The sequence below is a fragment of the Telopea speciosissima genome, chromosome 10 (genome assembly GCF_018873765.1).
Source record: "Telopea speciosissima isolate NSW1024214 ecotype Mountain lineage chromosome 10, Tspe_v1, whole genome shotgun sequence".
NCBI classification, from domain to species: domain Eukaryota; kingdom Viridiplantae; phylum Streptophyta; class Magnoliopsida; order Proteales; family Proteaceae; genus Telopea; species Telopea speciosissima.
This window is the reverse complement of record NC_057925.1, coordinates 39,697,465-39,769,553: the sequence shown is the minus strand read 5'-3', so window position 1 is coordinate 39,769,553 and position 72,089 is coordinate 39,697,465. Positions and strand designations below refer to the sequence as shown.

At 39.3% G+C, this 72,089-nt stretch overlaps 2 protein-coding genes across 4 annotated transcripts; both read right to left on the bottom strand.

The window, feature by feature from the left end:
• Positions 1-20,566: 20,566 nt before the first annotated feature.
• On the bottom strand, positions 20,567-27,203 carry LOC122642511 (glutamate receptor 3.4-like). 3 transcript variants are annotated; one of them, XM_043836013.1, is made up of 6 exons: positions 26,307-27,203; positions 24,036-25,381; positions 23,273-23,550; positions 22,719-22,750; positions 22,150-22,559; positions 20,567-21,089 (listed from the first exon to the last, which is right to left on the bottom strand). In XM_043836013.1, the coding sequence occupies exons 1-6, from the start codon at positions 26,614-26,616 to the stop codon at positions 20,625-20,627; spliced, it is 2,841 nt and encodes a 946-aa protein (XP_043691948.1). In that variant the 5' UTR covers positions 26,617-27,203; the 3' UTR covers positions 20,567-20,624. The 3 variants fall into 3 exon arrangements, with proteins under 3 accessions (XP_043691948.1, XP_043691949.1, XP_043691950.1); XM_043836014.1 differs by lacking the exon at positions 26,307-27,203 and adding an exon at positions 25,991-26,139; XM_043836015.1 differs by lacking the exons at positions 20,567-21,089; positions 22,719-22,750 and having other exon boundaries at positions 22,407-22,559.
• Positions 27,204-31,434: 4,231 nt separating this feature from the next.
• LOC122642580 (glutamate receptor 3.7-like) lies at positions 31,435-36,457 on the bottom strand. The gene is made up of 6 exons (XM_043836092.1): positions 36,136-36,457; positions 34,115-35,460; positions 33,445-33,722; positions 33,304-33,335; positions 32,766-33,172; positions 31,435-32,192 (listed from the first exon to the last, which is right to left on the bottom strand). The coding sequence occupies exons 1-6, from the start codon at positions 36,389-36,391 to the stop codon at positions 31,800-31,802; spliced, it is 2,712 nt and encodes a 903-aa protein (XP_043692027.1). The 5' UTR covers positions 36,392-36,457; the 3' UTR covers positions 31,435-31,799.
• Positions 36,458-72,089: the final 35,632 nt, after the last annotated feature.

Below are 72,089 nucleotides of genomic sequence, written 5' to 3'. Positions count from 1 at the left end.
AAGATATACCAGATGATTTAGTTGAGGAAACCAAAGAGGATTATATTAAGGAAGTTAAAAAGACCAACCCTGAAAGAATTTATACCCCACCTGCCCTTTTCCCAAATAGGTTGGTTAGCAAGAAGTCTCCTTCTGTGGAGAAGATATTGGATGTGTTCAAACAGGTTCAGGTGAATATCCCCTTGTTGGATGCTATTGCCCAGATCCCTGCTTATGCTAAAGTCCTCAAAGACTTATCCACCCAAAAGCGGACCACCAATGTGCCCAAAAAGACATTCTTGGCTGCTAACATTAGTTCTCTAATCTCACAGCCAGTAGCAGCCAAGCATAAGGATCCTGGAAGCCCTACCATCTCTTGCACTATAGGCCATACCACTATTGATCATGCCTTATTGGACCTTAGTGCAAGTGTGAACCTCTTACCCTTTCATGTCTACCAACAACTAGGATTGGGAGAACTGAAATCGACCAAAATTACTCTTCAACTTGTTAATCGGTCGGTTAAAGTTCCTAAGGGAATGATTGAGGATGTCCTGTTGAAGATTGGAGAATTTATTTTTTCTGTGGATTTTATTGTTTTAGATACCCAACCCACTGTCAACTTCAAGGACCAAATCCCAATTATATTGGGTAGACCATTCCTAGCTACCAGTAATGCTTTAATCAATTGCAGGAATGATCTCATGAAATTATCTTTTAGCAATATTTCTGTTGACTTCAATGTGTTTAGGTTGGGCAAACATCCTGATATGGATGACGAGGTGCATATGCTTCAATGATTTTTCGATGATATTGATACGTTCTTTGAGATTGATTTTGATTCGGGATTTCAAGAATGTATGCAGGAATTGGAGGGTGTTGATGATACCCCCTTATCTGAGGTCTGGAGCATCCAACCACCTTTGGAGCCCCTTGGACCCCTATCCATTTCCATTCCCAAATCCTCTATTATTGAGCCCCCCACATTAGAGTTGAAGGCATTACCCTCCAACCTCAAGTATGCCTTCTTAGGACATGATCATACTCTTCCTATTATTATTGCTTCTGATTTGACTTCTATTCAGGAAGAAGAGTTTATTAAGCTTTTAAAGGACCATAAGGAAGCCATAGGTTGGACCATGTCTGACATCAAAGATATTAGCCCCTCCATTGTTCAACATCATATACATCTGATGGAGAGTTCCAAACCTTCTAGGGAACCCCAAAGGAGGGCTAATCCTATGATGAAAGAGGCAATCAAGAAAGAGATCCTAAAATGCTTGGATCATGGCATTATTTATCTTATTTTTGATAGCCAATGGGTGAGTCCTGTGCAGGTTGTGCCTAAGAAATGAGGAGTCACTGTAGTTGAGAATGCTAATAATGAGTTGATTCCAACCCGTATCCAAACGAGATGGAGAGTGTGCATTGACTATAGGAAATTGAATGCGACAACTTGGAAGGACCACTTCCCCTTGCCTTTTATTGATCAGATGTTAGAGAGACTAGCTGACCATGAATATTATTATTTTCTTGATGGTTATGCAGGCTATAACCAAATTCCCATTGCTCTAGAGGACCAACACAAGACTACTTTCACATGCCCTTATGGAACCTTTGCTTACCGGCGTATGCCTTTTGGGCTTTGCAATGCCCCTGCTACATTCCAAAGATGCATGATGAGTATCTTTTCTGATATGGTAGAGCACTTCCTAGAGGTGTTTATGGATGATTTCTCTATTCACGGCTCTACCTTTTCTCATTGCTTGCATCATCTCTCTTTGGTTCTTAAAAGATGCATAGAAAAGAACTTAGTCCTGAATTGGGAGAAGTGCCACTTCATGGTGAAGCATGGCATAGTTCTTGGCCACATTGTGTCCAAAGAAGGGATAAAGGTTGATAGATCTAAGGTGGACCTTATAGCCAATTTACCACCACCTAAGAGTGTGAAGGAAATTAGATCTTTTCTTGGCCATGCAGGTTTTTATAAAAGATTCATCAAGGATTTTAGCCAGATAGCTAGACCTCTCACCTCTCTTTTGGCAAAGGACTGCCCATTTGATTTCTCTTCTGAGTGTCATGATAGTTTTGAGCAATTGAAAAAAGCGTTGACTTCAGCCCCCATTATTCAAGCTCCAATTTGGACAGTTTCATTTGAGCTTATGTCTGATGCCTCTGATTTTGCTATAGGGGTTGTTCTTGGGCAAAGAATCAACAAATTGCCCCATGTGATTTATTACGCAAGTAGGACTCTTAATGATGCACAGCTTAATTATACCACCACTGAGAAAGAATTTTTAGCTGTTGTGTTTGCTTTAGAGAAGTTTAGGCCCTACTTGGGTGGATCACATGTAATTGCTTATACTGACCATGCAGCTATCAAATATCTTATGCAGAAGAAAGATGCCAAAGCTCACCTCATTAGGTGGGTCCTTTTGTTGCAAGAATTTGATCTTGAAATTAGGGATAAGAAAGGGTGTGAAAATTTGGTTGCAGACCATCTATCCCGGCTGCCTAATTGTTTGACTGTCGACTCTCCAATCAATGAGAACTTTCCTGATGAGTATTTGATGGCAGTGTCTAGTGAACCTTGGTTTGCTGACATTATTAATTATCTGGTTACGGGTGTGAGACCTACACATTGGTCCACCCAAGATAAGAATTGTTTCTTTTCACAAGTTAAGTATTTCTTTTGGGATGATCCTTATCTTTTTAAGACCTGTCCGGATCAAGTAATCCGGAGATGTGTCCCTGATCATGAGCAACAATCTGTCTTATCTTTTACCATGATCAGGCTTGTGGAGGCCATTTTGGGCCTAATAAGACTGCAGCCAAAGTTTTATAGTGTGGATTTTATTGGCCTAGTCTGTTTAAAGACGCTTTTACTTATTGCAGGGCATGTTCTTCATGCCAATGCTTAGGGCGTCTTACTAAGAGAAATATGATGTCCCTCAACCCAATTCTGGTGGTTGAGGTGTTTGATGTATGGGGTATTGATTTCATGGGGCCTTTCCCTAACTCTTTTGGTAACCTGTACATATTACTTGCTGTGGACTATGTATCCAAATGGATTGAGGCAGTTGCTTGTAAGACCAATGACCATAAGGTGGTTGTAAAATTTTTGAAGGAGAACATCTTCTCCCATTTTGGTACTCCCCGGGCTATCATTAGTGATCGGGGCAAGCATTTTTGTAATCGGCCTTTTGAGGCCCTCATGAAAAAGTATGGTGTCGTCCATAAGTTGGCCACACCCTACCATCCCCAGACCAGTGGCTAGGTTGAGGTTTCAAATAGGCAGATCAAGCAAATTCTAGAGAAAATCATCAACCCGAACCGCAAGGATTGGTCTAACCGGTTGGTAGATGCATTGTGGGCCCATAGGACAGCCTTCAAGACCGATCTTGGTCAATCTCTGTACCGTCTGGTGTATGGAAAAGCATGTCACTTACCTGTAGAGATTGAGCACAAGGCCTTTTAGGCTATCAAGAAACTTAACTTTGACCTACCCACTACAGGTACCCATAGGAAACTCCAACTATCTGAGTTGGAAGAGCTTAGGAATGAGGCATATGAGAATGCCCGAATTTATAAGGAAAAAACCAAGGCTTTCCATGATAGGCACATTTTGAGAAAATCTTTTGAGGTAGGCCAGAATGTTTTGTTGTACAATTCTCGTTTGCATATCTTTTCAGGTAAGCTGCGTTCTAGATGGGATGGCCCCTATATTGTTCAAAAAGTTTATCCTCATGGGACTATTGAAGTCCTCAATCCAAGTACAGGAGCTACTTTCAAGGTCAATGGCCAAAGATTGAAGTCGTACATAGAGATGCCTACTCCAGTTGAAGAAGAGGTCATGGATCTCCATGAGCCTCTTTACCTTGACCCCTGATATCCTGGTATGTATCCCCTCCCTTGTCCTTATTCTTTCTTTTCTGCATGCGTTGAGGACACTGCATGAATTAAGTGGGGGGGTGTTGGACTTTAATTGTGAATTGTGTGAATTTTGATTGTGGCGATAGTTTTTTGTTATGTGCATAAGTCTCTTCGATTTGTAAAGCGAGAGTGAGAGGGAATTAGGTGCCCTAGCATGCGAAATAATAAAAAAATCCCTTTTTAAGGATGGTAGTTGGTTTATATCCGGTGATGGAGATTGAGTTTGAAAATATGAGTGCTACTTCATGTGATAGTTAGATTCCTCTATGTGTTTATGGACCCCTTTGATCTTTTGGCTAGTAGTTGAGACCAATTTGTTTGTGGCAAGGCATGAAAGTGAAAGTGAATGAAAAAAAGAAGAAGAGAGAAACAGAAAGAAAAGTGGAATTCCTTGGGACTAGACAGGGCACTGTGCTTCATGAAGCAGGGTGATTTGATCGAAATTCCTTGGAAGGAAACTTAAAAAAAATAAAAAATAAATAAAAAATAAATAAAAAAAAATTCTTGCATCAATGTCTCAATGTCTTATAGATACATGCAAAAAGCAAAGCTACCAAATATTTGGGTGTCTGGTGTATGCTCCACCATGTCATTCAGAGAACAGTAGTAGAGTAGAAAAAGAGTTTGTTGTTGAGAAAAAAAAAAAAAAAAAGCTTTTGCCTTAATGCCTGGAAAAGAAAGTATGGTAAAAAATACTCAATGCCTAAGTCTTTGGTTCCATCAGTACTATGAGTGGTTTACTTGAAGGTGAGTAGTGTTCAGAAAATATGAGGAGATCCCTTGACCTTGATGCATGCTTGTTACTTGAATTAATGTGGGGTGATAAAATTCAAGTGTGGGGGAACCTTTGGCTCCTTAATCTTTAGTTGAGTATTTCTTTGAGATTGTGTGCCCTATCTTACTTATGCCATGAGAAAAATTTACATCATTATTTTTGTATTTATTGAATTTTGGGTGTATATTCACTGCAAACACCCACGAGACACAACTCGTCCACCAGGGGTAACCTAGGGGTTGAAAGGCTTGTTGCACATGCTAAGTGCAACCGTGATTCCTACGAAAGTGAGTTAGGATTTGTTTTTGCATTCTAAATTAATTTATCTTTTGCTTTACTTGAGGACAAGTAACGTTCAAGTGTGGGGGAATCTGATGAGCACATTTATGTGTGAAATCTTAGGGCATAAAGCATACATTTTACCACATTGGACAGAGTTACTCGGTGCTTTCTTGTGCTTTTAAGAGTTTAGGTGAATTATTGTGAAAATGGAGGAGATGATGCTAAGGAGATGTTTTAAATCTTTTTCGAGGTGTTAATAGTATGGATACATAGCCCATTGAGTCAGCTTCGTAACAGTTCAAACGACACTTGATTCCGAGTTGAAACGAAGAAGTTATGGCCGTTTCCATAACGACGCGCGAAAATGGTGTACAGGGGTTTATTTATAATTATTGACAGTCGGATGGGGACAAAGTGAAGCAAAAGTTCGGATTCCAGAGGCCTTAACACAATTATCAGAAGTTACTTTACTGTACCCGAAAGATTCCATTTGGAAGGCTCTGGACTATCCAACTTCAACTTGAGATATCTTGGGCTCCCCAACTCCGAATTGGACGAAATTTGGGTCTATTTTGGGTGATTTTTTGCAAGGAATACAATGGTGAGGCCTATATAAGCACCCCATGCTCCATGTTTTCTGAAGGACAGAATGGGTATTTTATTTATTCTTGAAGGAATCCTAGTCATCACCCTTACTCTCTCTCTCCTCCAACTTCTCAAGGGCACTTCTGAAATTCTACTTGGGATAGATTTATATTTTCTCATCTATAGAAGGTTGAAAAATCAAAGATGCTTTGATATTATTGCTTGGAGAAGATATCTACAAAGAAAAGGAAGCACTTGTTAGAATTGAAAGTTTACTTTTCTAGAAATAGAAGGTCTATGTAAACAATCATCTCTTCTTCTTCTTTTTTTTTTTTTTTCTTTTTTCTTAGGATTAAAGGCATTGGAAAAGAGGAAAGAGAAGAGAATATTCTCTTTTCTTAGGGAATATTTCTCCTACACTTCCATCTTCTCTCTTCTCCTCTCTTCCACCTATAAATACCCCCACATCTCTTGTAAAAATTGCTCATTCACTTAGTGAAATTTCTTCTATTCTTCTCCTTCTAATTTGTGATTTTTGGCTTTTCTAAGTTCTAGTTTGCTTTTATGATTTTTAGTTAATGGTTATAATAGGTTTAGTTTATGCTTTGATTTCAATTTAAGTCTTCAATTGGGTTGTAATTTCTTAATTCTAGTTTAGGTTTTAAGTCTTCTAGTCTAAGTTCTTAAGTTGATGACAAGACTTGAAGATTTAGAAGAGGAGGCCATGGTAAGTTTATGCAAATATTCAAGCTTTTCAATTACATTCATGCAAGCACATCCAGGTTTTACTATCTAAACTCTCAATCTCATTCTCCATCTCCTCTATCTCTCTCTATCTTCTTCTTCTTCCCCCTCTATTTCGATTATGAGAAAGTAAAATGCAGAGGAGGTAGAGAAACACATACCCGGAGGTTCGGCTACAAGGTAAGGTTAGTATACATGAAAGTAAAAGAAGGACTCAAAGACCTAGAGGACCTAAGCATGATAGACTCCAATCTAAGCATGACAAGGGGATGAAATGTAGAATCGAAGATTGCAATTTGATGCATGTACATGGTGAAGCATGGAAATTGAAAGTAAAAAGACATAAGAACGAATATGCAAACTGAAATTGAAGATGTGTGAAATGTATACATGGCATACAAAAATATGCAATATTTGAAGGTGAACATGCGGGAGTCTTAGACTATAAGGGATAGGGGACATGAAAAGATCCACGCATGACATGAGTTATAACAAGAAAAACGGTGAAAGAAACAAGGGAGTATGTGATCACCATCTAGAAAGATGGGATCACGATCCTCCAAAGATGCAAAACAAAATAGAAATTGAAACCCAAGTAAAATAAATAGAGTTTAAGAATGAAAGACCAACCTGATAAAAAAAGATCAAAATGGAGGTGTGGAGGTTTCCCTTTTGTAACTCAGGAGATTCATACATTGAACAAGTACGTATCGTTACTTGTGGTGGCTTCTCTTGTCTCTTGTACTCGAACACTTCGCTGGTCAAGCACCAAAATCACAAGATTGATGTTTCTAAGCCTTGGTATCGGGGTTCTAGTGGAGGATTATGGTGTTCAAGTGGTAGAAAGGGGCAATAGGCTAAGACCAGGTGAGGGGCCAAAGCTAAGGACTCAAAGCTCTTGAATGGGAGTTAAGTATGGACTTGGGCTTCAGGTAGAATGCATGTAATGGCCAAGTAAGTTCATGTAACCCTCCTTAACATGAGAGGGGTTGTATTTATAGATATAGAGGGGTGTATGCACTCCCAAATTCGTGTGGGGATGGATGGGTTATCCGGATCGTCGAAAGGGGGTATCTTTGCATCGATGGTGGGTACAAAGTCAAGGTAAGGACCAATGGATGGGTGGAAAGTGGTAAGTTGCCTTAGGAAACATTTCTTGGGGTCTAAGGGAACCAAGATTGAGATCCAAGGTACCAAAAATAGGCTTGGTCATGAAAGGAATTGAAATTGGAGCTAAACATGGCAAGTTTGGGCTTCTCAGATTTGTAAAGATTCGATAGTGAAATTATCCGAGTCGACATTGAATGACTATCGATGAACAACACTCGACATCGAGGGTTGGTGTTTGGCTGTCAAAAATGGAATTCTGAGTGTTAAAGCAAGTTAGACAATAGAGATGTTTTGCCCGATAGTTAAGGGGTATCGCTCGATGTCGATGTCGATGGCATGTGGGCTCGATATCAACTCGGGGCCTTTAATTGTCTATGTGGATTCCAGTGTCAACAAGGATGGTTTGGGCTATTTGGGACAGGTTTTATGCTGGGCTAGGCTGGTTTCAGGGGATTTTGGAGGGCTTGGAGGTTCTGGTTTAGACTCTAGCAAGTGGAATAAATGATCGGTAAACAGATTCGGGCAGTGCACACTGATGCTACATCCACAAATACACCAACTCTAGACCTTAGAGGGTGTTCATCATCGTTACAGAAAACCTCCAGAGAAGGACAAAATGAGGTGTCTATACTAAGCAGTGCTTTCCTAAGCTAATATTGCCATCGCTTAGCCAAAACTCCCAGAAGCATCCCAAAAAAATTTCATCTAATATTATGCAGCCTTAAATTAATATCAATACCTAAAAACATAATTGCATATGTTTTTACTTACTAAACAGTGGTTAGTTCTCACCTTAGAATTGATGATGGGCTGGGTATTTGCATTTGGCTCAAGCCTTTCCATCACTCGATAAACTACATTTATCAAATCTATCTGCATCCCAATTCAATGCTTGTAGTGGTATTTGGGATTTAGATAATATGCTAAACACAACAAATTTCTAAAATTAGAGACTAAATGAAAGTGACATATGTAATTAATTAAAAAGAAGTTACTAATAACTCACCAGCCTTATGTAGTGGATGCATGAGCAGCCACTCCCATCAATTGTGAATAATCTCAAGAAACTTTCGATTATCCAATTATTAAGTTGCCTCCACTTGCTCCTATATCATATCAATTGCTACCCATAAGTGTGGTAAGGTGAGCTTCCTCTGTTGATCAACCATTTGCAACACTGTAACAGGTGAGTCTAGGATTTTTACATCCTTCTTCAAATCATCCCAGAACCTATCACTAGAAACGGTGGCATGGGTTATCCTACCTCCACTACTTGAAGACCCCTTCCAGTTAAACCATTCTTGAGAAGAAAACATCGACCTAGGACTAGCCGCCTTAGCCTCAAAGCTTTGAAGTACAATCCAATTGGTTGCAAATCGTGTAATCCTTGGCCTCACTAGATCATACGCACCTGGTCCTCAACATATACAGTGTAAATCCATGATTATAGATGTAGGTGCTTACTTGGCTTGCTCTCTCCACCACCCATTTTACAATCTTCAATTTCCCCATGTCCATCAACATGAGATCGATGCAATGAGCAGCACATGGTGTCCAGAAGAGTTTGTATCTGGGACTCTCCATCAATTTTTCCCTAACCTTTTAAAGTTGCTACCATTGTCTGTAATCACCGGCACCACATTGTCCACTCCCACATCCTTGAATACATCTTTCAACAACTTGTAGATGTATTTTGCATCTTTCTTTTCTTTAGATGCATCCACAGACTTGAGGAACGCATCCCTTCCATCATAGTTCAACATAAAGTTTATGATGGACTGTCTAGTGGGTCCAGTCCAACCATCACACATCACAGTCACTCCATAGTGCTCCCACATAGGTTTCAAACCATCAATATACTCCATCAAATCTTCTTTGTGATAGGGCAAGTAGACATTGTACATCTCATATGGTGTTGGCCCCTTCACCCCAGATCCAGCCTTACCTATCTCGTCCAACATATGTTGATAGTATGGCCCTTGGGTGACATTGACTGGAATGTAGTAGAAAGCCCACTTGAAGAAAGCAATCCCCACTTTCTCCTTCATATTAGTCCACGTTTTTCTGTTGAAAAAGTGTAGGATCTGTCCGAAGTACCTCAACAATTGGGTCCCTCACTGGGGGTGGAGGTGCAGGTCGTGGGGCTAGTACTGGGTCTGGGGCCCTCGCACTCTAGGTCCTCCTCAATGGAACCTCTGGCTCTCTCTGTTTCAACCTTCTCCTATGGGGTTGCTCTGGTTTTGGCTCCTCTCTGGCTTGTCAGCTCCCTTGGCCATCTGTAACCTTCTCTCATCATCAATCCTTTGTTGCTCTCTGTTCATTAACTTTGAACTTCTCAATTATGCAACCTCTGCCGGTGTTTCACAATCATTAAACTCATCTGGCTCCTCCTTATCTTAATCCTGGTCCCCTAAATCAAGATATTGTTCTAGACATGCCTCTTCAAACTCCTCCTTGACTGTCCTCTTCTCCCTCTTAGTTGCTACTCCACCCCTCAGATGTTGTGCCATAGAAAACTTTATCTGACTTGGCAGGGCATCCTATCACATTCCTATCCCCACCAGTAAGATGTGCCTTCAATCTAGTGGCTCCATCTCCCATGATTTGCTTCCTACAATAATTACATTCTGACTTCTTCTTGTTAGCTAAAAGGGGTCTCTCATGCTGTCATGCAATGTCCCTCATATTTCAGTGTTAGGGTTTGCAACCCTAATGCAATAAGAACCTATAGATTATTAACAAGAACACTATAAATATAACTCCTAAACAACAACAAAGCATATTCTAACTTTCTCCCAAACTATGCCATTTTTTGACATTTTTAAAGTATTTTTTAAAATTATTTTAATAAATACTAATTAATTAATTAATATAAATTAATTAAAGAACATAACATTATTAATCAAATACAATGTTAAACATATGGGTTGTTATTCATGAAACAAGGGTGGGTTACATTTGGAAAAATAACAAAACAGTCAAAAGACTAATATGCAATGAACAATGCACTATTGAATGATCAATTAGGTGGGGCAAACTAGACATTTCATATTCTTTAATTAGAATCTCATGACAAACATTGTAAAATGGCATATCTGTCATTTCATAACCTTAGTTTATGCCCTGATAGTAAATTGCAAGTATTCTTCTCCCCAAATTCCTTTCCCGTCTCTGATCAAATACTCTCTTCTTTTCCTCTCTATTTCTCTCGTTTCCATCAAGGCTCAAGGTCTCCTTGAATTGCCAAAAGGATTCCCTGCAATTTATGTTGCGAAGAGATTGTGGTCTTTGTACTGAGAGGTGATATAGATAAGTTTTGTTTCTTCTGCGACAAGCATGTCCACTTAGTTAATGCCGTCTCCTAAGCACCTCTATTCTCAGATCTGTGACAATTGCAGTTTCGAACCAGCATCTGTGTGTTGCTCTTGCGACAATCTCGTGTTCTGGCAAGAATGCAGTTCTGAACCAGCATCTGTGCGTTGCTCTTGCGATAACCTCATGCTCTGCCAAGAATGCGACTGGGACTCCCACAGTAGCTGTTCTATCTCGACTTTTTACCTTTAATTAGGGTTTGGTCCTTGGATCGGGGGAGACATGTAGGGGTTGAAGAAACTAACAAATCTGACATAGAGATAATGGTGGAAGCTGGGGAGGCTGTGTTCAAGTACAAGAGAGGTGTGTCTCTGCTCGGTACTAATTTGAGTCATGCAAGACTCAGAAAAAAAAATTTTCAATCCCCAATTTTTAAAGCTGACTCTTTACCCAATCCTCTCCAACTTATAAAAGCTACTAATTTTTTTCGACAACCCAATCAAGGGGACTGAAACAGCTAAGAATTAGAAGATGCAATTTACACAAAAATTGCTTCTGGAGAACCTGGCGCTTGAAATGGCTTCGACTAAGAATTAGAAGATGCAATTATACCTCTTTTCAAACTAAAACAACATATTTCTCCTATTTATTATGTATATTTTTTTTAATTTTAGCAATTATTTTTTAAAATTCAAAAAATATAAGTAAATAAATTAATAAATAAAAACAAAAAAATTTTGGTACCGTCACGCCGTAGATCAGCCAATGGTGTCTTACATATATTAAATTGATCATCATCCAACATATATAACAGATATTATTTTCAAATATATGTTGTAGGAAACTAGCATTTATGAAACGGAAAATTTAAAAAATAATTCAACTATCAAAAAAAAAAAAATTGCCTACGTAGAGTTGTAGATTAGGCCATTGTAACTTACATATATAAAATTGAAAGCATTCTACCATATATTTCCTAAAAGTGTACAAAATAATGATTGGGAAGAGAACACTATTACCTTCTACAATGAACTTCAAACAACACTCAAGGATGCAAATCCAAGCTCTTAGATGCAAGAATTGTCCAACTAAGTGCAGAATTGCAAATATCTGCCCCAAAATAGGCTTTTCCAGTCGAAACCACCGAGATGGAGGAGTTTCTGTCGAGTTTTGGTCGAAATATGCAAGTCTTGATCAAGACAAGTGAATTTATTAGCTGGGTTCAACATGTTTCGACCGAAACTACTTTTTCGGTTGAAACAATCGACACTTTGCACTTTTTAAAAAACCCCTTTGTCTCATCTTAGAAAGCCACGAAACCAAGATCGACCCAAATTTAGTTTCATGGTTACATCTATAAATACATTGACTCTACGCCTTGGAGGATGCTCATCATCGCCATGGGAAGCCTCCAGGGGGATGACAAAATTAGGTGTCTAGAAAATGCTTATCTTTGACTGAGACTGTGAAACAGTGGAAAGTCAAAGAAATGATTCTTGAACACTTTGAATCATCAGGGGTTGAGAGAAATCTCACCAGTGCTTGCTCATGGGCAATAAAGAGCAAGGGGGATGGAAATATACCCGTGTAGGTGGCTCCATCGAATGAACAAGTGGGATGTCAAGATGATTGTGCTGGTTGAGTGACAAAATTTCCAATACTATGGGCTCTTCCGTCGGGGGTATAGTCATAATTGTCATTACATGGGCGATTGGCATGGTGAGAGTGTATAGACTTTGCCATTTCCAGGATCACTGGGAATTTGGTGATTGTATAGTCATTGTCATTGTAGGGGCGCATGTAGATACTGAATTTTGTCACCCCTAGTGATGATAACAAGACGGGGATAGATGACATTTCTCTCAAGTCACCCAGAAACCCATAAAATATAGCCAAAAAGGAGAAAAAAAAAAGACCAATTTTGGCAAAAGGGGCCAAATTGAGCCAAGTAGAGCCAAATCGGGACCAGTGGCATCACCACCCGCCTCAGTGGCCTAGCCAAATGGGTCGGTGGTGCCATCCAAGGGCTTGGCATCACCGCCCAGCTCCTCGACAACGGCGCTCTGCCCTTAGTGGCCCCACCGAGCCTTCAGTGGCACCATCCAGATCCCTGGGACCCTATATAAATAGAGGGCCCCTGTTAGAGTTTAAGAAGTCTAGAAAATAGGGAGGTTTTAATTCTAGAAAATGGTTGTCCATTTTCTCTAGTTTTTTCATTTATTTTGGCCCTTAGGGACCTTGTTGGTGATTAAGGCGCAGAATACATGTTAGTGTTTAGGATGTAGAAACCTTGTTAGTGTCTAAGGCGTGGAAGCCCTACCAGTGTCTAGAAGCCCTGCCGATGTTTTAGTAATATAGGGCTGAGGTACTGCCCGAACCACAAGGAACATATTCTTTCATCCCCAGTAATGTCATTACTCTGCCCGAAGTCCGAGTACCAGTAGTCCCCATTATAGCCATTACTCTACCCAAAGTTTGAGTATGAAATACCCCTCCCAAAATAGTATAGCCACCACTCTACCTGGAGTCTGCGTTGTGAAATACCTCATTATAGTTGTTATCCTACCCGACAAGAGGGAGTTAGGTAGTTTGCCCATCTCCACCTGAGCCCAGTGGTGACCCATTTCACATTTTCTATTTTTTGGTAAATTTCACCATCCACTTCTGTGGATAGCTAGAGCTACACCCATTGGGTTTAGACCCTAATCCTAGGTGGTGACTCCATTTTATTTTATTGATATATATTGTATGGTCCTAAACCCCCCCCCCCCCATAGTTTCCAAGGGACCGCGTAAATCTTAAGCAAATGCTCTTCGAAACCTACCCGCAAGGCGGAGGAAACCACTTACGGAGGCCACGACACCTATAGTGGCAACTCCACCAGAGAATGATTTGTCAAGCTTTTGATACTAGATGCTACCATTGAATGCAAGAATATTCTCCATTATGCATCATTTTTATGATAGCATGTTCGATTAACTATAGTTTATGTTTGATGATTGTACTAACCACCTCATGCACCGTGTTTGGAGTGAAATCAAACAACGAGAGCACTCTATGTTGTGCCTTTACGCCTGGGAGGTGACACACATTATACTAAGTACTCTGAGATCGAATGATAGTCGCTTCCTACATAAGAATGTTCGAAGCAAAATTGAAAGACAAGAGTACTCCCTGTTGTGTCTCTACCCCCGTAGAGGTGAAAACACATCATACTATGCACACACACATGGCATGGAAACTCTTTATGACATGGTTAGTCATTGGACCCCATGTGAAGTCATGGGTAAGTCACGGTAAAGCCACAACCCTTGATATCATACCAATTGGTAAAACAAAGCAACCACATACCCATGACTCGCGTTCTATACAAAAGTGATAGGTATGTTAGTTCTGCCAAGGATGCCCTTTTATGTCCTATCAGCCTATCTATTGCATGCATCATGTAGGAAATTAGACCATATATGAATAGGGCACGCCACAACCTAACTTTGTAGATATTTAGGATTTTGACCAAGATTCTCAATGGTATACTTTACCTAATGTAGTGTGCCTAAATAGAATTTGAATTGTCCCGGGATATGACAGCATGTTGCTTGGCATGACATGTCCAATGAAAAGAATTCAAATTGTCCAGCCATAAAATGACACTCTATATTATCATGAGGTAGACCATTGGGATATTCTTGTCTGAACCATTTTGGGTCTTCCTCATGTTATGGTATCGGTAACCATCACATGAACTAACTTTGTTTGTATATATTTCATGTATATATTGTTCGTACATAAATATAATTTTCAAAAAAAAAAAAAAAAGGATCAAAGCTTATACATTCCAAGTAAATTCATTGTAGCCTGAAATAAGTTTTATTTGTTTCTGTAAGGCACAATTCCACATCCAAAAGGCTTCTCATTACCTACGTGGGCTCGTCAAGGCAGTCATTTAGCCTGATCCAATCTCCATTTCCTACATGTAACCAAGCATTTGGATTTTCCTTTTCACCAGTCAACCATGTGAAACAGAGTCCAATCACACTATCATCAGGCATAGACATGGATCCACAAGGCAGTGATTCACCAGAAGACCAGCTAGGGCAACAAGTGAATCAACTGCAGACAGAAATGATAGAGGTCAAGCAGCTCATGACACAGATATTGCAAGCAGTGCATGAACACTCTAGAGTAGAGACAACCCCTACCATTGATGAAATAGAGGCAAAGTTCATTTTTTGAAACCTTGGGTCGATTTACACTTAAGGCAAAGTATAAGGGGTATATGCATAATTTTCCCCTTTTTTTTTGTCTTCTTCTATGAATTGCCCTTAGCTGCCCCTTTATTTAACATTTCTTTCCCTAACACTATCGACTATACAACAGGAACAGGGTTTCAATGTTTCTATGCGAAAAGGGGCAGAGGTGATGCTGATCCCTCCCTCGTGTAAATGGCTAGGAGAGGTGGTGCCACTGCCTAGAAATCCCATGACTTTTTCCATAAAAGAAAATCTCCATCAAACCCATGCTTCCTGATTCTTCTAGTAGTAAGAGAGCTCTTCCATTGAAATCCCAATGTGTGTTGGTGTCTTGGTGATGGATAATAAGAGGGAATAGAAACATAAATAAATAGAAAATTGGTGGAAAATAATGAAAGCAAATCCAGATTGCAGAAGGGGATGGTTTTTTCGGGTATCTTGGAACTTGGAAAGATATAGTAATGGAAGTGGAAGTGGAGTCAATTTTCTTATTCTCTTCTTCCCTGTATCCCTCCTTCCCTTTTTTCTTTATATTTTTTTTTATCTTTTTTTACATCCTCCGATCCTCCCTTAGTCCTCTGCAACAAGTAATGGTTACTGTCATGCTGTTAGTTTTCGAAAATCAACTAGGACATGTTTGATTCCAAAGTCAGGTATGATCCACTTTAATTATAAGCTGCTCTAGTTGGTTCTCTGTGGTTCATAGGCTCCTCTTGTTCTTGTGAACGACTGGAGATGGTGAGTTCTTCATGCTGATGGCTAGAGAGAGTTACTGTGAGAGGAGGAGTAGGGTTCAAAGATTTACCAAACTCAGGCGAGTTCCACTTGACTCGGTAAAAACACCAAGTTATTTGTGAATCGGACAAACTTGGACCAAGTCTGGTCTTTTTAATACCTGGTGAGTCTACACAACTCTTGGCCAGGTTTTGCCTTCTTTTTTTTTTTTTTAACTCGACTTGGTCGAGTCGCCTGAGTCAAAAACTGGTTTTCCAACTATGCATTTCTTAGCTTCTAGGGGAATCCCGCAAGGATGTCCTCTTAGTCCCCACCTTTTATTACCGCCATGGAGGTTTTGTCTCGTTTCTTTGCGGCTTACATAGATCTGGGAATGTTTTAGGGAATTAAAATTTCTCACCATGTTCCGAAAATAACTCACCTTCTTTTTGTTGATGACACACCTTCACCTTTTGTAGGGCCACTGACAAAGATATCCTCACAGTTAAGCTCGTTTTAGATCTCTTTTCTGATATTTTTGGGCAAGACATCAATTATAATAAGAGTGAAATGTTTTTTCAGTAAGAATGTTGACCCTCTTGACCGTCGATGGTTATGCTCTATGATTGGTATACATAAGATGTCTCGGGATTCTCTTTATCTAGGCACTAAACTTATCCACTCTCGATCAAAGGCGAAGGACCTTGATTTTATTATGAAGAGAGTTAATAGTAAACTCTCAACTTGGAAGTCGAACTTTCTCTCTTTTGTGGGATGCAATGTCCTCATTCAATCCATTCTAGCTTCTATTCCCTCTTACCTTATGTCATGTTTCCCCTTTCCTTTAAAGATTTATCACAATTTAGATTCCATATGTCTACGCTTTTAGAATTGGAACTCAAGGGGATCTCGAAAGCTTCATCTAATAGGGAGGGACCATGTTTGTCTACCTCTCAATTGTGGAGGGCTTGGTCTTCGTAAGGCTTCTACACATAATAGAGCTTTATTATTAAAACTTGGGTGGAGACTCCTAAATGATGATTATGCCCTTTGGACCCGTGCCTTAAAAGCTAAGGCCTCGCTTGATAACATTCCCAGAAACAGTTTCTGGTATTCTTTTATGCTGAGAAACACACCAGAGCACAAAAACTGCTTGATAACCACTGTTCCTTATAAATTGTTTTCTGGAGCATAAATCAGAATTTCTACTCTCTAGAAGACATTTTACAGAACATGTAAGACATGTTCTACTTGCTTAGCACAAATTAAACACAAACTGTGCCCGACAATTTTAACCCCAATCCCACCCCAAAACCTAAAACATAACGAAGAAAGAACTCTTCTCTCGGTCTGCTCTCTCGCTCTCTCGGCTCTCTCGATCTTTCGCTCTCTCGATCTCTCGCTCTCTGGATCTGTCGATCTCTCGTTCGCTGTGGGTTCTCCTACAGATCTGTCGATTTCTCTTGGTATTTCGCTTAGAGGGGGCTCTCCTACGGTGGATCTGAAGAGGCTGGTCTTCTTCCTGCGACAGAAGTACTCTGCAACCCATAGGTTTGTGAATCTTCTTCTTCTTTTTCTTCCTCTACTCGTCTTCTTCTTCTTCCTCTGCTCATTTTCTTCTTCTTCCTCTGCTCATCGTCTTCTTCTTCTTCCTTTGCTCATCTTCCTCTGCTCGTCTTCTTCTTCTTCCTCTGCTCATCGTTTTCTTTGTTTTCTTCCTCTGATCTACCTTCAGTTCTACCCCTTCCTCTGATCTAATGTTGTATTTTACATTTTGCAGAAACCGTAAATCCGAAGGAGAGGATATTTCACTAATCCCACAAACCCCAAGGTATTTCACTAATGGTGTTCATTTGTGTTTTGGAAATGTTTTCAGAATAGGTTTACCAAGCAGGTAAAAAATAGTTTCTCAGCAAAGAAAATGAAAAAAAATGTGCTGCACAACAAAAAAATATTTTCTTGTTGCGCAGCACACTTCCAGAACAGAAACACCAGGTAAGGTTATCAAGCGGTGCCTAAGTATTTTCATAACAAGTCTATTTTTTACCCCAAAGTGAAGTCTAATTGTGGTTCTTAGACGTGGAATAGTATTGCTTCTATCCTCCCAATGCTTAAAAGGACGGTGTACTTAAAATTGGGAATGGGAAAAAAACTCTGTTATGGGAGGACTCTTGGATCCCTTCATCCCAAGTTGCCCTCTTCCTTTGTGATGTTATTTCTATTTTTAGTTGGAATATAACTTTACTTTTCTGTTAGCTCCCACCTGCTTTTGTTGGAGAAATTATCAAAATTCCTATTTGAAGACATGAGGATCGATGGTGGGGTTCCTTGTCTTGGGATGGCCACTTCTCGACTCGTCTAGCTGCTAAATACCTTAGGCCTCCAATTTGCTCCTTTTGTGATTCCATTTTCTTTAAGTGGTGGCGTTTTCTTTGGAAACTCAATTTACATCCTAAGCTTAACTGTTCTTTTGGCATGTTTTACTTGTGTTATTTGTGGTTCTTGTGATGAATCTATCTGACACCTCTTTCTTTCATGTGAATGGACTCTATGAATCTAGGCTGCAGACCCTTTGGGATTGAGAACAAAGTTTTTCTCCAGTTCTTCACTAGCACAACTTTGTTTGTCTCTCATCTCAACGTATGCTCTTGATAAACAATCTCATATTTGGTTTTTTTTCAGTTTTTATCATTACATGTTATTATATCTGGCATGTCACAAACAAAGTTGTTAAGGGTTTAGCCAAGGCTGATCCTAATTTAGTCATTCAGTCTAGGGTTGCAATAGGGTCGGGTTGGGCCAGGCTTTTTAAAACCCCAGCCCAACCCTGAGTCCCCTTAGTTGGGCCCAGGCCCCGCCTGACCCTGACTCAAGGCCTGGAAAATACAACCCTGACCCGCCCTCAGGGTCGGGCCAGGCTGACCCTAATTGGCCCTAATCATGGAATGGGGAAGGGAGAGATGCATGGATTGGACCGAGTTGGACTAGGTCGGAGAAAAAACTATCTATTTTATCACTTATTATCTTCATATATAATATATTATATAACAAAATATGTGTGACATTTAAAGTTTATAATATATATAGTATATCAATATATATTTTATAGTATAACTTAAAACAAGGTCGGACTGGGCTTAGACCGAGGCCTCAATCCTGACTCGACCCAACCTTGGCTCAGGGCCAGAAATTCCCAGCCTCGACCCGCTCTCATGGCCATGTGTCTCAGCCCAAGCCCTGTTCAGGCTAAGGGCGAGTTCAGGCCGATAGGGCCAAACTTGCACCCCTGCTTCAGTCTATATTAAGACGGATTTTTTATCATAACATTTTCTCTCTTCCCCATCCTCCCAAGCTGATCTCTCTAATCGTACTCATTTTAATTCTTCTCCTTTTACTTTGGGTGATACCAACCTCATGCTAAATTACACTTTTGATGTGCACAGTAGCCTCTAACCCAAGTCTAGAATCTTCTGGTTGGGCTGTTTGTTTGTTAGATGGACGTTTTGTTTTGGTAGCTATAGGGTATATAAACTCAGTTGATAATCTGGAGGCCAAGATATTTGGATTTTTGCAGGGTTTAAAGCATGCACACAGGTAGCACTTAAATATTAAAGAAGTTTAGTGCAACAAGGACATATGCCTCTTTGTACCAGTTCCATCAGCCACTACTTGGCCCTGGAACCTTCTCCCACATCTTCTCTAGATGTCCGATGCTACCAGGAAATTCAAGGAATTGGTTTTCTCTGTAAACACAAATGCTAACAATGTGGATCTAACTACGAAGTTGGCAGTTCCTGCCATGCTGCATCAACAAAATTTTGGAACTTTTGTACACTTTGACAACTCCTATCAATATATATATTCTTTTTCTTTCTCATAAATGAAAAAAGAAAAAGAAAAAAAAAAAACCAAAACAAAACAAACGCAGAGAAAATGTTGAAAGGCAAGAAAACCGCACGCTTTTTGTACTGTTTTCTTTTCTATGCAACCAAACACAGCCTTAATCTTGTTCATGTCTCTGGACTTTATGGACCTCTAGGAATGACTTGATTTCCCAACAAGTGATGCCAAACTCAGTTCAGATGTTATTTTATTGGTGTAAAGCACCAGAGGATTATGAAGAGTTAATGAGTTTTCAACACATATGAAGAGAAGGAAGATGGTGCCATCACAGTATTGCAAACATGCAGATGCAAAATGTTTCACTTGTTGGTAACTTGGTATACCCAAGAGTGCCTCAAGACTGAACTGGAATCTCATTTTCAACTGAAATCCAAGATTTGGAATGAACTCAATTCCAGAGTCCAGGCCAAAAGAATTGTAAAAAGCAGCCTAAATGCAGGCTGAACTATACTAAGGATACAGTCCAGGCCCAGCCCGACTTGTAAATTTGAACATATATCTAGGCCCAGCCAGCTGTGCCTGAGAACACGGATTCGGTTCAGCTCATTCCCAGACCAGGCCAGCCAACGCAACAGGCCGGTCTAGGACAGAAATGGCCAACCCTAAATCCCTATCCAATACCCAATGGAGCTTGTCAGTCCCAAGATTCCTCCCTAAAGCACACACAAAACACAAACGTTCATTCAACAATTGAGAACCCAAAGTAAAGAAGCACCTACATCTTGCAAGACTCTACTCCCTCAAAATGAAGAATATTATATATATATATATATAGAATGTAAGGCAAGAAGTTTTTTTCTCTCACCTTGTTTTCCTTCTCTACAACAAAACTCAACCTTATCCCAACTAAATGGGGTCAGCTACATGGATCCTTGCCCTCCAATCAGCTCTATTCGAGGTCATACTTGATACAAAGCCTAAGCTATGCATGTCTTTCCTTCTCTAAACTATAAATGTGTAACTTGTATTTTTTTTTCTGCCCCTCCAGACATGTTATTATGAAACGAAGGATGTGTTGGTACATAAAGAACATATGCTCAAGAAGGTGAACTTGGCTGTCCATCTGAGCTTCGACTAGAATGTTGTTGTTTGCTAAAACTGGCTTTCTTCTTCTTCCGGATCTCCTCTTCTTTCTTATCAACAAACTCCATTATGTTCTTGAAGCTAGTTGAGCGGAGAGAGCGCCGAGAACTCGTATTGGATCTGTCTCGTTCAATTTCATCATCCTCCCCTACCTCATCATTTGGACCATACTTCCGATACTGACAAAAGAGACGTGTACAAAACACAAGAAGAGCAATGAAGCATGCAATGCCACAAATCATGAAGAGGCCCCAGAAACTCTTGAGAGAGAGCCGGCTTGAATCAACTTGGCTGCTTTGTGCGGAGCAGAGGTTATGGGACAACCATTTATCATGGATCCTTTGGAGGTCACCATTCTCTGAGAGTTTAAGGATTGCTGTTGACAAGTCCACTGCAAGAGGAGAATCCCTTGGGAATGCCTGTAAGGATAAAGCATAATTGAGAAATATGCCAATGTTTTTTCACTTTTACTAAGCCACATAAATTTTTGACATCTGAAATTTTCCAGGAAGAAAAATACTGCATTTTTCATTTGCTTTTTCCGAGTTCTTTTATAGAACATCTCTCCAAAAGTTTAGCCAAAAAAAAATAATAAACTGGAAGTTTTAAAAACCCAAGAAATCTAACAATATTTTGTGAGGAACTGAAACAGAGGTAATACAGTGAAACTGTCATCTTCTAATATCTCAGGAAAATGTGGGTGCTTCTCTAACAAATAAACAGAGGAAATCCATCAGCTGATGCTTTGGGTTTGAACGGAAAGAGATTTATGGATCACTAACTTCCTCTTCCTCTGAAACTGAAGCATTTTGACAAGCTATTTGGACAACACTTCTTCACAATGTTTTTTCCATTTAGTTTGTGCAGGATAATCTCAGAACAATTGCCCTTACAGTTTCCAATACAAAAGCAGCTTGAAATTCAGTCAACCTAGAAAAAATATATCTTGTATCGAAGAACATAAAATGGAGTGATAACTGATAAGTAGATGTCAGGTTACAGATTTAAGAGTGGAAGTGAGATTTACACTACACCCAAAATACTTGTATTTGTGTAGTATAACAATTATCAACTGGCCAAAACTATACAGTATCAATAATGGAGCTGCATACTGCATTAAGCAGGACAGAATTAAACCATATTCCAATTGCATAATTCTAATGTCCACAAGATCCAACAATGTACTTTCATTTCACTATTAAATTATGATGCAGTGAATAAGATAGTTGTATACTGGATGTTCTTAGATACTTCACTATGGTGTCAATGTCAATATATGATACTTAGCAAGACATCACTAAATTATAAGGAACAATTTCCTACAAATTTCCAATACATGTTGAGTTTTATATCATATTCTACCCATTTTCTCCTTTGCAAGCGGCTACCTCATTGTTTTTCTGTTAGCTAATTATAGCCAGTTACTGCACAAAAATTGAATTATTCAAGCAGGTGTAGAGAAGGAAACTAAACACTTACAAAACCCCAACCACTTTTTGTAAACTCTTGCCCCACAGCCTGAAATTTGCAGTTGTTGTCAGATAGGAAGACATCAACATAAGGAAGTTCATCAACAATAGCAGCAACCCCACCATTTTTGGGGCCACGCTGAAGAGCGTCTAAATAACTTTCCTCAGATTTTAGGCTCTTGATTCTGGATTCGGCAATGTTAAGCTCATCAATCAAATAGTTCCTTGCAAACGACCCATCTTGAATGCCAATAGGGTCAGAGCTAGAGATCAAGCTGTCAATCCCTTCAATCCGCGATGACAACTGCTGCACTGTGAGAATGGATGTCAAGCTAGCTGTGTAGCTTGAATTGATAATAAGTACTACAAAGAGCCATATGAGCAGTACAAAACGTCCAAGAGTGCTAAGAGTGTTTTCTCCTGCAATGGATCCAGGCAGCCGAAGGACGTCATAAAGTTGAATTTAGGACACAGCAAAATCCAAATAACCAAACAGAAATAAGTTGTCATGGGCTAGGGGAAGGGGTAGAAAGAAGAGAAGAGAGGGGGGAGGAATGATAGGAAACAAAATCTACTTACGGTGGGAAAAAAACATTGTAGAGAAACTGAACCTGCAAGATGAAGAATAATCAACAATTAATTCGGATTAAGATAAACAGAAACTTTATCATTGAAAAAAAAAATTGTACACTGAGAAAATAAGCCAGAAGGCACAAATAGAAAGCATCTCAAAGGAATGATACTAGCCATGAAACACACAGAAAGATTTAGAGTCTTTGACAAGAATCAAAAAAAAAACAAAAGGAAACACCTCCCCTCAAGATTGAGAGCAAGAGGGAAAAGCAACAATTTTTTCCCACTTCTTGCAAATAATGGGTTCAGTATTGAATTAGCCATCGAACAGAGTTGAATGGCAAACAATTAAATGTCTAGTGGTCCCATAGTTCAGGGGATCATAAGAAAGCTTTGCAAAATAGCCCATGTCCACTGAACATATTAGGGGAACCCATTAGGATTCTCAGATCAGACACATATGACACAATATTACACATTTTGCCACATCATGAGGCTCGCAATGCAGAGCCCCTTTTCAAACAAATAGGGATTTCCAAGAGAGTTGCAATGATACTCACCAAAAAACTGTTACAAGCTGCTGCCTTGGGGGGCCACGGAATTCAGCATTTATTCGATGTTCAAGAATCCAAACAACTGCTCCCACAAACAGAAAGAAAGCACCAGTGACACACCACATTTGAAATGTAAATGGCTTTAGGAAAGCCCAAGCAGTGGACTTTATCACTTTTACAGGAGTAACAACAATAAGGCCGGATTCAACGTAGGGCTGAGTGAAATCCAAAATTCTTGTCCTATTTGTTGTAATGGTTATATCTCCAACAACTGCATCAAATTTCTACAAAGAAGAAGTTATAAAATTAAGTTCCCTGAAAGAAATTACCTCCCTAACTACGGATGGAGTATGGACAAGAAACAGAATTAATTTATAATGCCTTCCCAAATAGAACCAACCAAATATATGCTGCCCTACCATTCAATGGGACCCAAGGAGAACAATGCAAATAACAAGTCCAATTGGATGATTATAACAGTTAATTTTACAGAGGAGAATGCAAAAGAAAAGGCCAATTGGATAGTGATAAATGTTCAATCCATTTGCAGTCTCTGAAATGGTTAGAAAAATATGGTGAACATTCCTAGCCTGTTGTCATCAAATTAGCTCAGTTTAAAGCATGTACATCAGTGGAAAATAGTCAGTAATAAGTGCAGATTTCCAATGGATCTGATATTCCTGCTGCCAGACCATCCTCACTGCAGTTGAAGGCATAACTTCACATATCAACTAAGTTAATGTAAAAAATTCAAAAGCAGAGAACTTACATTTTCTATGATCATATGCACAAGCTCATCGTAACTAGGGTTCCTAGAACCATTCCCATATAATATGTATGTTTGTTGAACAGGATAGTGCAACAAACCCACAGCAGCTTCAAAGACATCAATACAGAAACCCCTCACTCCACTGGGGCCATTATCCTTTGCCAAAAATTGCTTGTATGTTACTCGGTAAGGAACCCCAATCCTCAAAGGTTGCCCATTGTTGGGAAACACCCACCCACGTGGCGTTGTCGTAGTTTCTCCAGGCCAAATTATGCTGTAAAGCTGTTGGCTACTGGTAGAAGTGTTTGGGGGCTTCTTATATAAGATCTCTGGAGCAACAACTGAGAGATGTGAATAATTTGACCAATATCCAACCCGGCGGGACCCAGTGCCACCAATGTTAATAATATCATATGCTGGTTGGATCAAATTCTTTTCTGAATCAAATTGAACCTGGCCAATTAAACCTGTGAAGTTCATCATGATCAGCTTCTGAAGTAACTGCTGACCGCCTTCAAACAAACGGAGTCCCGATAAGTGCAGTGAGCTTCCATTTGCATCATGCAAGCGTGGATCATTAGAAAAAGAAATATTCCCTCCCTCATTGAGAAACTCATCAATAGCACGAGCAACTAACCAAGTGGAATCATAAGCGTAGAGTCCATAAGAATTCAAGCTTGAGGTAGCATTCCCTTTGCGTCGTAAATCACTCCACCGAGATATAAAATTCTTTCTGATACCAGAATCTGGTGTATGATGACGGAAGGCAAGAACCCCTTGCAAGGGATCCATCGTGTCAGGGTCCACTGGTTCTGAAGAATCCAAAACAGAAGGAAGCCAATCTGTTGCAATCCACACATAGCCGCCATTCATCATCCCGAGAGACTTTGCAACAGAGAAAACTGTTAGACCAGAATCCGGATTCACATGTACAATATAAACACGAGATTCCATCAGATTTACTCCAACTAATAGATCATTAATTGTGCCTCTGGAGGCCCCTGGAGGAAAGGCAGCTTTGTAGGATATCTTGGAAAGTTTCTTTGCTAGAGCATCACCCAACACAGATATCCCACCTCTTCCATTATCATCATCCACATATATGGCAATGACCTCTCTCCATCCATAATATTCAACCAAATCTGCTATTGCATACATCTGGAAATAGTCACTCTGTGTGGTACGGAGGAAGTAGGGGTACTGTAGTGCAGCAAGAGTGGGATCTGTGGCTGCAAACGAAAGAAGTGGAACTTGGAGTTCATTAACAACATGAGAGATGACATGAGCTATTCCTGAGGATTGGGGACCAATTACTGCAACCACATCTTTCTCCATCAGCTGCAAAGCTGCAGAAAAGAAGGATCTTCTAAAAATACGGCTTCATTTGAGAGAGAGAGAGATGCAGGCTGTGTTGTTAGTTAAGAGCTTTAACACAAAAGTCTGTTATATTTGTTTTGTTTAATGTTCAATGCTATTCAAGCCCTCTTTTGGTTTTCACAAGCAGGTGGATTTAATCCCTCATTGGGTATTAAATAAATCATTATCTAAGAATCCTGTTTGTGTAAATAATTTTGGTTCTCATAGACATCTTTGAATTGTTAAGATATATCTTCTTATGAACTCAGATGCTTCAATTTTTTACAGATCTTCCTGCTTGATGGTAATTAAAGAGTAGTTGATCCATATAATATTTATATCTTCAGCTTGATATCTTTACAGACTCAGACATGAATGTCAAACCTATTTTGAGCTGTCTGATATTAGATGTCCCCATTCATAAAGCTTGAAGATGAAATATTTTCCTCACCAAAAAAACATAAAATATGTTTCTACTCAATCATTCAAATGCTTCCATGGTGTCATCAGCTATGGATAGACTACTTTTTGCTGCGGTAGAGGAAAACAAATATTGATAAACATGTGGAGAATTATAAATAATATGGCTAATCCATTACCTTAAACAAAATAATCCTGATATCCAAAATATCCCGTAGTTAAGAAACTTAGGGATGGGAAACTTTGCAGAGACTTTTTCTCTTCCATTTCTAGGGGATACCCTGGGATTGAATACATACCCAATCTGCACTGTGCATTATACAAACCAATAAAGGTACTACATGTGCCTACAAGTTGCTGTTTTTCCGAACAAGTTCTTCAAAACCACGGCCATACTAGACCCTCAGACAAAATTGAAACAGAGACTGCAAAGCCAGTGAGCATTCCACAGTAATGCTATAAGGTTAGATTAATGAGTCGTGAGCTTGAGTGTACCTTCTATGGTTCCAAGAAATCCACTGCAATTTGTGTCCTGCATAATGATATTCAGTGTTGTCCCTGCAAGAATGCTCGAATCGGAATTAATATCATCAACAGCAGCTGAAATTGCCGGCATTGCTACCTTTCCAATGGTTGAATTGAAAGTGAACAGAGCTCCCACATTTACAACGCGTGGCCGTGAAGAAGTGCCTAATTTTCGACTCCCACTCCGAACTTCCATGGTCATCAACAAACAGAAAAATAACAACTGAAGCAATCTCATCATGAAGAGATGGACAGAGCCACAAAACTGATGGAGGCCCATAACGGGAATTTATTTTTATATGCAGTTGACGCCTTTGATTAAGCCAGCATTGCTTCTAGTCTAAGACATCTATTGCACCACAGACAGAGTACAGATTCCAGAAACAAAGCAAAAGGAAAAATGAAAATCCCAATTCTTATTCTTATGATAAGAACCAATAGGCTCAAAAAACTATCACTACCCAAGGAAGAAGCCCAAAAAACAAAAAAAGAGGGAACACAGAGGAAAGACTGTCAACAAGGGGAATATGGATTAAAGGACTTTGATAGTTTGAAGAAGAACATAACACACTGGGTACTAGATTTCTGTTTACCCCTTCGGAAACAAGTATGAGAAGCAAGAAACAACGACGAAAATCAGATTGGGCAACCAAATGCACATCAGTGATTAAATAAAATGTTTTGAATTCGAAAAATCCCTCAGTTTCTGATATCCATGTATTATTTTTTGCACTAAATCAGTCTCATATGAGTTTCGTGATATAAAGTACCAAGTTTCAGAACCCAAATGCAGCAATTGTATTGAAGCGAAGGGAAGAACCCACAATCACATTCCCGACAAGCATAGATTCTATAATAGAAAATTAAAGGGAAGAACCCACAATCCCACATGCATAGATTTTATAATAGACAAATTAAAAGGAACCCTGAGAAATAAAAGTTAAACATGAAGAAATAGTATGTCTTAGGTGACTTGGAGCCTTTGAGGTCGATAAAGTGAGCACTAAGATGACTTGCCGCAGCTAATTTTGTAAAGACTTTCGCAGTAAACCAAAAGGAAGGGAATAAGAGAACGTCAGACAGTCTTGTGCAATGAGAAAAGATTGAGAATCATTTCTGCTTTCTAATATACAAACAAGCATAAGCGTAACCGTAACTCATGAAGTAGAACTATTGCTACACAGTGCCCTAAAAAGAAGAAAGAGATATTTTAATGGCATCATAGTTTACAAAAGCTTGAAAAGATGAGGTGAGATGGTGGGGTTAAGGGATCTACGTCAGCGAAGAAACTTGATAGGAGTATTGATTGGCCCCATACCTCCATGACTGGTTATTACTGGTCAGTGAATGGTGAAAACTGGAAAAAAAAGTCCAAGCCATGACTGACTTCAAGTCTCCATGACTCCCAAATCTTCAAGACTCTCCATGGCGGCTTACTTATTAAGCAAGATTGAAAATGGAGAAAACGTGAAACATACGGTTCAGATTTCAGAAAAATTCGTTTATGGAAATTGGCGAATTGGGGAATCCTCGGTAAGCCCCATTCTTCTTCCGTTCTTTAGTTTTGGTTTAAACGCATTCAAGTTCAAACCAGAGACCTCCGAGAAGTTTGCATTCTCAGATTGAGATGAATATTAACTAAGGAAAAATTCCTAGATCTATTAGATTAAAAAAAGAATTATTAGATTAAAAAAAAATTACAAAATAAGTATATTTTAAATTTATTTTACATCCATTAATTTATATTTTGAAAAGATTTATACAATCCCCAAATCAGTGCCAACCTATAAACTTCCTAATATAGTTTTTGACTCAATTTTTTTTCTTAAAAAAACACTAAAGATAATGCTTTAGCCATTTGCATTACTCCAAAAAACAAAAAAAAATAGTGTAACCGTTTGCACTTTACACAACTCATTGAGTTCTCTCTTATTTTTATTTGGCGGAAAACTTGCAAAAATTAGCAAAAGTAGTGCTCGCTAGGTGCAGGAAAAAAAAAATGCAACAGGGACAAAGAAAGTGAGAGAGAGCCAATACTCATCGGGACTAGTGAAGATGATTAACGAGTGGAAGAGGGATAACGAGATAGAGATAAGTGATGATGATTAACGAGTGAAAGAGGTATAACGATATAGAGATAAAGGGAAACACCTAACTGACTTCAGTTAATCTTGCAAGTTTATAGAAAAGGGAATTCAATAAGTTGTGCAAACGGTGGTTTTTTTTTCTTTTTTTTTTTTTTAACTACAAACGGTTACACTATTTTTTTTTTTTTTTGGTAATGCAAACAGTTAAAGCATTGTCTTTAGTGTTTTTTTTAAGGAAAAAAATTGAGTCAAAGGGTATATTAGGAAGTTTATAGTTTGGGCGGGACGGTAATTAACTGATTTGGGAATTGGGTAAATCTTTTTAAAATATAGCTTTGTAGATGTAAAACAAATTTAAATTATATTTATTTTGTAATTCTTTTTTTAATCTAGTAGATCTAAGAAATTTTCCCTATTAACTAACTATCAACAATGTTCAATGGACTAATGAGAGAAGTTTAATTATTTATATACCCTTCAGATATTAATTTTATAATCAACTAGTCAACAGTCAATAGTGACGGTAATATTACACAATACAAACCATCCCCACACCCCAAGGGACTAACAAGGGGCTAATAGTAATAATACCACTACAACTGGCGTGAGGCCCAAAGGACTAATCTATTTTCTGGCCGTTAAACAGGAATTTAGCTCGTCTCCAACGCTTAGGGTGTTGCCAGGGGACATCCAGGGTTGAACTATGCCATACACATTTTAATGCACACCTAAAAATATGTGCAGCACAACCCAACGACTGACAGCACTGCTGGGTTCCCTGGAGAGGGTCCTACTCTCCTCGACTGGTCCCTGCTATGGTGCTATATGTATAGAATAGAAGGAAAAGAACTTATCATATGGACAAGAATCTCAGCTGTTTGTGCGTCTCCATCAAATTATGATAGGGTAGAATCGCAAGTGATGGTACCCAAGAACTCCCAATCAACTTTCATTGTTTTTGTTTAATTTATGGAAAAAAGGCAAACGATGTATATGTGGGCATTATTAAATGCGGACATAAATTTTCAATTGAAATGACATAAACACCTTTATTTTCTTTATCCAACGGAGTCGATGGAATAATCTGCCATGTATTACTAAAATATCTTGAATAGTGTTCGCCATATGCAATCCCTTATCTTATCTACGGAAGTATTTTACATTTCCGATTTTCTTATTGACATGACACCCATGAAGGTTCCAATTTCCAAATAATTTGCAATCTTTTTTTTTTTTTTTGTTAATATATTTTTTTGTTTTTCTGTATAAACATAATATTGAAGGTAATACTGTTATTTCATATACAGACTTGAAAAATATGCATGACAATGATACATTTGCTAGTGATACAATGATATGCCATTTTTAACTTATTTTTGAAAACTCTACCAAAAAAACCTTATTTTTGAAAACCCTTCTTACACTTATCTTAAAGGACTTTTAAAAATAAGACAAGGGGTAAATTAAAGGGATGTTGTTCTCTGGGTGGGACGCAGGGGCCACTCCGCATGGTATGGCACAAAAAATGGCAGAATTTTTGCCATACATGGGGAGCATGGTGGTCATTCTATTCCTTGCTGGGCATGGGTGTGGCCCCTGCATCCCACCCAAAAAACATTTTCCCTTAAAAGAATGTGTCAGTTGGATTCTCCCTTTACATTTTTGCCTCTAACCTACTGTGCACCACAGACTAACAGTTATCCCTTCCTTACTCACATGATTAACATGTTTTTGACTTTATTTTTTTTTTTGGCAATGTTGGGGCAAAAATGTAAAAAACATCTCTATGAAGAGATTGCCATAAAGCAGGCACCGTATAGAATAATTGGTATTTGTAGGATGGACTCAATTTCTTTTTTCTTCACTGAAGAGAGAATCTCCTCGAAATGGGGATCTCAACCGTTTGATCATATAGGAAAAGATATTTTTTATCTTGTACAAGAGGTGGTGCGAATTGATGATGACAATAGAGTCCAATAATAGAGTCACATCACTAGTGCAAGAGATTCTCTTTTTTCCATTAATTTTTGTTGCACCAAAAGAATCTTTAATCTTTATTCTTTTCTTTTCACCCATGGTGAAGAGAGAATCTCCTCACAATGGGGATCTCAACCGCTTGATCATATAGGAAAAGATATTTTTTATGTTGTACAATAGGAGATGAGAATTAACCGTGACACAAGAGTCCAATAATAGGGTCACATCACTAGTGGAGGGAGATTTTCTTTTTTTTTTCTTCCATTAATTTTTGTTATACCTAGAGAAACTTTATTCTTTTCTCCATTGATGATGCGACTTTGTAATTGAACTCATGTGTCATCCTTGTGATTAAACTCATATGCCATCTTTAACTCCCACCCCTATCATACAAGGATAGATCTCTATAGTTGGGTGAAACTCGATCCAATGTTTAATGTGAAGTAGGAATCTCTCAATTGGCCAAGGGGAAGAACAGTGAGCAAGTAGTGTAGTTTACATATTAACTTTTCAATCCAAAGGCAAATGTGACCATCACCCACCTAAATAAGTTCCTTATCTGATAGGGAGATGTTGACTATCATACACTTCCTCTTCCTCTTCTCCTTCCTAAACCAAACATAAAATAGAAATAAAAGACTCAAAATATCTCTTTGCTCTACTTCTGCCAAATGACCTAAAAATGGTTAAGGGCTGAGAAATTGTTCTTCCATGGGAATGCCCTCACCAAACCCCACCTCGCAGTCCAATTGTAATAAGTACCATATACTTATTCACAAACCGTCCATACAAGGGGAATTCTGGCGTGTGAGATAATGTCACTTTCAGAGATGAGAAGGCAGAAGCTTTATTAATATAAACAAGTGGAGTCCTGAACAGTATTACCTTCTCAATGCTAGAAAGTGTAGCTGTCTCCACAAAATTGGAAAAAGCTTTGATTGGGGTCTTGACAATTAGTATGAGAGCCACCCCACATTTTGAGTTTGAATGAACTGTGAAAAAAAATACATGACAGCTAACAGAGTTGCTCCTTATGCTAAACTGGAAACTTTGGCATTTTATAACATATTGGAGAAATAATATTTACATGATTCATATATGAATGTTAGACCATGCTTAAAGATGGTAGAATATTAGAACTTCCAACTTTTAAGTATGTCAATGCATTGCTTAGCATCTATGGAGGGCACATTTCCAAATACCCATCAATATTTTACCATACAAGATTAATGTTCCTCTGTTTTTTTTTTTTTCAAAACTTATTGTTCTAAATTATACATGATCACCACCAAAGCTGATCAGAGATCCATCAAGGAAAACCCTTCGAATTACAGATTCTTCCAAGTGCCTTAATCAAATGCACCAATCTCAAATCCTCAATGTGTATCTGCACCATCAATCAACTTGCCTGGGGGAGTGCAGGATTGTCACACACTTCCTTCTCATCAATGAAGGCAAAGAAATTATAGATGACCTGAGAACATTGAGCAGTTGATAGCTCAGAAGCATGAGAAGAAAGTTCCCTCTGTTTCTGCTTGTATCGAACAAACTGCAAAACCATCTGTATTATAAACACAAGAAAGGCGGTGAGCGTGAAAGCACCACATAGAAGATAGAGACCCCAGAAGCTGCTTAGCTGGAGTTGATTAGGATCAGATTGGTGTGTTCCCTGTATGGCACAGCCCAACTTACAAAACCACTTGTCATGAATCTCCTGGAGTTTACCGCTTTCAGAAAGTTTGAGGATTGCAGTAGACATATCAACAGCAAGAGGAGAGCCTCTCTGAAAAGCCTGATATATGAAAAGAACATAATCAAATACTCAAATCACCCTCTTTTCAAGTTTTTTAGAATTTTGATTGTTTAGTCAGACAATTTTGTTCAACTGTCTGCATTTTAGAAAGCCCCAAATAACATATTTTAGTCAGGAAATGGTTAAATAACCTTATACGTGGGGAATGTTGGACAGCAGCATTTTTTCCCAAGGACATTTTTTTTTTCACTTCACTCAGTTACAGAGTGATCCAAAGGCTAATAAAATAACATCTTGAGTTAAACAGAGCATAGCAAATCCATATAACCTGGCACAAAATTTCAATAACTTGTGCCTAAGAAACAGAATAGGGAAATTATGCAAATCATTAAATGCACAAGGTTAGCTTGAAGTTTTAACGGTTTGGAAAAATGATAAACAAGCCTTGACATGAGATTTTAGCATATAATATTGTCCTCTTATTTCTACACTACAAGTTCTCATACATATATATGTAATGCATGAAACAACAAATAAAAATGCTCTTGAAAGCCTTGAATATATGCTTGCATATATGTAAGTGTGCATTTGCATGTTTATGGTTTCACTTACGAATCCCCATCCATTCTTGGTAAACATTTGTCCGATGATACCAAAGTCTGCCTGTTTTGAAAGAAACAACTCCACATATGGAAGCTCGTCTACAATTGCTGCCACCCCTCCATTGCTTGGCCCACGCTGCAGTGCCCTTCCATACTCTTCTGGTGTGCCAAGAGAAACCAGCCTTGAAGAAGGTATGTTCAGACTTTCTTTCAGATAGCTCTCAGCAAATGAACCAACTTGATACCCAATAGGCCATCTGGTTGCAATCAAACTGTCAATTCCTGTGATAGGCGATGACAGCTGCTGGACTGTAAGAAATGAAGTCAAACTTGCTGTGTAGCTTGATGTGACCACCATCAGCACGAAAAGCCATATCATCATCACTATCCGCCCGAGAGTGCTCATGGTATATTCTTCTGTAATTAGTAAATGACACAGAATATAATCAATGTAGCTCTCAGACACAAATAGCAACAGAAGATAACAGAATAGGCAGAGGAAAGAATTTGATTAAAATATAGAAGGCAGAAGCCAAATTATTCCTTACGATTTGTCTTAAACAGTGTTGAGAAGCTAAACCTGCAAGAGAAAGTGGAGCACTGGGACATGAGCCACTAATAAAATTATGGCCTTCAAAAATAAAATGAGAAAATATTGGATGTAGTTTCAATTAGCATGAGAAGGTTACAGGAACATAGTCATGAGCTGTCTTCTAGGTGGGCCACGGAAGTCTTTGTTGATACGATGCTCAAGTATCCAAATAACCAATCCTATCAAGAGAAAAAATGCTGCAGTGGTGCACCACATCTCCACAGTAAATGGCCTGAGGAATACCCAAGCACTTGACCTTTTATTGCCGATAGGAGCAACTATTACAAGCCCTGTTGCAACATAAGGCTGAGTAAAATCAGCAATCATTGTCCGGTTTGTTACAATAGCGATGTCCCCAACGGCTCCATCAAAAACCTAACAACAGAATGGTAAAGAATAAGCCATGCAGTTACAGACTAAGCTAAAGACATGCAAAGTGGATCACATTGTAAAACATTAGAAAATGTGGCACAGAATGCAGTGGATTTGGGACACAGCATCTGATGGTATATAGAGATCTTCTAGGCCAAAATCAAGCCAAACAGATTATTCTGAACACCAAATCCACAGGCTCTCTTCCATTATACAAATATTTTGGAGACATCCCACTGGACTAATTTTTGGGGTAAAAGATCTCCAGGATAGGACTTGTCTAAAAGTAATGCCCATATGTCCAGATAGTCCATATCCATCCTGTAACCCAAGGACTGACCTATGATTTCCTTTCTGTTAAGCACTACAGATGGAATTCATCACTGTGCACTTACATTATCAGCAACCATCCTCACTAGCTCTTTGTAATTGGGATTGGACTGACCATTCCCAAAAGCCACAAATTTGTAAGGGACTTCATAGGGGATTAGTTCCCGAGCTGCACTAAACACGTCAATACAATACCCTTCAATTTTATTACTGCGATTTTCTGTTACAAATTCAACAAAACTAACTCGTTTTGGCACTCCAATTCTTAATGGTCTTTCATTGTCTGCAATCACCCACCCACGTGGCTTTTCTGTCTTCTGACCAGGCCAGGTTACATTGCTGAGTTTCTGATCCAACTGGGAATTGCTACGCTGTCCCTGTTTTAATGTCTCTGGTACTACAACCGAAAGACCTGAATTATTAGACCAGTAACCAATCCTACGAAGTGCTGCCTTATCAACGTTAATAATTTCATAACCATTGCCAATGAGATTCCTGTCTGTATCAAATTTTACTGCACCTGTTAAACCTGTGAAGTTTGTCTGCAACAATTTATTAAGGAGGTCAGTACCCCCATCAAAAGTTTTGAGCTCTTCCAGCTGCAGTGATGTTGCATTGAGATCATGTAACTTCTTGTTAAAAGAGAACGTGATGTTCCTATCTTCATTTAAGAACGCATCAAGAGAATGTGCAACAGCCCACACTGTATCATAAGCATAAAGGCCATAAGCATTCAACCCAGAACTAACTAAACCTTTCCGTTGTAATTCTCTCCAGCGAGAGACAAAAGCCTTCTGCATCCAGGATTGTGGAATATGTGGACGGAGTCCAACTACCCCTTGCAGGGGAAGGAGCAATGTTTGGTTCACATTTGACGATGAATCTAATGTAGCACAAAGCCAATCTGTTGCAAACCACACATAATCACTGGTCATCATTTGAAGGTTTTGGGCTATGGAGAAGATTGCGAGACCTGAATCAGGACTAACATGAACAACATAAACACGTGGGCCGATCAGTTTGGATTTATTAAGCAAATCAGCGATTTCACCAGGATTGGCTCCAGGTCGAAATGCCACTTTATAAGAAATCTTTGACATTTTCTCAGCAAGTGCATCATCTAGAGCAGATATCCCATTCCTTCCATAATCATCATCCACATAGACAGCAATAACCTTCCGCCACCCATAATAGTTAATCAAATCAGCCATGGCTGCCATCTGGCAATAGTCACTTTGTATGCCTCTGATAAAGAAGGGAAATTGAAAGGCAGCGGAGAGAGTAGGATCTGTGGCAGCAAATGAGATAAGAGGCACTTGGAGTCCATTGGTAATGGAGGAGATCATATGGGCTATTCCTGAAGATTGTGGTCCGATAATGGCCACCACATCTTTCTCAATTACTTGAAAAGCTGCAGGCAAAACTCTGATGCAGTCAATATCATGTAATTCCACAGGAAAATATGAGTATTGTCTTCAGAACCTAATACCGCAAATAAACAGCATTGGGTGCAAATGACAATAGGCTTGACATGGTGAAAAAGTGCATGCATAAGAGAACATAAGCAGAAATGAAATGTATAAGCTGAAAACGAGCGAACTAATGGCAGTCATATGAGCCATTTTTCCTTCACCTAAAAGCTAGGATACTGCACAGTTCGTCTGGTATTTGAAAACTTCTCACAGCAGAAAATGGACTATCAATCTTAAAAAATCACTAACTTTCCTAGAACCTGAAATATTTATACAATTAGCACACCTGAGATTAAATCTATGGTTTTAATTTCTGGACAGAACACCAAATTAAAACTTAAAACCTAAATGAAATCACAAGCAGAGGAGACATTCCCAATTAATTTTGTAATAAAACTCAGTGTAGAGACTAGGAGTTGAGTACTTGACTAAGAACACAGCAGAAAACGGAGTTCTTGGAAAGATCACCACACCAGGTCTCTACAAACAATACCTGATTAGTTTTTCATCGTCAGCAGCAACAATTAGACTAAGTTAACGAACCACCAGAAGATATTAAAGAAAAGTTCGTAGTCTGAACGTTCTGTTCACAGAGAAAAGCAAATTGGGCGTACCTCCAATAGACCCCATGAAAACGCTGCAGTTTGCATCCGCCATTATTAAATTGAGTTGGGTGCCATTAAGAATGCTCTGATCCGCATTGATATCGGCAGCTGCAGCTTCCATGGCGCTTTTCGCAGCCCTACCGATGACAGAATGAAATGTAAAGACCACACCAACATTCACAACTGGGGGCCTTTGGCAGTGCACATAACCATTAAGGAGGATGCATATGAAAATTAAGAGTGACGCAGAAATAACAGACGCCATGGTTAGAGCTTCAAACTACAGAAATCCAGAAGCACATAACAGTACAACAATAGTATCCCTGTAAGTGTGTCTAAGAGGAAGCTTGAAATGTCAAAAAACTCTCCAAAGTCTAGCAAAGTGAAGCAGATTTTTTTCTTCCGAAGGCGCAAACGAAATAGATTGGTGATGATGGAAGAAGTAGACAAATTCATCTGCGAATGACGGGCTACTCAACAAGCTTATGGACTAATCTATTTCATGATCACAGAACTGCCCAGACCAGCAAAAAGCTTTCCCAATAAACCATCAACATCCAAGAGTTACAGAGATTATTCTACCCACGAAGTAGTGAAGAACAACTGCCCACCGTAAGCACCCTGTGTGTGTAGCAGAGAGTGGAGGGGGGGGGGGGTTTGGGATTGCAGTTTCACCACCACTTAACAAAGGAAGTCCATCCAAAAACAAACAAGCACAGAGAGATAGGCAGAGAACGGTCATCGATCGATATTGCCTCGATAAAAGTAGCCTGCAACAGTGAAACTGAAGCAGAAGTGTAGAACGGGCCAAAAGAGACGCCAACACAGGCGTCGCGGCTCGCAGAGTCACAGGTGAATGGACAGAGCATAGGCGCACTGGCCCAACTAGTCCAAAGAATGGAATCGGAATGAAAAGAAAACTTTATTCCACGTGAATACTATTATTACACTCCATTTGGTATTTTTTTTTTTTTTTTTTTTTTGATGAGCAAACAAACTCCATTTGGTATTTATACATTAGAGCATCAATTCTATCACTCTCCTAGACTTGCATAATTGTTGCGTATTCGTGTCTATCTTTCTTTCCTCGGAATTCCTTATCCCCATTTTCTTGGCATCCAAACATAATTTTATATTAAAAAAACACACAAAATTGCATCACAGTAGCTGTTGTTTTGGGGAAATTTTAGATCGCTAAAAAAACATGTGATTGACTGTCAAATAGAATGGAGAACAGTTCAATTATTCTATGTTATTAGTGAAGCATGATTTTTTGTCCAGAATGTACAGTTGAGACTTGAGATCTTCGGAGGGTTATTTCGGTCTCGAAAAGATCTCGGATTATCGAAAAATGGCGTACATCTATGCCAAAGGCAGGGAGTTGTGTTGGGCTCATCGAGATCTTCGAAACGGTATATTTTGGGATATACGTTATGTTTTGGTCTGATCCTGTCCGATTTGGTAATTTCTGGGTCCAAGGATATTCTTGTACTTCTTCGGGTTAGGGCTTCTCTATATAAAGTTCTTATCTCTGAGAGGACTGTAAAAGAGGTTTTTGTAATATTTCCAGAGAATAGTGAAATTCATTCTGTTGTTGGACCGTGGATGTAGCTTCCATCTTAGGGGTGAACCATGTAAATCCTGTGTGTTTGTGTGTGCTTGTTCTTCTCTGTTTTTCGTATTTCTGTTGCAAATCGCCTCCATCCCCAATATTGCATCTTCCTCTATTCTCTGTCCCTTGCCCATCTCATCAACCCACTGCGTAGAACCTCTCTCTCTCTCTCTCGTTTGACCCACCAGACCTACTGGTTCCTACCCTGTCCCTACCAGTCAGTCGTCCCCATCGGCCGCCATTCTCATGGATTTCTAATACATGGAACTTTGTCAATTTTAATTCAAGACTTCTCATTCTTCTTGAACACCCCAACGCAATTGAGCAAATCGCAAAACCCAAAAGCGTGGCTTTGTTTTTCAAACCAATCTTACTGGGGTTCTAAACCAATTAGACTGAAGGTTACTATATACCTTAGTTTCACCATTGTCTTCAATTAAGAGAGGTTAGGCGTACCAAGGGTAACATGTTCATCCTACAAAACATAATTCACTATAGACGCAAATAATGACAACTCACAATTTACATGGTTAAAAAATGTGCCTATATCCGCCCAATGTTGGACTTTGTATATTACCCAATACTCATAAAGTATCAACTACTCCGACAGTTGAGACTTCTTCTATACTATCCACAACTACAACTATAGGCGTCTAGCAACAACTAAATAAATGATCAAACACCTTGTGAGCACCTACTCCAAAGTCCTTTGGAATGCAATAACAAAATCAAAATTAAAATTCTCGCTCCCTATGTTGATCTAATAGGCAGTTACATCAACAAGCAACACAACGTAGGATCTAGAAAGGGAAAATGAGAAGAGATCACCTAAGTGGACTAGCCACTTGAGGAACACAACTCAATGCACTCTCCACCAACTCCACCAAGCTCTTGGAAGTCTTAAAAATGTAACCAATACAATAGTCTAATACCCCAAAATGTATTTGGCATCAAAGATCCCCAGAAATTTGGCTTTTAAGCACCCTTCAGCTTCCACACTCAATTCCAATAAAGTCCTCTCATTTTTCTAGAAATTCTGCAATTTGAATCACCAAAAACGAACTTGAAATGGCAAAGATATGACCAATATTGAAGTTCTAAGGGCATTCTGTGACATTTCCCATTCACTAAGTCTTTCATTTTTTTGTTTTTTTTTATGAAAAAGAAAAATATATTAAAATCTAAGGTAAATTACATGTCACCTCACGAAACTCAAATCACCCTCTAGTTTTTGAAAAAACTTAAATCACCCCTTAGTTTAGACCCAATGTGACAAATTAGTCTTTATCGTTAGTTTTTGCTATTGTGATGATGTCAGTCAGTTAAATACATTTAGATCCGTAAATCACCTTTGCCTAGTGTAGAATTACTTTTTTACCCTTGATCTAAAAACCCCAAAATGATGTGAAGTCTTATTCTTTTTTATTTTTTAATTAAAACAAGGAATCGAATCTTCTTCCCCAAATTGCTAAACAGAATGGAGTTAAGGTTTTAAGAACCGTGGTCTCTTGCGGTGACTGGTTTCAATCTTGGCCTGGTGAAGTGAACATAGATTTGGCCAGAGACGGAGTGATAAGGCGTGGCTGAGCGATCACAACTGGGCATGTTGCTGTAAGGTATATCGGCCACGACTCTTGCACCACCAACACCAGAACTCCTCTAAAAAAAACCCCCCAAAATTTGTCCAAAAAAAAATTTTCTCACAACAGAGGGCTGGGTAAGTCGATCCCTTGAGAATGAGAACGTCTCCAAAAACAAAAGGCAAAAGAATGGAAGAGAAAGAGATCTGACCTGAAGGAGGATCAGATCTGGAGTCACACAGGGAAGGAGGGAAGAAGAAGAAAGAGGAGTGGGGAGGAGAAGGGAACGCCACATGGCCAGTACTCAAAACAACTCAATACTCAATTTTATTCATTCTCAATCTATCTTCCAATCAGCGGTGTCGTATAAATATAAATAAGAAAAAGAAAGAATAACACAGAAGTAGAAACATTATCAAACTAATAATCTCCATCTCTGCTAGAAATAAAACCACATTTGGGAAGAAATCGCGACCCAAAAAAGTGGAAAAAAGAAGAAAACACGGAAACAGAGTGAACAGAGGAGACAAAAGTAAGAAACTAGTTTCTGTAACTTCCCCTTTGAAAAATAACTGTGACCTGGAGGGAAAGAAGAGAAGGAACTTTTAGCAATTTGGGGAAGAAGGAGAGCCATAAGCTGAACGGTGTTGTTATCGAGTTGACCGGTGGCGTTGAGATTGAAGTTTTTTTGGTGTTATTTGAGAGCAAATTCAAGGGTATCGTCGAAGGTGCTTGTGAAATTGGAAGAAGAATTTGAGGAAGCATTGGAGGGTGAGGAGATGTAACCTTGGCGGTAATGGTGGTGGCTGCTGGGACAATGGTGGTTGTAGTGTTGTGGTGATTTAGGGTATAATTCGAAATATCAAAATTGGTATCCTAAATGTAATTTACAAGTTTTGGGTATCTAAAGTGCATTTTCTACAAATATTGGATACCTCAATTATCACTGTTTATCTTATTTTAGTTGAGGTTAAAACTGTCTTTTCATCTTTTGGTTTGACTTAAGATAACACCGGTACTGTAGAGGGGGACGGATGAATTTTTTCACAAACTAGGGGATGATCTGAGTTTTGTTTGAAAACCAGTGGGTGATGTGTAATTTACCCTAAAATCTACTTAGATAGTATGTACATTGATTGTGTAGATTGAGCAGATTTAGCCAAGTTAACAGCTACTACCAAACAAAAAGGATCCCCCTTAGGTGTAAAGGAAATATCAGGCCCTATATTGTTTATGTACAATAAGTCTTTTAATAGAGACCAAGGCCAAGGATTAGAAGTTGGAGATGGAAGAAGATTAGCGATTCGATATGATTTGAGCACTGCACTTATTTTATCTTCAATCCTAACTCCTGGATTGGTCAAGTCCTGTTCTAGCACTGAACACATCAGGGTCTATACCACTGGAAGCCTTAATAAAGCTTGCAACAAGCAAAATGAATCTACCATCTAGCAAAAAGATGAAGGACCATCCCATAGAGGTTACTCATGATACCTGGTATCCTGCATAGATTAAAATAGGATAATTGAATTGCGGAAGACAAGAAAAGTTAGATAATACTTCCTCTTCTTTACCCATATTTACATATTGGGATGTAACATAGTCCTTTGTTACGTTGTACTACGTAACAAGTGAGTCGCTCTTTCTGTCCTCATGTCTTGGTGAAACAAACAGCAAGAAGTACTCCACCTTTCTGGTGTGATTGTCTCCTCCACCTTTCTGGTGTGATTCTACTGTCTCTCTTCCTTCTGAAGGTTTGCTTCTCTCCTTTTCCTGCTGTTTGTTTCTCTTCTCTACCATGAGCAACTAACGATCTTTACTACCTACTCCACCTTTACCATTCGGGCTTGGTTCTTCAAACTTCCATCCCCAAAACCCCCACCATACTGAACCCTTTTCAAACCAAAACCCTCAGGAAATAGTGGAAGATCACCTTAATGAAGAAGAGGATACTTTCTTTGTGGATTATGTTAGAATATTTTATTCCTATTCTATATTCCTTCCTATTTAGTGAGTTCTATTTATTGTGGCAACTGCCATTTCTAAAGGGTTGGTCTAATAAGGTAGATATGAAATATCTTAGGGTTTCCAATATGGATTGGCTAGTGTAGGCTCATAGATCACCGTTAGATCTGTAATGGGAGGATCTATGGTAATCTGTATAAAAGGGAAGCTAGGTCTCTCCTCTAACTTTGATCAACACATTGTAACACCACTCTACCAAAACGGAGACTGAAGGGGTTCTACCATTGAGCCAGTGCTAAAGGGAAGATTAGAGGAGAAGATCCTTGCTTCGGAGAAGATCCTTGCTTCGGAGAAGACTAAAGTGCTATTCCGCTGCATTCTTCGTCGTCTCCATGGATCCAAAGGAAGGTACGCTCCCTAGAACGAATCTGTCACATATTGGATGTGTTCTTAATTTGTCTATATGCGATTCTGTTTGGATTTACTCTTACATGTGGTATCAGAGCCAATATAGGTTAGATTATAAACCTATATGGATTGTTTTGTGACTTTCGTTTCATGTGGTTTTGAATCGATCTGCCAAATTTTTTTTTCTTGGGGTTCCCTGTCGAATCCGTACGTTTTCCGGCCATTGCTAATTTTTTCGATTGGCGAAAAGTGAAAGTGACTATATGGGCTTGTAGGTCTTGTCGGCGCGAGCATTTTGATATGTGGATCATCGTCGGCGGCCGTTGGACCACCCTCACGCGTCGGCGAACGCCGGCGGGTGATCTCACTCGCTCGCAGGTTTTTGTTTTTTTTAAGAAAAAAAAAAAAAAAGGACCTGACCCGTCCGGGTCAACCCGGTATCCGTAAACCTGGCCCATTGGGTCAGACTGGGAACCCGAGATTGGCCCATCTTGGGTCAACCCAGAACTAGACCGCGACCCATTCGGGTTGACCCGACAACCCGCCCCACTTACTCATTCGGGTCGGTTCGTTGACCCGATTGGGTGACACATCGGGTCAACCCATGACCCGGTTGACTGTTGACCGATTTGGTTCATGTGTGTGAATCGCACCGAACCGTTCTTGAACCGAATCTGATCCGGTTTTGATTCTGGAATATTCCTTTTTTTATTCTAGAATCTTTGACCATGCCTGTTTTTGTACATGCAAACTTTGACCGGCGTTTCTGGGAATGTCGAAACTCCGTTTGGGGCGATTCAGGTGTTGTTGGATTCGTCTCAAAATTTTCTACATTTTGATATGTAATTTGGGTATATTTTATGCCTTGAGATTTGTGAAAAAATTGCAAAATAGTGGTTTTTGGTTATTTTTCTACCCTTTTGCATGGTTTCTGGAATTTTTATTCTGGAATTTTCTGCTATGATTATGTGATTTATGCATGATTCTATATTGTTAGAATATTCACTTTTATAATCTAGCATTTTTAGTAAATTATGTTTGATTGCTTTTTGGCAATTCAAACCTTTTCAAATGATATGATTGGCACATGTTGTAATTTTTGGACAATTTAGCCCCTTGTCATATAGTTTAAAATTACACACAATATGGTTTATGTGAGTAACATAAAGTATGTCCCTGTATAAGAGAGTTTCATGGATTTGATTAAGTGGTGACTGCCAAAGTGGCACTCTTGATTGGGTTTATAGAATATCGGTCTCATATGGTAATGGGATTTCTCTAGTTCTAATGCATAGTTATACACCCAAAGGTGGTGATTGTGTATTGGTGCTTAGAGGGTCACACATGCAGCATATGGTTGAGGATTGACTGATCCAAGATGTCTATACACCCAAAGGTGGTAGATTATCGAGAATTAGAATATATTCTCATCGCCGCTGGTGTGTGAGGAGGGTATTGCAACTGCATATCATGAATTCTGCCCAAAGGTATTTACATGGTGATGCTTGTGAATTCTCCAGAAGGTGTACTTATATGATTTTTTAAAGTTACACATTACTCACATTGTGCTAATAATATACATTGTTTGTTTTCTTTCAGTCACTTCTTCTGTCAATAACAATATGGTTACTATCGAGATTCTTACGGGCACAAACATCAAGAAATGGAAAGAGAATTTTTTGTTTGCTATGGAGAAGGCTGATGTTCATATATCTCTTGATATGAACAAGCCAACAGACTTAGATGACAGGAGTACTGATGATGATAAGACAGTACATGCTGCATGGACGAAGAGTAATCGTCTCTGTTTGTTGTCTTTAAAGAGGACTATTAAGGAGCATCTGAAAAGTGGTTTCCCTTCTAATTGCACTGCTAAGGAGTTGTTGGCTGCAGTGGCACTGAGGTACCGAGTCTCATCTAATGCTGAAATAGGAACCCTTCTGCAGAAACTCTTTAACATGACTTATAATGGTTCTAGAAGAGTTCGGGATTATATCATTAGGATGGTTGATTACCAAACCAAACTCAAAGCCCTGAATGTTTCACTTCCTGACACTTGTATTGTCCATCAAGCCTTGAACACCCTTCCACCTGAATTTGGGATTATCAAGACCAACTATAGATTTGCTGATGAAACCTGGCCCATTAATGACTTGATTTCTAGAGCTATAGCTGAGGAAGAGAAATTGAAGAAAGATAAAGCCCATGTAGCCTTGTTTGCCTCTAACTCCAGTACCCCAAAAGGTAAGAAGTCCAAATATCCTACCAAGAAGGATGCTCAGGGAAATAACAAAGAGTCCGGTCAGACTAACAATTTGGGTCCAAAGAAAGCTCTTTTCAAGAAAGGAGGTGACCGTTGCTTCTTTTGTAAGAAGAAAGGTCACATAAAGCAGGACTGTGCGAAATACAAAGCTTGGTTGGCCAAACGAGAGAGTACAGGTATTGCTTTTTTGGCTTTTGTTTGTGAATCCAACCTATCCGAAGCCCCATCAAATACGTGGTGGCTAGATAGTGGTGCAACTAATCATGTTGCTTTTACCATACAGGGGTTCAGAAGCAGGAGGAAACCAAATAAGGATGAGTCAAAGCTCTTTGTGGGGAATAATGAACAAGTTGACGTAGAGTTCGTGGGAGATGTCATTTTAATTCTAGATAGTGGTTTTAATTTGATGTTAAAAGACACTTTTTATATACCTTCTTTTAGACGGAATTTAATTTCTGTTTCTAGTTTGGACATGTGTGGCTACTCCTTTGAAATAAAGAACAATATGGTTGCAATGTTTTTTAATTCGAATAAAGTTGGTTGTTACACTATGTCAAATGGATTGTATAGATTGTGTCTATCTCCCAATGAAATCTATGTTTCTTATAATGTTGAGAAAATTATTTTCAAAAGACCCTTGCCTAAGGAACAGTCTTACACTTTATGGCATAAAAGGCTTGGGCACATCTCTAAAGAGAGAGTAGAAAGGCTGATAAAGTCTGACATCCTGCCTACTCTTGAGGGTGAGCCTGAGACTTGTGTAGACTGTTGTAGGGGTAAAATGACCAAGATAAAGAAGAAATCGACAGTCCGTAGTTCTGACCTATTGGAGGTCATTCACACTGACATCAGTGAACCCTATTTAGCCACACTGTGTAGAAATTATTATTTCATCACTTTTATTGATGACTATTCCCTATATGGTTACTTGTACTTAATTAAGGAAAAGTCTGAATCTCTTGAGAAATTTAAGATTTTCAGAACTGAAGTTGAGAAACAGTTAGGGAAAGTCATAAAAATTGTTAGATCTGACTGGGGAGGAGAGTATTATGGCAGACATGGCGATGCTGGACAGCTTAAGGGCCCATTTGCCAAGTACTTGGAGGATTCTGGGATAGTAGGTCAGTTTACTATGCCTGGGAGTCCTGAGTAAAATGGGGTGGCCGAAAGGCGTAATCGCACCCTTATGGATATGGTAAGGAGTACGGTTTGTAGGACGAATTTACCTGAGTTTTTGTGGGGTGAAGCTTTGAGAACAACCCTTTATATCCTTAACCGTGTCCCTTCCAAATTTGTTCCATTGACTCCTTTCGAGTTGTGGACTGGGTGTAAACCTAGCTTGAACCATATTAGAGTTTGGGGTTGTCCTGTAGAAGTGAGGTTGTATAATCTAGCATTGAGCAAGTTGGAATCAAGAATAACTCGTTGCTTTTTTGTTTCCTATCCAGATCATTCGAAGGGTTATCATTTTTTATAATCCCAGTGGGAGTACTAGAATTGTGGATTCTCAGACAGCTAAGTTTTTGGAGTTCGATGTGGCCTAGAGGAGTAGTACTAGTTCTCAGACTGTACAGGAAAGTAGTGGGGTTTGGACGACCATATTTTATCCTCTGCCTATTCAGACAGATGCAGAGCCTGTTGCACCAAAGGTTTTACCTATTGAGGTTCAAGAACCTGTCATTGATCCTATTCCTGCTGAAGCTCCTCAGGTTCAGGATGTGGTTGTGGAGGCTCCACTTAGGAGATCCGTCAGGGAGAGGAGGTCAGCCATATCACCCGACTATATGGTCTATCTGGGAGAGCATGACTATGACATTGGTCCAGTGGTTGATCCAGTTACTTATTCGGAAGCTGTTTCTGGTCCTCAGTCAGATTTATGGATGGAAGCAATGAAAGATGAGATGCAATCGATGAGACATAATGGCGTTTGGGAGCTTGTTGAGTTACCTAAAGGCTTCAAGCCCATTAGATGTAAATGGGTGTACAAGACCAAGAAGGATTCCGAAGGTAAGATTGAGAGGTTTAAAGCCAGACTAGTAGCCAAGGGATTTACTCAGAAAGAGGGAGTTGACTATAATGAGACTTTCTCACCAGTTTCTTCGAAGGACTCTTTCAGGGTAATTATGGCATTAGTAGCTCATTTCAACATGGAGTTACACCAGATGGACGTGAAGACTGCCTTTGTTAATGGAAGCCTTGATGAGGAGGTCTATATGGCTCAGCCTGAAGGTTTTTCTTTGGATGGTTCAGATCATCTTATGTGTAGACTCAAGAAGTCTATCTATGGCCTCAAGCAAGCCTCCAGACAGTGGTACATAAAGTTTGATAGTGTTGTGACTTCATTCGATTTTGTTGAGAATCGAGTAGATCAGTGTATATACTGCAAGGTGAGTGGGAGGAAATTTATCTTCTTGGTACTTTATGTGGATGACATTTTGCTTGCAAGTAGTGACGTTGGATTGCTACGTGAGATAAGCAGTTGTTGTCTAAGGAGTTTGACATGAAGGACCTTGGTGAAGCATCTTTTGTTCTTGGAATTGAGATCCCCAGAGATCGTGCACGCCACCTGTTAGGTCTTTCTTAGAGGGGTTACATTGATTGTGTCTTAAAGAGGTTCAGTATGCAGGACTGTAAACCTAGGAATGTTCCAATTCTCAAGGGAGACAAACGGAGCTTATCATAGTGCCCTAAAAATGATGCTGAGAGAGAACAGATGAAGATGGTACCCTATGCTAGTGCACTTGGAAGCATCATGTATGCTCAAGTTTGTACTAGACCAGATATTACTTTTGTAATAGGACTTCTAGGCAGATATCAGTCCAACCCTGGTCACGATCACTGGGTTGCTGCCAAGAAGGTTTTGAGGTACTTGAAGAGGATAAGGGATTATATGTTGATCTATAGACGTGTTCAAGACTTGCAACTAGTAGGGTTTTTCGATTCTGACTTTACTGGCTGTCAGGATGACTGGAAGTCCACATCAGGTTATATTTTCTTAATGGCAGGAGGGGCAGTGTCGTGGAAAAGCATGAAGTAGGGAATGATTACTTCTTCAACTATGCAAGCAGAGTTTGTAGCATGTTATGGGGCAGCTACTCAGGCAATTTGGCTAAGGAATCTCATAAGGGAATTGATAGTGTTTGATTTTGTGGATAGACCTATCCAGTTATATTGTGATAACAATTCTGCAGTGTTGGTTATCAACAACAATAAAGGTATCACAGGGTCAAAACACATGGAGATCAAATATTTGACCATCAAGGAAAAGGTCAAAGATGGTGACATCACAGTGGAGCACATTGGTACAGATGATATGGTTGCTGATCCCCTAACTAAAGGCCTTCGCCCTAATGTTTTTGAGAGACACATTGTCAGTATGGGCTTGGAAGCATCTTTAGATGAGGTTGTTTAGTGGGAGTCATTTTATTTTTGCTTTATTGTGTAATAAATTTTGCATCTGTGCTTTATCTTTTGATAAATTTTGGTATTCATATATCAACTGTCTATGGTATGAATTTTCTATTCAATAAAGTGCAGTTTTGTTGACACATGGGTGTTTTACATATTGGCATGTTGTATATGTATTTGTTATAAAGTCTTTGGGTATGTGATAACCTTGAGCAAAGGCTGGGGCATTTGTTTTTTAGCCTTACGGTATATCTTATATCACATAAAGTGAAACTCGAGTTATTAAACATAAGACATACAGGTTCGTTGGAACCATGAAGTTTTCTCTATTGTGTCCTTGCGTCACTTAAGGAAAGAGAATTGGACTGACAAAAGAGATAACACATAAAGATAAAGTATTATTCAGTTGCTACACTACCATATTGCATCCATTTCAGTAGAGTTAAGGGCATTCGTGACTATGGATGGTCCTGTGTCACTTAAAAGATGCAGTTACCACCATGATTCGGTGTTTGAGACTCTATGTGAAGGGATTGATTCTTGAGAATTATCTCTAGACCAACATAAAGACGTGCGCATGTTTTCAGAAATGTTTTTTAAACTATTTTTTGAACAAAACGAAAATTTTGTTTTAACTTGGTTACAATTAATATAACCCAAGTGGGAGAATGTTAGAATATTTTATTCCTATTCTATGTTCTTTCCTATTTAGTGGGTTCTATTAATTGTGGCAACTGCCATTTCTAAAGGGTTGGTCTAATAAGGTAGACATGCAATATCTTAGGGTTTCCAATATGGACTGGCTAGTGTAAGCTCACAGATCACCATTAGATCTGTAATGGGAGGATCTATGGTAATCTGTATAAAAGGGAAGCTAGGTCCCTCCTCTAACTTTGATCAACACATTGTAACACCACTCTGTCGAAACGGAGACTGAAGGGGTTCTACCATTGAGCTAGTTCTAAAGGAGAGATTAGAGGAGAAGATCCTTGCTTCGGAGAAGACTAAAGTGCTATTCCGCTGCGTTCTTCATTGTCTCCATGGATCCGAAGGAAGGTACGCTCCCTAGAACGAATCTGTCACATATTGGATGTGTTCTTAATCTATCTATATGCGATTCTGTTTAGGTTTACTCTTACAGATTATACCTTGGAAGATAACACTTCAGTTGATTGGAACCTGACTTTAGTTGGCTATATTATTCCGGGGAAGCCTTATCGTCGCCAAGCTATTGATGAAGCCTTGATCAAAGCCTGAAATACCCGATTTCTAGTCACGGTTGCTACGTTTGATAAGGACATATTTCTGTTCCACTTTCAACATGGTTTGGATTTACAAAATGTTATCAATGAAGGTCTTTGGTCGGTTTCAAACAACCTGATTATTCTTGAAAGGTGGAACCCAAATAAGGAATGGAGTTTCACTTCAACTCAGTTTTGGATGCAACTGCATGATGTCCCTGAGGATTTCCTCCAACTTGAGTTTGCTTCTAAAATTGCTCCAAGGTTTGGTTCAACTTCTAAGGTTATGATTATTCGTTCTGTTAGGGGAGACATCTGTATTCAGTACATCAGAATGAGAGTTCTTTTGGATATTTCCAAACCTCTTAAACAACACTATCGTATACAAAGGAAGGATAGAACATCTCATAACATTGTAATTGAATATGAGAAGCTTCCTCTTTTTTGCTTCTCGTAGTATTATTGGACATGAAGAACAGAGATGCACTAGGCTTTATGAGGATGATTGGCAACACCGACGCATCCGAGTGCAATGAAGAGCTACCCTATCAAGATTTTATCGGTGCCATTATACGTCTAATATCGAGGTCCCATTCTGATTCTCGTATGTGTGAAAATGCCCTTACAAGATTTCTCCAAGCTCATGGATCTTCGGCATCTGAATCTCTCCAAACCTCTTAAACAACACTATCGTATACAAAGGAAGGATAGAACATCTCATAACATTGTAATTGAATATGAGAAGCTTCCTCTTTTTTGCTTCTACTGTAGTATTATTGGACATGAAGAACAGAGATGCACTAGGCTTTATGAGGATGATTGGCAACACCGACGCAGTCCTGAGTGCAATGAAGAGCTACCCTATCAAGATTTTATCAGGTGCCATTATACGTCTAATATCAGAAGTCCCATTCCTGATTCTCGTATGTGTGAAAATGCCCTTACAAGATTTCTCCAAGCTCATGGATCTTCGGCATCTGAATCTCTCCAAACCTCTTAAACAACACTATCGTATACAAAGGAAGGATAGAACATCTCATAACATTGTAATTGAATATGAGAAGCTTCCTCTTTTTTGCTTCTACTGTAGTATTATTGGACATGAAGAACAGAGATGCACTAGGCTTTATGAGGATGATTGGCAACACCGACGCATCCCGAGTGCAATGAAGAGCTACCCTATCAAGATTTTATCGGTGCCATTATCGTCTAATATCGAGGTCCCATTCCGATTCTCGTATGTGTGAAAATGCCCTTACAAGATTTCTCCAAGCTCATGGATCTTCGGCATCGAATCTCTCCAAACCTCTTAAACAACACTATCGTATACAAAGGAAGGATAGAACATCTCATAACATTGTAATTGAATATGAGAAGCTTCCTCTTTTTGCTTCTACTTAGTATTATTGGACATGAAGAACAGAGATGCACTAGGCTTTATGAGGATGATTGGCAACACCGACGCAGTCCTGAGTGCAATGAAGAGCTACCCTATCAAGATTTTATCAGGTGCCATTATACGTCTAATATCGAAGTCCCATTCCTGATTCTCGTATGTGTGAAAATGCCCTTACAAGATTTCTCCAAGCTCATGGATCTTCGACATCTGAATCTCTCCAAACCTCTTAAACAACACTATCGTATACAAAGGAAGGATAGAACATCTCATAACATTGTAATTGAATATGAGAAGCTTCCTCTTTTTTGCTTCTCTGTAGTATTATTGGACATGAAGAACGAGAGATGCACTAGGCTTTATGAGGATGATTGGCAACACCGACGCGATCTGAGTGCAATGAAGAGCTACCCTATCAAGATTTTATCGGTGCCATTATACGTCTAATATCGAAGTCCCATTCCCGATTCTCGTATGTGTGAAAATGCCCTTACAAGATTTCTCCAAGCTCATGGATCTTCGGCATCGAATCTCTCCAAACCTCTTAAACAACACTATCGTATACAAAGGAAGGATAGAACATCTCATAACATTGTAATTGAATATGAGAAGCTTCCTCTTTTTGCTTCTACTGTACTATTATTGGACATGAAGAACAGAGATGCACTAGGCTTTATGAGGATGATTGGCAACACCGACGCAGTCCTGAGTGCAATGAAGAGCTACCCTATCAAGATTTTATCGGTGCCATTATACGTCTAATATCGAGGTCCCATTCCCGATTCTCGTATGTGTGAAAATGCCCTTACAAGATTTCTCCAAGCTCATGGATCTTCGGCATCTGAATCTCTCCAAACCTCTTAAACAACACTATCGTATACAAAGGAAGGATAGAACATCTCATAACATTGTAATTGAATATGAGAAGCTTCCTCTTTTTTGCTTCTACTGTAGTATTATTGGACATGAAGAACAGAGATGCACTAGGCTTTATGAGGATGATTGGCAACACCGACGCAGTCCTGAGTGCAATGAAGAGCTACCCTATCAAGATTTTATCAGGTGCCATTATACGTCTAATATCAGAGGTCCCATTCCTGATTCTCGTATGTGTGAAAATGCCCTTACAAGATTTCTCCAAGCTCATGGATCTTCGGCATCTGAATCTCCAAAGTCCAAACCATACTACTCAAGCTTCGCACGCTTCTCTGACACCTGACTCCAGCGTGTATGGCGACACTGGTACTACTCTTCTCTCCAATCGTCCTTTCAACTTCCATCCTACCAATGAGGTGCCACATGGCACACATGTCCAACCATCATTTAACCTCGCCCACTTTCAGCCGCAACTCACTTTCCCAAGCACCTCTCACCCCAATGCCCATTATCAAACTGAGTTTTCCAACGTTAATAACCCACCTATTCCCATGCAAACTCTTGGCCTCCCACATTCATTTAACACTTCCTCCACGTCCTTCCCTATACCAATCACTTACCCTCATCAATTATCAGCTCTCCACATCTTCCAACAACCTGAAATGTCCCACACCATATTAAACCTTTTGCCTTACCTTTCAAACTTCTCCTTGGCAAACCCAACCATAAATAACACAAATCCAGGTCCCAATGCCATTACCCAACTCCCAATACCCCCAACAACCTATCATTCATGGCTCTCTCAACCTTAATGAAACCCCGGCTCCTAACCCAAACCTTTCCTTGGTGAACCAAGTGAACCAGTTAAACCAGAACTAGTTCAATCTCAACCAAAGTATCACTCATGGTTCAAACCAGATCATCCCTTGACCAAAGAGAACCCGTACTGAAACGGAGAATGAAGTTTTCATTGAAGATAACATGGACATCTCTGTCAAGGATGAAAATTTGGAGGCTTAGCATTTTTTTATCATTTGGCTCCGTGACGGTTGGGGGAGTTCAGCCCCACAGGTCATTATGAAAATCTTAAGTTGGAATTGCCAAGGTTTAAGGAGCTCCTTGACAATTCAGTCCTTGAAAAATCTCCTCAAATATGAAAAGCATGTTGTCCTTTTTCGGATGGAGGTAAAGAATAACAGACAAAGTTTCGAGAAGATTCGAAAGAGACTCCCTTATCACTTCTTTTTCTTTGTGGATCCTATCAACATGGCTGGTGGCATGGCTTTGCAGTGGTGGAATAACATTCAAGTTGATATCAAAGCTTCTAGCAATAATTTTATTGATGCTAAAGTCTCTTTACATGGATTTCCCTCTTTCTTTCTTACTGGTATTTACGGTGACCCAAGAAGACATCATAGGCAGGAGGTATGGAATAGTATCACGACTTTTGGCTTCTCTAGACAAGACAATTGGCTGGCTGTTGGTGACTTCAACGCTTATGTTTCCTGGAAAGAGAAATCAGGTGGTAAGACTCATCTTAACAGAGATTGTGATAATTTCAAATCCTTTATTGATGGTTGCAATCTGATTGACTTGGGCTATAACGGTCCCCTCTTTACATGGAGCAATAATAAAAGGAAAGGCAAGGAGAATATTAGGATCCGTTTGGATAGGGGTTTCGCCAACCCAAATTGGTCACAAAGCTACCCTGATTTTTCTGTTCTTGTAAAGGCTGCAATTGGATCAGATCATGCTCCCATCTACATTAACACCTCTAGTAGTATGACTAAAAGGATTCAATCTCTTAGTTGAAGACATGTGGTTTTCTCACCCGGACTGTGGCAAAGTGGTGAATGATGGTTGGTCTTGTTACCCCCACGCCCAAAATACACCCTAACTTTTTGGGTCAAATTGAATTTTTTTTCATTAATTGGTGTGACGACACTGCCAACGGTCGATACCTATGACCTTGGGCCGTGGTAGTCAAGGGGAAAGCTTGATCAAAGAATGGAATTTTGCCTTAATGGCCAATGACACCACTCAGGGGTGAACTTTTAACCCTAGATGCTATGTGTGACTATTACCTTGAAGTCCTTGAGGTGTGGCTAAAGCCCGGACCTTTTTAGATTGCTAATTGCCCTGTTCTTGCAGGAATCACCTACTGGTCAAATTCTGCTACTCTGGCAAATTGACCCTTGTTTAATTAAAATGGCATAACTTCTTCATCCGAACATCATTTTCGTTGATTCCAATTTTTTTAGAAACTAAATTCATATATATTCATTTTATTAGAAGGAACCATTGTCCAATTTTGCCTCTAGGTGATCTGGAATTGCACTTCAAGTTGCAGTCATGGATTGAATTCTTCTATTCTGGCAGATTGACCCATGTTCAGTTAAAATTAAATAATTCCACCATATGAATCTCTATTGCCTTGATTCTTGATTTTTCAGAAACTAAACTCATAGGACTTCATTTTGTTAGAAGAGACCATTTTCCAATTCTACCTTCAAGTGAGCTGAAATTCCACTTCAAACCCAAATTGTCCTACTGTTGCTATCTCTGGTCGATCCACACTGGTCATTCTGGATCAACTAGTTCGATCAACTAGTGCTGCTGTCTTGTGTGAATTCCATTCCTGGTGTGTGGGGCCCAGTGTCTTGTACCTCGAATCATCTTCCCATACCATAATTGACCCTTGGAAATATTGTCCCGACAATGTGACCATGTGGGGTCCCACTTATAGGGTCTTGTGCTTAGGAATAAAGCTATAGAATGTATTTTTCATAAGACTTCCACAAGCCAAACAAACCCTAAGTTCCCTCTATATAAACCCAACCTTGAATTCTGAAACTCATTTCTTCTGCCAAAAGAAATTGTTGAAAGGGGGAGGAGAGAAAGAAGAGAAAGAAGAGAAAGAAGAGAAAGAAGAGAAAGGAGGAAGGAAGAAGAGAAGGCCTTGGAGCACTTGGACCTTGAAGATCCAAGGTAAGCCCTGCACCCCACGAAATTCCCTTCCCTTGTACCTCTCTTTAGGTTCTGATTTGTACCATTTCAAGTTCAGACCATGGGATCACCAATCTCTTGACCTCCATGCCCAATTTCCCATGTTATTTTAGCTTTGGATCACGATTCCTAAGCATGCAAGCCCAAACCCCTCTTTGATTTCTTCTTCTAAACTTCCAGAACTTGAATTTACTTTGATCTCAGGTTTCAAGCATAATTTAGTTAATTAAAATGATAGCCCTTAGTCTCTATGCATAAACCCCATGAATGGGACCCAAACCTCCATGCATGTAAGCTAACTCAAGACCTAAAAGCTTAATCTAGTACTATCATGACTTAGAAACATGGATCCCTTCATGCATGTCGAAATCTACTTATTTTCTTTTTTATTAACCTTCCTAAACCCAGATTCACTGTGGATATCATTTCCAGCTTAGGAATGACTGCGTACCACGCTGGGAAATGAGTTTAGAACATGAATTTGTAGTATAGAACTTGAATTCCTTGCATACATGATCAATCCAAGTCCAGTTGTATGAATTGGTACTTCTTTCCCTTTTGAATTCTGAAATTTATTCATGTATGAAGCTCATTTATAGCCATACTTGATGGGTTTGACGGAATATGAACCAAATCCATCATGCATGTTCAATCTTCTCATTCAACCATGAAATCCAGCTCAAATATGACCTACCTGTGTTTATTGATCATAAATATTAGCTTTGGATTAGTAGAACAAGCCAAAAGATTGAAACCATACAAAATCCTCAAGCTGTACAGCCACTGGTCGATTGCCACTGGTCGATTGGATGGACCAGTGGCAATCGACCACTACCAGAAACTTAAACCAGATTTAAACCTGATCAGCCCCATGGCCTGAAACATCATATGAGAGGCCATTTATGGAAACCAAATAGGAAACCATAGTGAATGACTGCCTACCATGTTGGGAAATGAGTTTAGAACATGGCCTTTGGGTAATAGGTTGATTCACTAGGGTTGATTGGATCAACCAGTCCAATCAACCAGTGCAAAACCCTTGAATGAAAACATGACCAAACTATGTAGGAATCGTTAGCACATCACCTAAAAGCCCTGGGGTGAGAAACCATGTAAAAATTCCATTGACCCCTTTCAGTTTTGCTGCTGCCAGCATTACTGGTCGATTGGATCAACCACTCCAATCAACCACTGCTGCTGTCTTCTTAGATTTGAGTCTGGCCTTGGTTTAGATTTAAGACCAAGTGTACCCTTGGACTCCATGTCCACTTAAACACTATTTAATGCTTGCTTTTGATGCAATCAATCTTAGGTTATAACACTTTACTCGACGAAGAGTATTGGAGTACGATCGAGAACTAACAACCAGTTGAACAACGAGATACTAGAAAAGGCGAGTGAGTTTGGGTGATTGTTTGGATTTGACTATATCTATGCATATCCATTATAATATTGAATTGCATTCAAGCATGTTGCATACTTGCATTATATTCTTGATTGATGGATTATATGATTTTGGTTGTGAATTGTTTCATTACTTATGCTAGGTTACAGTGTCGGGAGTGCCGGTACCAGAACTTCACAGAATAAATTGCTATTGCTTGTCATATTGTCCTGTATGCGCTGTGTTGTGCTGGTACCCGGGTGTTAGATGGTATGGGATGTTGATGCACCCAAAATACCTCTTGAGACGCTAGGATAACTGTGGTTAGGATCTTTGTTCCCTATGCTACGATCCTTACTAACAGGGGTTTAGGTGTTGGGTGATCTGGGCTCTTTACCTATGGGGGAGAGAGGTCAGGTTAAGGATGACCATTGATCATCGGGGTCTACCTCTGGGTGGTTTTGGTGGCTTCGACTAGCGCAGGCCCCCTAGTGACAATTGAGATTTCATTGTGATGATAACATAAGTGACCCACAGTGTCCCCCAAGTTATTACAGTAGCATATACCATTGACTTAGAACTGTGTGCTAGGTGAAAAATCTATTAACATTTACATGCATCATGGACTATATGTGAATTGCTTGTATGTGCATTCCCCATCCCTCACTGGGCTCAGTGGAGCTTACCCGTTATTGCGCAACCCTTTTTAGCTGTATGCATGTGGTGTTTTGATGGTGCTCCCCCTTTTGATGAGAACCAATCGGAGCCGGTGACCTAGGGCTTCGATTACTGGCATTCAATTGAGGATTGTGCCATTAGGGCATAATTTTATATTTTATTATTTTGTTTACCATTTGTATTATATAAATTTGGTAATACTACTGCTGTTTTCAGTTTTCAGTTAATATTTTGGGATAAAGTGCAACATATTTATCTATTTATCACTTAGACTCGAAGCCTTTTTATAATGTAGATGCTTCCGTTACTTTTGATCTTATTTTTGGAATGTAATATTCCTTTATTTTTGCACTCTGATATTACTGTAATTTAATATTGGTTCATGACTGTGGATTAGAACACTATATATTTGTGATCCTAGTAGCTTAATGGGATGATGTGTGTCATCCTAGTCACCCCTTTTATTGTATTTTATCCCTTGTTGGGATGGGGGCGTGATAGATCTACCTCTGTTCATGGTTTCTCGGATGTTCGGGTTGCTATAAAATTGGAGAATACTACATCTTTTTTCAAGAGATGGAACCGAGATTGTTTTGGCAATATCCATGTTAAAATTTAGAAATTAAAGGAGGAATTGGAGCTGATTCAATCTCAAGATAATGAATACTCCTTCCATGAGAAAGAATCGGCTATTATTTCTAAGTTGGAGGTTGAATTATTAAAAGAAGAAATCTTTTGGACGCAAAATTCAAGGGTTGATTGGCTAAAGGAAGGGGATCACAACTCTAAATTTTTCCATGTTGTTACCCTTAAGAGAAGGCACAATAACAAAATTTTAAAGCTCAAATACCTAGATGGTAGGTGGACCAACTCTGAAGCCAAGGTCCATGATCTATTATGTGATCACTTCAAGGAGATTTTTAAGGATGAAGGTTCTAATGAGGAGGCGATTGCTGATATTCTAAATGGTATCCAGCCTTTGGTTTTTGAAGATATGAACTCAAATCTCTGTAAAATCCCGGATATTGAGGAAGTAAAATCGGCTTTATTCTCTCTTGCTCCCCTTAAGTCCCCTAGTTTCGATGGCTTCCCCCTCCCCCCCCCCCCAAAAAAAAAAATTTCCAAAATTTTTGGGAGGATATCAAGGACGATATCTTTCAAATTGTGGTTGACTTTTTTAAGAATGGTGTTCTATCTCCTCATCTGAACTGCACTTTGATATGTCTTATCCCAAAATCGAAGGATGTGGATTCTGTCGATCAATTCAGCCTAATCAGCTTATGCTCGGTCACAGTGAAGATCATCTCCAAATTAATTGCTTCTTGGCTTAAATTGGTTTTGGATTCAATCATTGACATCTCCCAATCAGCTTTCATCCCAGGCAGGAACATCTCTGATAATGTCCTAATTGCTCATGAATTATTTCATTTTATTAAAAAAGAAAGAAGAAAAGTCAGTCCCAGTTCATGGCAATTAATTTGGACGTGCGTAAAACTTACGACCGGGTTAATTAGAATTTTATTGAAAAGATGCTTATTAAGTTGGGTTTCTCTGTTTCTTGGGTCAATTTAGTTATGTCTTGCATTAAATCGGTGTCTTATACCCTTTTAAGCAATGGTTCGGCAAATGGAAACATTATTCCATCTCGGGGCATTAGGCAAGGGGATCCGCTATCTCCGACAATAATTATCATTTGTGCTCAAGCTCTTTCATCTATTATAAATCTGGCTGTCAGTAGAGGAGAAATTCAAGGGGTTAAAATCAGAAATAGAGGAGAGATTTTCTCCCATCTTTTATTTGCAGATGATTGCCATCTATTTGGAAAGGCCCATATCCAAGAAATTATTGCTTTAAAGAAGTGTCTCGATCTATATTGCCAAGCTTCCGACCAAGAGATAAATGTCAAGAAATCTTGCATGACTTTTAGCAAGAACACCCACATAAAGTCCAAAAGATGGTTCTCTAGAGTTTTAAAAATTCCTTACGGGGATGGTTCCTCTAAGTATCTTGGCCTTCCATCTAACTTTGGGGTTTTTTAGAAATTACTTTTCCAGGATATGAAGGAGCGTACAATCTCTAAGCTTCAAGGTGGAAAAAAAGCTCTATTATCGGCTACAGGCAAGGAAGTTTTATTGAAATCTGCTGTTCTTCCTATGGCTAATTATGCTGGTTCTTCTTTCAAACTTCCTATATCTATCCTTGAGGATATTAGGAAGGCCTCATCAAATTTATTCTGGGATAATGAGTCCGATTATCACAAAATGCACTGGGTGTCTTGGGATAGGATGTGCAATTCTAAACAGAGAGGTGGCCTTGGTTTCAGGGATCCTATTCTTCATGATCAAGCTTTACTTGCAAAGAATGCTTGGCGTTTACTGTCTTCTCCAGATTCCCCTTGGGCTAAGATGTTAAAGAGCATCTATTTTCCTTATGTTGATTTTCATAAAGCCAAATTGGGTCACCAACCTTCTTGGGGATAGCGTAGTTTACTTGAAGGAAGGAATTCTCTTTCTCTCGGTCTTCTTTGGTTGGTTGGCAAGGGTGATCAGATCTCGATATGGAATGATAACTGGATTCCTTCTTCCCAAAATTTTAAAGTAGCTACTCAGAAACCGGATGGTTGTCCTATTATGTATGTGGCTGACCTCATTGATCCTCAGTCTAGAATGTGGAAGGGGGAGCTGTTGACTGCTTTCTTCCTCCTTGTAGATAAGCGAGCTATTCTAAAAATAATCTCAGCCTTTACCCTCATGAGGATAAATTGGCTTGGGGTGGTTCAAAATCTAGAATTTTCTCTGTTCGATCTATGTACCATCTGCTGAAAAATAGGAAGGAGGTATCTCTGCTCAATCACTCCTCTTCTTCATCAATTTCTCATAAGAATTATCTTTCTATGACTGATGTTTTTTGGAAAAGGATTTGGAATGCTAAGACTCTACCAAAGATCAAAATATTTTTATGGAAATGTTGTGCCGATGGCATTGTGAAGGTCTTGCTATTAGGAAGATTCCTATCTCCCCTTATTGTCATAGATGCGGAAGTATCATTGAATCCATGGGGCATATCTTTCTTACATGCCCATTTGCAAGGGCAATTTAGTTTGGATCCCCTCTTTCTCATATGGCCCCTCTCTCCGATTCTCCCAAGATGAGTGATTGGTTTAAATGTTGTGATTCCATTTTCCTTGCTGATAAGAAGGCTAACCAAGATCGTTTTTTATTGGCTTCATTCATTTTGTGGTATATTTGGCGTGCTTGGAATGAAAGCATTTTCAAAAATCAGCAATGGACTCTGGAAATGGTCACAAAGCTTGTTGAATCGGCTTTCCAAGAATTTTGCTTTGCGAACATTGCGTCCAAAATCCTCAAATGGTCTCCTCTTAGACAGTAGGTTCCTTCTCCTCGTTGGATTCCTCCTGTGTTTCCTTGTGTTAAAGTAAACTGTGATGCAGCTTGGGTGAAATCTACAAAAAAGGGAGGTATTGGAGTTGTTTTTAGGAACCATCTGGGGCAACTGCTTTCAGCTTTCTCTATTGGTATCACATGTGACTCGGTTTCTTCAGCTGAAGAGTTTGCTATTCGTGTTGGGCTTCTTCAAGCGGCAAAGCTCGGTTATCTTCATATAATGGTGGAGTCGAACTGCTCGGTTATTATTAATTAACTCAACTCTTTGTGTTTTGATGTTGATGTTAGCTCTATTGGCCATGACATTGTTCAACTGCAGAAGTCCTTTGTTTCTTGTAATTTTTCTTTCATTTCAGGTTCCTCCAACTCTGTGGTGGATTCCTTGGCCCGGTTGGCCCTTTCGGTTGAGTCCCCGATTGTTTGGCCCCTTACTTCTCTGTGGCTTCTGAATCTTTGCGTGAAAGATGCATCTGCTTGTAATGGCTCTTCTTCTCAATGAATTTTCTTTCTACCAAAACAAAAAAAAAAAAAGTAACAAGTGAGTCAGCTCTAGTTTGAGTTGTTGGATTACATTTAATAAAGTGCACGAGATTGTGACCCTTTAATTTGTAGGGTTTTAATCGGTGCTGGAAGCGACACACTTCACCCAACCATATGGAATCTATTTGTTGGCATATGATGCATAGGTAATGCATCGAATAATTTAGTACCCTTGGTCTAACAAACTCATGTGACGCCGTGCATCAAAGTATTTCTGGGCAACCAATCAATACCCACGTGATAGAATCTTTGTGCGATTTCTTATTTCTAGTGAAATGTCGATGCATGTTGCTCAATACAACCATCCAACAACAACACACACACTAGTATAACTTCCGCCAGCCTATTTTCATGACTTCCCAATTTTTTTGTTTTGGAATTACTTTGGGGAAGAATTTTAGAATGGGGGATGCGAAGAAAATGGAGAGAGAGAGAGAGAGAGAGAGAGAGAGAGAGAGAGAGAGAGAAAAAAGAATAGAAAGGGAAAACTTTAGGAGAACTAAAAAGAATGTCTAATTGTTGAAATATGTGTTTTTAGGTAGTTCTCTTAGCAAGATAGGACAACCAACAAAACCTCGAGAATAGTAGAGACACTGATGAGTGGAACTTTGTCATATCACCGAAGTTTTTACGACACTTCATGTTTTAGTAAGTTTTATGCATACCTTGAGTTAGTAGAGACACTAATGAGTAGAACTTTGTCATATCACCGAAGTTTTTACGGCACTTCATGTTTTAGTAAGTTTTATGCATACTTTCAGTTTGATATCATTTGCCTCATGATTTATGCTTTTAATGAAATAAAATGCATGAATTTATTGAATGGCAGAGAATGATGAAATGAAATGCATGAGCTTCATGTTTTATATGTTTATGAGTACGATACCATCATTGCATGATTTTTTATTTAAAGAAAGAAATGTATGGACTCAAGGAATGTTTAAGAATGATGAAAGATGATAAGTCTAAGATTTAATGGTAAGATTGAAAGAAAACTGATGATATATACACGTCCACCTTGTCAAAAGACTCGGGGTGCCCAACAAAGGACTAGGGGAATGACAAAATGGACTAGAAGAAAAGTAAGAAAAGTAAAGAGAGGGAAAAAAAATGAAATGAATGGTAGAGACCCTATATGACTATCACACTTTTCAGTAGGGGCTTAGATATTGAAGAGGGCATGTCCACCCCGTCAAAAGACTCGGTACGCCCATCAAAGGACTTAGAAATGACAGGAGGTGTCGGCCAACCCCGTCAAAGGACTTGGGACAAATAGCTGTGTTGATCAGCGATGTGTCCTTACATTATGATGTATTGAGTAGTTATATGACAAATCAACTTACTTTAACATTTAAAAGATATATAATGATTTATAAATGATAAAAGATAGTTTTATAAATCAGATTTACTTATTTATGGAAGGAAGCATATCTACAGTGTGATTTTCCCATGTATGCAAAATTTATTATCTGGGTATAACATTAATTTTCTCATTGGGCTAGTTGACCTTTTTCCATTTTATATTATTCTTTTCAGAGCCCTCTCACATGCAATGTCGTTGTGCAGAGTGTAAGTTCGGAGATAGGAAAGTGATATGTAACCCCCTAAGTAGGAGTTCATGGTATAGCAACAACATAGCCCTTTTCTTTTATGACTTTTTGACCCAACATGTATTTGATGGAAAATATTTTGACTGTAATACAATGAATTTGTATGTGTATTGTGTGAAGATAGAAAGGATTGAAAATTTGAAATGTAATAATGTTAACCTCAATAATTGTCAGATGCCACCAGCACTTTCCAAAATTTAGTTTTCCGCTATAGTTTGTAAGTGAAAGAGAAACTCAGCAGCAAGAAATCGATTGTTATCACACGGCGGCCCATGAGGGCTATCACTTTACTTTTCATCCGGGTTTCCGGGTTTGGAGCGTGACGTACATGCATGCTTCGAGGAAAAGGAAATAAAATAATCGTGAATTATATACACAACAAATAGATAAATTATTGAATTTGTGTGTCCATCAAACCCGATTTGGTCTGGTTCAATTCGTTTTTATTTTGTATTGAACTTTTATAAATTTTGGTTTAATATTATCACATGCGATATAAACTTTTTGAGCATTATGTGTCCGTAAGTTTTACTTAAAATGGTAGTCACGACTAGGGTTTGGGCTGAGCACCCTTATCATATGATCGTCGCATTGGGTATGCCTAAACATGTGATATCAGGGAACGAATGCAAGTACTCATATGATTGATGTATATATTGGCGAAGAATCTACTTTGTCGATTCCCTCATGTATTATTACCAGATGTAGGAAGGGATAGACATGTGTCACCGACACCCTTTGCTTGAGGGAACCCTGTCGCTGCAAAGTGTGATCGCATTCTTTGGTTCATCAATGACTGAGACTCAAGTGAGTCAAAGCCGATGTTCTGGGAATGCGTGAACACTTTGTGAGTGAATGAGTTACTCAACATGGTCACCACTGCCCGATTAGAGAACACCAAGATTGAGATTGTCTGTGTATGGTCGGATTGGAATCTGGATCCAGTGCCGTTTTGGAAATGATTTTTGCAAAATCTATTTTACATAAAATAATAGATTATATATGATTATTTGAACAAAGTGTTTTATTGAGTTTTGCGGGACCCGATCAAATGCACAAACACTCTTATATGGACATGTACTATGGAATGGGGTTTGGCAGTACAAGTGTACATGCCCTAGTTTCCATAATGATGGTGTTGATTAGTGGGGGGGGGGGTTGTACATGATAATTTATTATTATATAGGGAGTTATTTGAAATTTGCTAGATTAATTGTTCTTTATTTAATTAATGGATATGGTGGTGATTGTAATTATCCATAAATTTAAATAAAGTAACTAATTAAATCATTCCCTATTAGATTCTGCTTCTTCATCTATTAGAAGCACTTTGAGTTTAAATAGAACTGCCAAACAAAGAGAGAGAGAGAGAGAGTCAGACTCTCAAAGGGTTTTATCTAAATCCATCCAGGGATTTAATTTAACCCCATTATTATAAATAGGGACCAAAACGCAGAGGGGGAGTCCCCCAAGTCTCCACGTTTTCTGGCTGCCCCCTCTTGAATGTGTTTTGGTTACTCTCTCTCTCTTGTGATCTCTTCTTCTTCTTCTTCTTGTTTCTCTCTACTGTGATTGAGAGTTAGGGTTTTAGAAACCTAGATCTGTGCTTGAAGAACTGAAGAGCATCTGGGATTGGCTTGAAGAACTTTGGCTGCACCATTGGAGGTTCAAATCTGTTTACTTGGAGTGCTCATTGGAGGAAGAACCACTGTCTATTGGAGGAGCAACACTTGAGGCTCATCAGGTTAGCAGTTCTTTAGTAATTCCTCTTGATTTTAATTATTGATTATTTATGGGATGCGAAAGAAACCTGAATCGATTTGTTTCCGCTGCGCATTCGGGTATGGGATGGATCCCTCTTTCTATGTGATGGATTAGAGATGAATTTCTCTATCTCTTTTGGGTTCTATAATTACATGGGACACAAAAGAGAAGGGCAGGGCATTGGTTTATCAGATCAAACCCTAATTGGGATGCACCAGGGTTCCCATGGGCGACCATGGGAAACCCTAAAATTTAAATACAGCGCCCATGGGCTAACCCAGGGCGTGCAATACCCTAATTGGTTTATAATTGGTTAGGGGAATCATGACTTGATCCCAGGACCATAGTTTGACCTACAGTGTGGTATCAAAGCCACCTTTCCCACCCATGAATATCAAATAATTAATTGTTTTATGTAATTATCATGTATGTGATGCAAGTTTCAAATTCTTGATTGAACTGCAAATGGGTGGTTATATGGTTATTGTAACAATCTTCCCATGTGCACATGGGTAGTTACAAGGTTGTTAGATTTAACAATTTGCCCATGTGATGATGGATTTGTGTTTGTTTTATTTTTCCAATTATTGAAAGCATGACATCCAAGTGGGGTTGATGATAATATTAAAATTTTTGATCATGATTATGTGGGGAGGGAATGCATGTTGCCAAGCCTCTGCGCATGCCCCCCCTCTCTCCCTGCCCTAGCCTTTGCGCACGCCCATGAGAGGCCCTGGCAACAGCCAGCGCACGGGCTGCGCACGCGGCCTGTACGCATGCTGCTGCCTGCGGGTGGTGGATTGCGGGCTGCTGCCCATGGGGCTATGGCCTGCAGGCTGCGCACCGGGTGCATGCGGGCTGCATACACCCTTCTTGGTTTACCCTCCAGTTTTAATATAAAAAAAGAGGTTTCTTTTTCAAAACAGAATTTTTATTTTGTTTTGTTTTTTGGAGGAAATAGATGGGTGAAGAGATCCCTCTCTCCACCCACTTGCAATTAAAATGTGATTTTAATTTATCAAGGGCTTGGATACATGTTATCACATGTGATGTGGTGGTTCAATAATTGAAAAAATCCATGGTTTTTGGTTTGCTTGCTTTAATGATGCCCATGCATGATATTATGTTATAATGTGATTATGGGAATGACATTCTAATAAAATGGATAGTAATTTGATGTATGTGATGCTTCTCTCTCCTTCTCTCTCTCCCCTTATCTTTTTTATAAACAAATGTTCTCTACCCCATGGGCAGCCCAAAATGGTGGGTTGGTTTCTCCATGCAGGGTTCTTTATTATGGAAAGGAAAGTGTATAGAATATTTTTTTTAGGTTTCCATTATAATTTTAGAGGAGTTAGGACTCCTAGGGCATGTTGATGGTGATCCACATGTGATGCTCAAAGCTTATGGAGACGTAAGTCACCTACTTTAAAGACGTGATCGGACGGAGGAGATGATCGAGGCGTGGCATCCATGGCATGATTGATGCACCCATAAAGAAAGTTATTAGTTTTTATTTTTATTGGGAGTGTTCTTTAATTGCTTCTGATAAAAATGCCGTCATCCCATAATCACTTTTAATTAATGTTGATTAATTATGTTATTTTATTCCATCCTGTATGTGAGAGTTGATTAATCCCTCTTTGATCATAATACATGTATGATATAGACTAGTCTAAGTCAGTAGACATATCCAAGGTCTCCTATTGAAGGTAAATGTAGAGATTATATGATATGACCCTGCATACGCCGACAAGACAATACCAGGCACGTTATCACATGGTTATCTATATTTATCTCTATCTAGATACGTTAGGGTATAGATAGTGAGAGGGCACTGCGATAGTGGGCCATCTTTTATGATTCTATGATTCTAACTAATGCAATAGGTAAATACATGACTTTGGTGTATGTCAACCGATAGGATCTGGGCATGACACCCAGGTGGCTGAAATTATTGGAAGCCCATGAGACAGACAGCTTAGTCTACACTACCACGGTGTGTATAATGACTCCCGACAGAGTAAGTTATGCATGCAAGGGTTGTAGGTATCTAATTCATCTTTTGGGTTATGAGGGAGACCTAAATCATGAAAGACCATTGATGTGTACACTCAATTTTTTTTCTCAATGGTTGTTAATATGCATGTATTTTTTGTATGTACATGTGTAGATCATTATTCAATGGTTGCTGTTAATTCCAACCTGTTAACACTCATTAGCGAATACAAATTAAATGGTACAAACTATGTCGATTGGTACCGGAGCATTAAATTGCTCCTGACTGCAGAAGGACTATACACAGTTCTCAATGAACAAGTTCCTCCTCAAACCGACCCAAATGATTTTGAGGCACATGAAGAGATGCATGATTTTTTTTTTTTTTTGGATTAAGAGCTTGTATAATAGGGGGCAATTAGGGGATCGGGATAGGCCCTAAGGTAGTTTGAACTCATTACCTCTTATTTGAAGAGTTGGTCTTTTGCCAACTGAGCTGACCCCTTGGGGTAGATGCAGGATTTCCTCAAAACGGATTCCAAGGCATCACTTTACATCCTAGGATCAATGGAAAAGTCAATTATGGATTTGTTCAAGGATATACGCACCTCTAGGGGTAAAATGGATAAGCTTGCTGAATTGTTCAACAGGCAGTTGACACATGCCCATTCTGATGTGGTGAGTCAAATCCATAACTCCAAGATGTCCCAAGGGACTCTAGTGATGGACCACGTCATGAAATGATCAATTTGTTTGAGAAACTGGAATCCATGGGGACTGATTTTGGTCTGCGATACAAGACCGATGTAATCTTGGTGTCTCTCACTTCTGCCTATACACCCTTTAAGATGTCTTAGAAGATGTCAGATAAGGAGATGGAGCTCACCGAGCTTACTAACGCATTGGTAGAGGCGAAAGCTTCCTTGAAAAAGGACAAGGTTGAGGTCAATGCAACTAATGTGAAGCCTTCTTCAAATGGGAAAAAGAAGAAAAAGGGAAGTAAGGGTAAGCCCCTGAAACCCAAGGGTGGGAAGTCTGGCAATAAAGGCAAAGGCAAGTGCTTCTATTGCAAGAAGGAGGGTCACTGGAAAAGGAACTGTCGTGCATACCTGGCTACTGTGAAAGATAAAAAACCAGATGAAACTGAGGCTGCTAAAGAAGGTACATGTGATGTTCACATTCTTTATGAATCTAATTTGTCTTTTGAACCGACCAACTCTTGGTTGGTGGATAGTGGTTCCACTGTTCACATTTGCAATGATTTGTAGGGGTTTAAGAAGACAAGCAATCTGGAAAGAAATGAAGTGTATCTTCGGATGGGCACTGGAGCTGAGACCATGGCGATGGCTATAGGGACTTTTATTTTACATTTTAGTTCTATTGGTTTAGTTTTAAAGGATTGCTACAAGAATTGCTACTATGTACCCTCTTTTAAGAGGAAGATTATTTCAGTTTCAAAACTTGTTTTGAATGGGTATAGTTTTTTCTTTAATTCTAAATTAGTTATTCATTTTAATAATTCTTTTGTGGCATCTGGATATATGCAAAGTGGATTGTACTTCCTAGATTGCCCTATTAGAACGAATGTTGTTTTGAATGTTGATTTGAAACGGAAAGCAGCTCCAGTGAACTCAACATATCTATGACATCTAAGATTAGATCACATTAATTTGGACCGAATCAGTAGATTGGTGAGGGATGGGCCCTTAGAGTGTCTGAGGGTGGAACTATTCCCTACCTGTAAGTCATGCCTTCAAGGTAAAATGACCAAGAAACCCTTTAGCAATAAAGGTACTAGAGCCACAGATCTGTTAGAATTAATACACATCGATGTGTGTGGACCCATAAACATACAAGCAAGGTATGGGTATGAGTATTTTATAACTTTCACCGATGATGACTCTAGATATGGTTACATATACTTGATGCGTAAAAAATTGAAAGCCTTTGATAAATTCAAAGAGTTCCAAGCCGAGGTCAAAACACAGCTCGATAAACGCATCAAGTCCCTACGATCAGATCGTGGAGTGGAGTATCTATCGGATGAATTTAAAGAATACCTCATATCGCAAGTGATAGTTAGTCAACTAACTAATCCAAGAACACCACAACAAAATGGTGTATCCGAACGACGCAATCGGACCCTATTGGATATGGTCCGGACGATGCTCACTTATAGTGAGCTGCCTCTCTCCTTCTTGGGGTACGCTTTAGAAACAACAATTTATATCTTGAATAGGGTTCCATCCAAGTCTGTAGCTAAGACACCCTTTGAGTTGTGGAAAGGACGTAAGCCCAACATTCAACACCTTAGGGTATGAGGTTGTATAGCACATGTGCGAAAGCAACAGACAGACAAGTTGGAATTCAGGACTTCAAGATGCTATTTCTTAGGCTATCCCAAAGGCACAATAGGTTATTATTTCTATGACCCAGTTGACCAAAAGGTCATTGTAAGTAAACATGTCACATTTCTGGAGAAAGAAATGTTGACCAAGAAGTCCGAACCTGTAGTCATTAAAGAGTTATTGGATAGCTCAGAAACTTCACTTCCAGAAGTAAGACCAATTGGCATACCCGTTGAAATACCAACACCTCAAGAACCTCGACGCAGTGGGAGGACTATTAGACCACCCATCAGGCTTACTCTTCTAACCGAAGAGGAACAAACAGTAGAAGAGTTCCACATGATATCGATTGAATCAGATGATGATCCGATAACATACTCTGAGGCTCTTAAGGATGTTGATGCCACTAGGTGGCTAGAGGCAATGCGCTCTAAAATCGATTTGATGCATTCCAACAAGGTCTGGACTCTAGTAGATCCACTACTTGGCGTTAAGCCGATTGGATGCAAATGGATCTTCAAGAGGAAGAAGGGCGCGGATGGAAAGGTCGAAAGATTAAAAGCGAGACTGGTGGCAAAGGGCTATACCCAGAAAGAGGTTATAGACTATGAGGAAACCTTTTCACCAGTGGCGATGATGAAGTCCATCCGGATTTTATTGGCTATCGCCGCACACTTTGATTATGAGATCTGGCAGATGGATGTGCAAACTGCATTTCTGAAAGGGTTTCTTCAAGAAGAAATCTACATGCAACAGCCAGAGGGGTTCTCTTCCTTGGAGAAAGAATGAAAAGTGTGCAAATTACAGAGGTCCATTTATGGACTGAAGCAGGCTTCTAGATTCTAGAACATCAAGTTTGATCAATCAATCAAATCGTTTAGTTTTAATCAAAACATGGATGAACCACGCGTTTACAAGAAGATCAGTGGGAGTGTAGTATGTTTTTTTGTTTTATACGTAGATGACATATTGCTGATTGGTAATGATGCATGTAGGGTTTCTTTCATCAGTGAAATAGTGGTTATCCATAACGTTTTCGATGAAAGACCTTGGTGAAGCTAGCTATATCCTTGGGATCAAACTCGTGAGAGATCGCCTGAAAAGGATGCTAGGCTTGTCACAGGCTACCTATATAAACAAAGTCCTGGCCAGATTTAGCATGGAGAACTCCAAATGGGGAAGTGTCCCTTTCTGAAATGGAGTCAGTCTTTCTAGATCTCAATTTCCTCAAATAGACATTGAAGAGATGAAGAGGATTCCCTATGCCTCAGCAGTAGGGAGTCTTATGTACGCTATGCTGTGTACAAGGTCGAACATTTGCTATGCAGTAGGTATGGTAAGTCATTACCAATCTAACCCTGGACGGGAGCATTGGAGTGCTATCAAGAATATCCTCAAGTACCTGAGAAGGACTAAGGAATATTTCTTAGTTTTTGGATCTGATCAATTGTCAGTTCTGGGTTACACAGACTCAGATTTCCAAACTGAAAAGGATGACAGAAAATCCACATCTGGGATGGTATATCTAATGGGTGGAGGTGTCATTGTATGGTGGAGTGCAAAATAGAAATCTACAGCTGATTCCACTACCGAAGCAGAATACCTTGCTGCTTGCGATGCAGTAAAGGAAGGTGTTTGACTGAGAAAATTCCTATTAGATTTGGAGGTTGTCCTTGACCTTGTCAAGGGCCCTATGCCCCTGTTATGTGACAACAGAGGGGCCATTGCACAAGCTAAGGAGCCTAGGGCTCATCAGAGGAACAAGCATGTGCAGTGGAAGTATCACCTCATCAAAGAGATTATCCAGCAGGGTGACGTGAGTATCTCCAAAGTGGACACAACTGAAAATGTGTCTGATGCCATGATAAAGGGTTTGTCTCTTGGAGTATTTGAGAAACATATGGAGGGCATGGGTTTAAAATGTATGAGAAATTGACTTTGATGTACAAGTGGGAGATTGTTGGATTTATGTATCCATCAAACCCGGTTCGGTCCAGTTCAATCCTTTTTTACTTTGTATTGAACTTTTATACATTTTGATTTAATATTATCACATGTGATATACACTTTTTGAGCATTATGTGTCTTTCAAGTTTTACTTAAAATGGTAGTCACGACTAGGGTTTGGGCTGGGCACCCTTATCATATGGTCGTCGCATTGGGTATGCCTAGACATGTGATGTCAGGGTACGAATGCGACTACTCACATGATTAATGTGTGTATTGGCGAAGAATCTACTTTGTCGATTCCCTCATGTATTACTTCCAGATGTAGGAAGGGATAGACATGTGTCACTGACACCCTTTGCCTGAGGGAACCCTGTCACTGCAAAATGTGATCGCATTTTTTGGTTCATCAATGACTGAGACTCAAGTGAGTCAAAGCCGATGTTCTGGGAATACGTGAACACTTTGTGAGTGAAGGAGTTACTCAACATGGTCACCACTGCTCGATTGGGGAACACCAAGATTGAGATTGTCTGTGTATGGTTGAATCGGAATCTGGATCCAGTGCCAATTTGGAAATGGTTTTTGCAAAATCTATTTTACATAAAATAATAGATTATATATGATTATTTGAACAAAGTGTTTTATTGAGTTTTGTGGGACCCGATCAAATGCACAGACACTCTTATATGGACATGTACTATGGAATGGGGTTTGGCAGTACAAGTGTACATGCCCTAGATTCCATAATGATGGTGTTGATTAGTGGGGGGGGGGATTGTTATTTGGAATTTGCTATATTAATTGGTTCTTTATTTAATTAATGGATATGATGATAATTGTAATTATCCATAAATTTAAATAAAATAATTAATTAAATCATTCCCTATTAGATTCTGCTTCTTCACCTATTAGAAGCACTTTGAGTTTAAACAAAACTGCCAAACAAAGAGAGAGAGTCAGACTTTCACAGGGTTTCATCTAAATCCATCTAGGGATTTAATTTAACCCCATTATTATACATATGGACCAAAACGCAAAGGGGGAGCCAAGTCTCCACATTTTCTGGCTGACCCCTGTTGGATGTGTTTTGGTCACTCTCTCCCTCTTGTGATCTCTTCTTCTTCTTCTTGTTTCTCTCTACTGTGATTGAGAGTTAGGGTTTTAGAAACCCAGATCTGTGCTTGAAGAACTGAAGAGCATCTGGGATTAGCTTGAAGAACCTTGGCTGCACCATTGGAGGTTCAGATCTGTTTACTTGGAGTGCTCATTGGATGAAGAACCATTGTCTATTGGAGGAGCAACACTTGTGGCTCATCAGGTTAGCAGTTCTTTATTAATTCCTCTTGATTTTAATTCTTGATTATTTATGGGATGCGAAAGAAACCCGAATTGATTTGTTTCCGCTGCGCATTCGGGTATGGGATGGATCCCTCTTTCCATGTGATGGATTAGAGATGAATTTCTCCATCTCTTTTGGGGTCTATACTTGCATGGGACACAAAAGAGAAGGGCAGGGCATTGGTTTATCAGACCAAACCCTAATTGGGATACACCAGGGTTCCCATGGACGACCATGGGAAACCCTAAAATTTAAATAGGGCGCCCATGGGCTAACCCAAGGCGTGCAATACCCTAATTGATTTATAATTGGTTTCCCAGGGGAACCATGACTTGATCCCAGGACCGTAGTTTGACCTACACAAATAACAATACATTACAAGGGCTTGAAGCAGATAGTGGTGTATGCTACCATTACGTAGAGAGCTAATGTTAACACACACCCTCCCACAAACATAATACATAGGAAGAAAACGAAAATACAAATACTAAATAAGATAAGGTCAAATGTTCTTTGTGTCGGGGGCGCAGGTTGTGCCCAGACACAGGAGTAGGCAAAATAACCACTATGTCCCCTGAATGGCAAGCCCATGTGTCTGGGTTAAGGGTGTCAAAACCAAATCGAAACCGTTTTTCGAAGTCGAACCAAACCGTTTAAATCGAAACCGGTAGATTGTTTAGCTAAATGGTCCGGTTATGATTTTAGAAAGATTTTAGAAATGACATCATTTATTTAATCGGTTCAATTCAGTTTAGACCAATTAATCTAATGGTTTCAAACCGTATAATCCAATTAAAACCAATTACAACCAAGCCGTTTAATCGTTTAAAAACCTTAGTTTCAGGGGATCTATTGATTCGTATTGTTACATGCTTCTGGGTTTCTGTATTTTGAAGCTCTAACCATGGCTTCTGTTGTTCCTATTTCATTCTTAATTTTTATTTGTGTCTTCCTTAATGTATAAATATTACAGGTTCTAGGAAAGTTGTGGATTTTAAAGAAGTTATAAGGAAATATGGAGATTAAAAGAAATGCACTAGGTGGAATTTCTGATTGGAAAGATTAATAGAAAGTCCATTTTCTATTAAAAAATGCAGCAAGTAACCGGTGTAAATTAGATTTAGTAAATGGTTTATGAAACCATTTAGTAACCGTCTAACCAAAACCGTGTAAATCGTTTAAAAATCATTTAT

Excerpts from the sequence above, each read along its gene's own strand:
- LOC122642580 (XM_043836092.1), bottom strand. The coding sequence starts at position 36,391 with ATGGCGTCTGTTATTTCTGCGTCACTCTTAATTTTCATATGCATCCTC. Across the intron at positions 33,173-33,303 it reads AACACTGTTTAAGACAAATC|AAGAATATACCATGAGCACT; the intron begins GTAAGGAATAAT and ends TACTAATTACAG. Across the intron at positions 32,193-32,765 it reads CCAAGAATGGATGGGGATTC|GCTTTTCAGAGAGGCTCTCC; the intron begins GTAAGTGAAACC and ends TTCATATATCAG.
- LOC122642511 (XM_043836013.1), bottom strand. The coding sequence starts at position 26,616 with ATGGGCCTCCATCAGTTTTGTGGCTCTGTCCATCTCTTCATGATGAGA. Across the intron at positions 25,382-26,306 it reads ATTTCTTGGAACCATAGAAG|CTTTGCAGCTGATGGAGAAA; the intron begins GTACACTCAAGC and ends TCTTTTCTGCAG. Across the intron at positions 22,751-23,272 it reads CAGCTTGTAACAGTTTTTTG|GTTCAGTTTCTCTACAATGT; the intron begins GTGAGTATCATT and ends TTCATCTTGCAG.